Source organism: Bos indicus, chromosome 13 (assembly GCF_029378745.1).
Source record: "Bos indicus isolate NIAB-ARS_2022 breed Sahiwal x Tharparkar chromosome 13, NIAB-ARS_B.indTharparkar_mat_pri_1.0, whole genome shotgun sequence".
Classification (NCBI taxonomy): Eukaryota; Metazoa; Chordata; class Mammalia; order Artiodactyla; family Bovidae; genus Bos; species Bos indicus.
In genome coordinates, this window is record NC_091772.1 from 57597554 (window position 1) to 57669341 (window position 71788).

The 71788-nt window shown below is 49.7% G+C and overlaps 1 long non-coding RNA gene across 1 annotated transcript; it reads left to right on the forward strand.

Annotated features, from left to right (window-relative positions):
• The first annotated feature begins 17782 nt into the window (after positions 1–17782).
• On the forward strand, positions 17783–41300 carry LOC139186396 (uncharacterized). The gene is made up of 4 exons (XR_011569939.1): positions 17783–18857; positions 19231–19420; positions 40799–40831; positions 41104–41300. It is a non-coding gene; the product is annotated as an uncharacterized lncRNA (long non-coding RNA).
• The last annotated feature ends 30488 nt before the right edge of the window (positions 41301–71788 follow it).

Sequence of the window (71788 nt, forward strand, 5' to 3'; positions counted from 1 at the left end):
TCGAACCCAGGTCTTCTGCATTACAGGCAGATTCTTCACCAATAGCAGAATAATTTACAATAGCTAAGACATGGAAGCAACCTAAATGTCCACTGACAGATGAATGGATAAAGAAGAAGATGTGGTACATGTATACAATGGAATATTTCTGAGCCATAAAAATTGAAATAATGCCATTTTTAGTAATGTGGATGGACCTAGAGATTATTATATTAAGTGAAGAAAGTCAGAAAGACAACTATTACTATCATATTATATGTGGAATCTAAAAAAATGATTGAAATGAAATTAACAGAACAGAAATAGACTCACAGACACAGAAAACAAACTTGTGGTTACCGAAGGGGATGGGGTGGGGTGGGAGATAAATAGGACTTTGAAATTAACACAGACACACTACTATATAAAAGTCGATAAAGAGCAGGACCTACTGTAGAACATAGGGAACTACATTTGGTATCTTGTAATAACATACAAGGGAAAAGAATCTGAAAAACATATAAGTTATTTACAATGTGCTAGTTTCAAGCGTACAGCAAAGTGATTCATATATATACAAATTTAAAAATTTTTTAAGTTTAAAAAAGTCATAAAAAACAACCAAATTGAAAGATGGGCAGAAGACCTAAATCGACATTTCTTCCAAATGTGGTTTGTATGGACCACATAGTTCATACAGATGGTCAACAGGCACATGAAAAGATGCTCCACATTGCTAATTATTGGAGAACGCAAATCACAACTACAGTGAGGTTATCACCTCACACTGGTCAGAAAGGCCATCATCAATATGTCTACGAACAATAAATGCTGGAGAGTGTGGAGAAAAGGGAACTCTCCTACACTGTTAGTGGGAATGTAAATTGGTGCAGCCACTACAGAAAACAGTATGGAATTTCCTTAAGAAACTAAAAATAGAGCTACCATATGATCCAGGATTCCCACTCCTGGGTATATACCCAGAAGAAGAAAACATGAGTTTGAAAAGATATACGCACTCCAATGTTCATCAGTTCAGTTATTCAGTTCAGTTCAGTTCAGTTGATCAGTCGTGTCTGACTCTTTGCAACCCCATGAATCACAGCACGCCAGGCCTCCCTGTCCATCACCAACTCCCGGAGTTCACCCAGACTCACGTCCATCGAGTCAGTGATGCCATCCAGCCATCTCATCCTCTGTCGTCCCCTTCTCCTCCTGCCCCCATTCCCTCCCAGCATCAGAGTCTTTTCCAATGAGTCAACTCTTCGCATGAGGTGGCCAAAGTACTGGAGTTTCAGCTTTAGCATCATTCCTTCCAAAGAAATCCCAGGGCTGATCTCCTTCAGAATGGACTGGTTGGATCTCCTTGCAGTCCAAGGGACTCTCAAGAGTCTTCTCCAACACCACAGTTTAAAAGCATCAATTCTTCGGCTATACCCCAATACAAAATAAAAAGTTGAAAAAAAATGCCCTTCAAGGGTCCTGATGATTGAGGATGTTTAGCTGAATGTAGAGACTGATGGATGAAGAGATGGTCCCAGAACAGTGTGTCTATAGGGGCTGGTGTGTCAACACAAGCTAGGGTACAAACACAGGTTTCCCAGCTCTATCCAGGACTCTGAGAAGTAATGACACCCAGCAGCAACAACCACACCCTACACTCAGATTTTGGCTTCTAATACCATTTTCCAATAAAAGGAACCAGGCACCTTGCAAAAAAGGGCTTATTCCTGGGCTGGGACCAGGACTGCAGGACAAGTGTGGAACCCAGACTAGGACCATCTGACTAGCCAAGTAGAACTGAGTCATAACCCAGTGTATAAAACCAACATCTACAAGGCCACACGGATGTTAGTAACACCAGAGAATTCATGCAGATGCCTCTTCAACTCCCCAGCCCTGAAGTCTGGGCAGGACAAGGGGACTTGCTCCCAGAGTCCATTGGAGAAAGGACGGGGAGGACCGTCACGATCCAAGCCGAGCCCCCCATCAGTGGCAGGGCCGCATTGGGAGCCTGGAACTGACGGGATATGATGAAAAGGCCTCCCCCAAACCCTTGGCCCAGATGTCAGGGGTACCCTACACAACCTCTGCCAGCACCCCTGAAATGGTCATCAAAAACTAGGAAAATGCGAGAAAGTATCTCAGTCATGAGGAACCTAAGGAGACGCGACGGCTGAGTGTCATGTAGGGTCCCCCAGGAGATTCTGGAGCAGAAAAGGGGCATGAGTGAAAAACTAGTGAGATCAGAATAATGGGTGGAGTTCAGTTAATAATAATGTATCAGTATTGGCTCATTGTGTGTGTGTGTGTGTGTGTGTGTGTGTGTGTATGCGTGCGCGCGTGCGCGCGCTCACTCCAGTTGTGTCCGACTCTTCGTGACCCCATGGACTGTAGTTCTTCGGGCTCCTCTGTCCATGGGATTCTCCAGGCAAGAATACTGGCGCGGGATGCCATGCCCTCCTCCAGGGGATCTTCTCAATCCAGGGATCGGACCCGCATCTCTCATGTGTCCTGCATTGGCAGGCGGGTTCTTTACCACTAGTGGGCAGCCCCACTGGCTCATTAGTTGTGATGAATTATTAATACCTTGGCACGTGATAGTGCAGAGCACACGCAGTGGCAGTTTCTCTGTAAGTCTAAAACTTTAGGTGTATGGGGAGCTCCCTAGTGGTCTGGTGATTAGGATTCTGGCCTTTCACTGTCACGGTCCTGGGTCAATCTCTGGTCCAGGAACTAAGATTCTGCAAACTGCACAGTGCAGTCAAATAAGATAAAATACAAGTGTACAGAAAACTACTAAACATTGAATGGATAAACAATAAGGTCCTACCGTAGAGTACAGGGACTATATCCAATATCCTGTGATAAACCATAATGGAAAAGAATATACATACACATACATTCTTTTTCATATTCTTTTCCATTATATATCTATGTCTGAATAGCTTTGTTATATGGCAGAAATTAACACAACATTGTAAATCAACTACGATAGAGAAAAAAAGAAATATAGAGAGGCATGGATAAAGATGATGTGGTGAATATATACAATATATTCTGTGCTACAGCCTTTGACTATGTGGACCACAACAAACTGTGGAAAACTCTTAAAGAGATGGGAATACCAGACTACCTTATCTGCCTCCTGAGAAACCTGTATGCAGTTCCAAGAAGCAACAGTTAGAACCAGACATGGAACAACAGGGTGGTTCCAAATTAGGAAAGAAGATGTTAAGGCTGTATATTTGTCACCCTGTTTGTTTCTCTTATACGCAGAGTACATCATGCAAAATGCCGGACTGGATGAATCACAAGCTGGAATCAAGACTGCAGGGAGAAATATCAGTAACCTCAGATATGCAGATGATAACACCCTAATGGGAGAAAGCGAAGAGGAACTAAAGAGCCTCTTGATGAAAGTGAAAGAGGAGAGTGAAAAGAGTGAAAAAAGTTGACTTAAAACTCAACATTCAAAAAACCAAGACCATGGTATCTGGTCCCATCACTTCATAGCAAGTAGATGAGGAAAAAGTGGAAAGAATGACACTTTCTTGGGCTCCAAAATTACTGTGGACTGTGACTGCAGCCATGAAATTAAAAGACACTTGTTCCTTGGAAGAAAAGCTATGACAAACCTAGACAGTATATTAAAAAGCAGAGACATCACTTTGCCAACAAAGGTCTGTAAAATCAAAGCTATGGGTTTTCCAAGTATCATGTACAGATGTAGATGAAGAAGGCTGAGCTCCGAAGAAGTGATGTTTTCAAACTATGGTGTTGGAGAAGACTCTTGAGAGTCCTTTGGACAGCCAGGAGACAAAACCACTCAGTCATAAAGGAAATCAACCCTGAATATATTCATTGAAAGGACTGATGCTGAAGCTGAAGCTCCAATACTTTAGCCACCTGATACAAAGAGCTGACTCGCTAGAGAAGACCCTGATGCTGGGAAAGATTGGGGGCATGAGGAGAAGTGGACAACAGAGGATGAGACGGTTGGATGGTGTAACTGACTCAATGGACATGAGTTTGAGCAGACTCCGGGAGTTGGTGATAGATAGGGAAGCCTGGTGTGCTGCAGTCCATGGGGTCATAAAGAGTCAGATATGACTTAGTGATTAAAAAAACAACAACAAATATATGTACCATGGAATACTACTTGGCCATAAAAAGAACGAAATAATGCCGTTTGCAGCAACATGAATGAACCTAGAGATGATAATATTAAGGGAAGTAAGCCAGACAGAGAAATGCAAATAGCATATGATATCACTCATGTAGAATCTAATTTTTAAAAAATGATACAAATGAACTTATTTACAAAACTGAAACAGACTTATAGGTATCGAAAACAAACTTCCCCAAAGGCAGAGGGACAAATCAGGAGCTTGGGATGAACACACACACACTACTATATATAAGGTAGATAAGCAACAAGGACCTGCTGTGGAGCATAGGGAACTCTACTCATGATTCTGTGATAACCTACATGAGAAAAGATTCTGCAAAAGAATGAACAGATGTATGCATCTAACTGAATGACTTTGCTGTGTACCTGGAACTAACACAACATTGTAAATCAATTATACTGTAATAAAACTTTAAGAAAAGATAAAGGCACTTCAAAATGTAAAAAAAAAAAAGAAAATACAGAAATAAAGATAGATGACACCATAATTTACATACATCCATATATATATATGGATATACATATAATATATATGGATATATATACATATGGAGATAATTTTGGGCCCAGCCTCATGAGAAAGAGTGACAAAGGACCAGGCCTTCCTGGACGGAGCCAGGCGCTGCAGAGAGAACCACCCGAGGCCCTCCGCCCACCCCCACTCCAGTCAGCTCCTGCTGCTCTGTCTCTGCATCACACTTCAAAGTTCGCCTGTTTACAGGGCTTGGGGGTCCTTTTCCGCCAGGATGCAGGCTGCACGGTGGGGCTCAGCCCTGCTCGGCCCAAGTCCTAGGTGTACCGCCACCCAGCAGGTGCACAGCCGACATCCAGGTAGAAGAGGCGAGGGAGACAGTCCTTTACGAGGGGGTTTCTGTGGGTGAGAGTGGGAAGTCAGGGTACAGGAGGCACCTGGGGCTTCAGCACCAAAGACAGGCAGCGAGCAAATGAGGAGTGGTTGTTGGTTCTGTGTTTAAGGCACAGGACAGGTGTGGTGGGATCTTGCACCCTGGCAGCTTCCAGGTGCCCCCAACATGCCCACCAGGACAGCCTGGGGGAAAGGCCACAACCTCACTGGGCCAGAACCACTAGTTGCAGAGCCTTCCTGGTCAGCTCCCTGGCAAAGCCTGCCCCATAGCCAGAACTCCATAGGGCCAGGCTTCCTGGCAGCTGGTCGGAGTTTCCACAAGATGAACAAAACTCAGAGCACACGCTTGGAAAAGGAAATTAGGAGAGGCCCTGTCTGCCTCCAACATCCCCCTTCCCCAAATTTTTCCCTTTCTCAAGAAGCAGGATGTTTTCATCACTGACTTGGGACTAATGACATCTGATAAAAAGAGGACGTGCCCCTGTCCTGGGCACTCGCACCCACCTGCGGAAGTGGTCATCTGTGACCTATTCCTTCACATCTAAGCGGGATGTGAGGAAGGCTGGGGGGAAGGGTGTGGTGTGCTGCCAGGTGGAGGGGCTGTGATGGCAGGGCAGGGGGTGTCCATGTGAGCAAAGGCACCCCTCAACTTTCCTGAGAACCAGCTTCCTTCTGGGCAGAAGAAGAAGAGCGGGGTTGCCCAGCACCATCACCAGCTCTCTGTGGCCAATCACTACCCACCTCTCCCTGCAGACAGTGTGAAAAGACATAAGCACACCCACTGCAAGCCAGGCTCTGACTTGGGCCCCAGGGACACAGGGGAGGACAAGTTGGACACCAGCCTGTTCTCATGGAGGGTAGAGCCCAGGTGTGACACAGACCCTGGCCATGGTATAGCAGGGTCTTGGCCAGGAGAAAGCAAGGAGGGCTTCTTGAAGGAGGTGGCATGTACCTGAGATGAGGAGGTAGCCAGATGACTAGGTAGAAGGGAAGTGTGCCCATGGGGGAGGGGGCAGCGAGTGGAAGGGCCTTGACCTTGCAAAGCCGCTCCCTCTCCAAGTCCCACCCCAAGCTTGGATTAGACTGAGGGGGCAGGGAAGAAAGAACTACCCAAGTGCTTCAGACAAATGACAACCCATTTGCATTTTGGAAAGTTCCTTCTAGAAGGCCATTTCAGGCCAGAGGGGAAGCCGGGACACAAGTGGGGGGAGGAGCTGTTGGAGCTGCCCCTTGAGAGGTGGCAGCATCCAGCCAGGAGGAGGGGAGAGGAATGCAGAGACAGCACTGGGTGCAGGAGGCCCTGACGGTGGGGACTGCTGAGAGGGACCACCCAGGAGACAGCAGGGATGGGCGAGGTCGGGAAGGGTGCTTTGGGGCCAGACATCTGACAAGTTAAGAGTCTCCCTCTGGTCTTCGAGTCCTCACCTGTCAAATAGGGAGCTGGAAAGGCTACTGGCCACGTCCCCTCCGAGTCCAGGAGCCTGGGGATGGTGCTGATGTGCGGCTGTGGTCACCGAAAGGGGCTCGAGTCCCCACCCCCTCCCCCCAAACTTTAGGTACCAGGCAGCACAGTCTCTCCTTCCTCTGATTAAACATCCAGCCGTCCTCACCCGCAGCCCACGTCCACAGCCGCCGGTGCCCTTTCTGCATGGGTGACTCACTAGAATTAATGTTCATTTGATTTTTACTATAAATTACGCCTCACATAATTTCTCCATTACTGGCTAGGACGGCTCCCCGGGAAGGCGGGCGGCGGCGTGGACACCCGAGCCGGGAAGCGCTGAGTCATCGCTCCGCCCACGCGCCGGCTGGCGGCCGCCGGCCCTCGCAGGTGGCTTAATGGATGCGGCTCCCCATCACTAATGGGAGACGCTCACCTCGGGCCCAGGAGCCCTGGGGCAGGGTGAGAGCTTATGTTACAAGTCCCACTTGAATGTGGAAAAGTGAGATGTTGAGGGTAAAAAAGAAAAATCTCTCTTTCAAAGATGCGAGGGTCACTTTCCCTCCTTCCAACTGTATTTACTGACTGTGCCCTGCATCGTGTGAAACGCTGGTGATGCCACAGAGAACAAAACTAGACGGGGAGGGGGGCGGTGCTTGTGTCCGAACCAGAGACAGACTAGTTGATCACAGAAGCACCTACCAAACTGCTGCACATGTGGGTGCATGCCAGGATGGTCCCCCAGACCCCACCCCACGAGGTGATTCGAGGCTGGGAGCTGGGATGCTCCGCCTGCAGAGCTGTGTGACAGCAGGTGCAAAGGCCCCTTGAGGGAGAACCCGGGGGCAGGCAGGGCTCACGGACAGCCAGGTGAGCTGGCAGAACAGTGGGCAGGGCTCAGAGTTCAAGGCTCTGGAGCCCTTGGAGAGGATGAGCTTAGTGTTCTGAAGGTAGAGGGTGCACTGATGCTAGAGGGAGTGGGTGGGCCACAATCAGGTCTGTCTGCGGGATCATTTTATGGACAAGGGAGGGGACACTAGTGTTAAGGAACCTGCCTGTCAACGCAGGAGACATAAGAGACGCAGGCTCGATCCCTGGGTTGGGAAGATCCCCTGGAGGAGGGCATGGCATCCCACTACACTATTCTTGCCTGGAGAATCTCATGGACAGTGGAGCCTAGTAGGCTATGGTCCATAGGGTAGCAAGGAGTTGGACACGACTGAAGGGACTTAGCACAACCATAGACCAGAGCAAGCAGAGGCCCAGCCAAGACCACTTGGGGTCGTGAAAGGAGGGTCCCGAAGGGCCCATGGGCTCAGGGCCTGATTTGCTGGCCCATAGGAGGCTGTGGGCCTCGTCTTCCTCATCAGCATGGAAACCATGCACTTCTTGGTAGGAATCCGACAAGTCTAGGATAGTGACTCATCCAGCCCAATTCCCCCGGCAGTGAAATAAACCAATTTGCTTAAACCTCCACTGATCTAGTACATTTGTCTTTTTTTTTTTTTAATATCTGAAGCTCAAAAGAAACCAAAGTTTACACGAAAAGAAAAAAACCTAGTATACTAGATTGAAGCAGACGTGCACTTATCTGTTTTCCAAAAGAATTGAATTAAAAAACAAAGCCCACAAACAGAACCTCACGACGCCGTCTGCGCCAGGCCCCTCACTGCTCCCCTCGCCTAGGTGCCTGCAATAAATCACCCTTCAGCCTGCCTCCCCCTCCTGGCCAGGGGCCAGCCTCCTTCTGGTCCTGGGGTCCCTGCGGCAGGAAGTGCAGGGAGAGGCATACACGGGACCAATCTGGGTGAGGTCTGTGGATGGGCCCCTCGAGATCACTCCTGGCACAATGTCCTATCCCTGTCCCAGTCTGCAGACCGGAAACTGAGGCTCAGAGAAGCCAGCTCATTTCCTAGAGCTCTTACCTCGTAAATACCAGAGCTGGACTTTGATGCCCAATTCTGACGCTAATGCCAAAGGACACGGAAGTCATAAACTTCACCATTTTCTCTCTCCCAACATTGTGTGTATGCCAAGTATCCCAACGCTTGGCATGGGATTCCACTGATATCCATGGTTTTTGACTCAGGGCAGTCTGGCTCCTTCTTGCCCCCGGGACATTTGATAATGTCTAGGGACAGTTCTGAGCTTCCCTGGTGGCTCAGATAGTAGAGAATCTGCCTGCAATGCGGAAGACCTGGGTTCCATTCCTGGATTGGGAAGAGCCCCTGGAGAAGGACATGGCAACCCACTCCAGTATTCTTGCCTGGAGAATTCCATGGACAGAGGAGCCTGGCAGGCTACAGTCCATGGGGTCAAAAAGAATCAGACAACTGAGTGACTAACACTTTCACTTTCAGGGACAGATTTGGTTGTCACTGCTCAGGGGTAGGGAGATGCCATTAGCATCTGGTGGCCAGGGATGTTGTTAAACATCCTACGATGTAGAGGACACCTCACAGCAGAGAATTATCCAGCCCAGAATGGCAGCAGCATCCAGGTGGGGAAACCCTGATGTGGGTAAAACAGTAAAAATATATGCCTATGCTCAGGCTCAGAGAAAGGGCTGGAAAGATAAGCACTAGAATGTCTACATTTGTTTATCTCTTGGTGAACAGGTTTGGGTAATTTTTTATTTTTCTTCCTCGTGTTTTTGGTACTGTCTGAGTTTTGTAAGGAACAAGGTGCATGTATCATTTTAATAATCCGAGAAGAACTGTTTTCATTTTGTTAAAAAAAAAAAAAAAGGAAAAAGGGATCCAGGACTTATCGATTCTGATCCGGTTGCCTCACTAACTAGCTGTCAGGAACAGCTCTCTGGAAAATATGTCTATCTGGAAACTGAGAAGAACAATCCTTCCTGAGTGATATTGTAGGAATATAAAGTAACAGTGTCCTGGAAAGAGGCTCTCTGAGCTCAGAGGAGAAGAATTGTTGAGAGTGTTGAGTTATTGCTTTTCCCATGTATCCATCTTCCCTCTGATGTAATGTGTACATTTTTGCAGCCTAGAAATTCGGGAGACTGGCATTCAGGGAGGGTCTTCTATGTGCCCAGAACTGGGAACTAGAGTGGGGTCCACAATCTCTTATGCTCAGGGTGGGCAGAACTGGGGCTTCCACCTTCCCAAGGTAGCATTTAGCACTCAGATCATTTTGATTTCATCTCAAGGCCAGGCTAAGAGCTGGATTTCTCCACTGGGGCACTGTTGATGTTCAGGTGGGATATTCCCTGCTCTGAGGATGGAGGGGGCAGGCAGAGACACTGCTGGGTGTCTAGGAGCACCTGCAACCCCAGACTCTGCCCATGATGTACTAATAGCACCCACCCCTCCTTCCCCCAAGTCCGTGACAAATAGAAATGTCTCTAGCCAAGGCCAAACGGTGCAGTGGGGGAGCTGAAGATCACGCTGGTGCAGAGCCACTGGGCTGGCTAGGCATGCCTGGTGTTTTAACGAGAAGGCCTCAGAGCAGTGGTACAGGCTCCTGGCTCAGGAGGCTCGTCTGCTGCATTTCTGAGTCACTGCTTGTGTTTTCCATCTTCAAAAGTCTTCCCTTTGTGGCTATCCAATCTGAGACACAGCCCCTCACCCAAGCAGGGAACTCCCGATGGTCTGCGAGCCCCGGAGTCCCCTGGATGAGCCTCACCAGGAGGTGGTGAGGACTGGGGCTCCACTTTCTCAAAAAATAATGACAGGCGGGCAGGCTGTGCTCCAGCTGAGTGACCACAGGGCAAACCGGTGTTTGCTGGCCCTGCAAACAAAGCCCCCGACTAATTGGGACAGGGCCGGGACACAAGGGCTGTGGGACAAGGGCTGTGGCCACTTGGCACGCCAACACCTACACAAGAATCAGGAGATGAACTTTAAATTGAGTAAGATAAAACCAGTTTGGAAATTCAATATCTCACCTCCCTTTCTGTCTTTTTAAAAATCCATAATTCATAGAGAACCTAGTCAGGGGGTGTGCAGTTCAAATTGAATTATCCTTTCTTTTTTTTTTCCTCCAAAGACCTTGGCTGGGAGAGACAATTTCTTGAAATGGAGAAAATAAAAAGCAACTCTTGGGCCCTCATGTCCCCTGGTCTTGACCTCCCTGGCCCAGGTCTCCAATCCGCGGGGACGGAACATTACAAACACCTGCAAAACAGTGTTCTGAAACACATGCTAATTGCACTGCCAGGAATTTGTTCTGCCGCTGTCCTCTCGCTCGGGCTGGCGGTGATGAATAAACAGGTTTGTTCATTGAGGATCGGTTGGTAATAGCAACAGACTGGAAACCACGTAGATGCCCGCCATAGAGAACCAGTTAAAATAACCCCATTCCTCCCCTGCCCATGGAATTACCATGTTGCGCTAAAAACAGACCCGGAGATGCATTGCACAGTGAGAGGAGATGCGTCATCATGGCCACATTGTTGAGGCCCGGTGGGGAGCAATGTTTACAGTGTGCTACCATCTGTGTTTATAAAGAAAGGAAAAAATATGCACGTGTGCGTTGGCTTGTGTACACCTAGTCTGTATAGACCAGTGGACTGGGCTGGCTGGGTCCCAGGAGGGGAAGGGGGAGGCCAGGAGGAGAGAGCCCACAGGACGTGCTGCCCGCACAGCCTTTTCTGTGTTTTGATTTTTTTGAACCAGAAATAAGTGCTCAGAAATAAATACATAAAATTAAGTTTCCTTTAAAAAGAGAAAACAACCACACACCATGCTAATTTGTTCTGAAAAACATATCACGCGGAAAGGATGATGAATTCCTATGAAACCGACTCCAGTGTATCGCCTTGGGCAAACCTGGGCCCCTCTCCGCATCTTGGAATTTTTCATTTTGCAGTTGTTTTCTAAGACACTTTGCTTTGCTAATATGCTGTGATCTTTGGTTGTCTTCAAATTACAACGTGTTGATGACAGCCTCTAGTCGTGGGTGGTGACTTGTTCTAGAACTCTTAAACCCCTTTAACCTGCTTCTGGCTGCTATGTTATGGCTAGGTTATTAGGCTGATATCTGGCTAGGTTATTAGGCTGATAAGCATGGACTTGTTTTTATGGATATTTCCTATGTGTGGCAAGTGGTATAGATTTTTCCATCCACTATGGGAGTGTCAAAGTTCCCTTTCAAATAATTTAAGTAACGCAAGAGCAAAACAGTATTGAGTGAACAATAGCACAGCTAAGCCTGCAGATAAGCACAAAGCACAGAGCTAGATCCCTGGGCACTGAAGCTGGGGACACACAGCTCTGTACAACACGGCCCCTTCTCCTCTGCAAATCTGTTTGACGTTTGATGACCTGGTCTCCTGGACTCTCATGCAATCGGATCAAGAAAGAAGGAAATAAACGGGCCTTTGTAGTGAGATTTTAATTACTGTGCTGAGGAGAAAATCCAGGTGTCTTGTGCTTAGGTGGGTGGGGCAGGTGCCCCAAAGTACACTGTGCTCTTTGGCTGGGTCTGTCCACCTCTGTGCAGAGACGATGACCCTCAGTTTCTATTCTGTTTTAGAAGGTACTTTCCATTCTGTCCTAGAACGTATTGTCCACTCTGATGTCTAAGTGCTGCAAATCTCCAGCTGATAAGGTAAGTCTATTGAACCTCCAGCATTCAGCTGGATCAACATTTGGTTGCAGCTCATTCTCAGAGACCATGCAGACAGCTAGGGTCAGACATGGGTCCTGAGACAAAGCTCCCCTCAGAAGATCTAAAAACTGGTTAACCAGTGAGATGGCAATACTGTTTTATAGGATCCTTAGATGCAAGTGAGCTCTAAATCACACTGTGGAAACACATGGAGGGCTCCAAGGGAGAAGGTCCTAAGGGTTTTTCCCGATTGGAATTTCAGCAGGGCGGGCTGAAAGTGCCAAGTGGAATTACTGCTTGGTGCATGTAAGCAGCGTCTCACAGGACCCCAGTCCACTGTCTACCTTCAGGATACCCCAAGTGCCCGCTCACTTGGAGCTGGTTACAGCATGGACCTTGTGCATGAGCTCATGGTCATCTCCTCACTGGTTGGTTATTTTCTTCTATCGAAAGCCTAGTTAATCCAATTGTGGTTCTAGAGGACTCTTGAGAGTCCCTTGGACAGCAAGGAGATCAAACCAGTCAATCCTGAAGAAAATAAACCCTGAATATTCATTGGAAGGACTGATGCTGAAGCTGAAGCTCCAGTACTTTGGCCACCTGATATGAAGAGTGGACCTATTGGAGAAGACCCTGGTGCCGGGAAAGATTGAGGGCCTAAGGAGAAGGGGGTAACGGAGGGTGAGCTGGTTGGATGTCATCACTGAGTCAATGCACATAAGTTTGAGCAAGCTCTGAGAGATAGTAAAAGACAATGAAGCCTGGTGTGCTGCAGTCCATGGGGTCACAAAGAGCCGGACACAACTTAGAGACTGAATAACAAAGAAAAGAACTTTGATATAGGTTTGAATTTAGGAAAGTCAGGTGCCTGGGGAGCTAGATTATCTGGCTGGTTTGTGGAGAAGTTTCTCGTAGGTCTTTGAGGTTTTAGATAGTGTTGGAAGCTACTGGGCATAGATGGACACGAGTGGAGTGTGTCCAGGGGTTTCCAGCTCATCCCTGGAAACAGTGAATAAGCCCAGCTGGCACCATGGTGAGCATGGACCACCGACGTGCACACATCACCCCACTGGATCTCACGAGGAAGGTGCTCAAATGATCCTCTTTCACAGACAGGCAGACAGAGGCTCAGAGAAGGTGGGCAGCTTGCTCCTGGCCACACAGACCAAGATCACAGGGACAGAACTCAAATCCAGATCTGACTCCAGAGTCAGAGGAGCAGGGACCACCCCGAGAGGCAAGACAAGGGAAAGGGGCCAGGCCAGGCACAGTTGTCCTGAGAGGGCACCCGAGGAGAGCCAAGGCTGGGGACCAGTGGGCTGGTAGCTGGCCTCATGGGTCAAAAACTACCGAATACTGGAAGCCGCACATGTCATCACCGACTAGACAGCTTTCCTTGATTCCCTGCTGAAGTCCAGTCATTAGAACAGTGCCCACCACAAAGTAGGTGTTTGATAAATGCTGGTGAGTGAGTGTATACAGGTGGCTGTTTCAGCATCGAGAACATTGATCCCTGGGCTGTCGGCCCCAGAGGCAGACCCCTCCAGACTCTGAAGGTGCTCTGGCTGCCTCTTGGGGTTGGGGGAGCAGCTGCCCGTAACTATGTAATGTTTCCACACCCATTCCCAGGCGGGCAGGGTGCTGAGGAAAGGACAGGCAGGACGCCCTGCAAAGATGCAGGTGTCGCAGGGCAGCCCAGAGCCCATGGCTTCAGAGGTGATGTCCAGGCTTCTCCTCGGGTCCTGCTGCCGTGTTCCCTGCTCTCAGGTAAGATGGCTTGGTTGTTTCTGAGGGAGGAAGGGACATCCCACTGGTTAATGTCTGCCGCCCTGAGCTCCCGGTAGCTCAAGCTGCCTCGGTGGTCCTCCTCCCTTGATTCTCACAACCTGGCTGTCCATTTTGGCAAAGCTGTAGGGGGAAGATAAGGCTGACCTTGACCCCTGAGGGGGCTTGGGCTGGGAACTCCACCACCATGTGCCACCAGCCCCCTCCCCATTTTCTGGAAGGCAGGACAACGATGGCGTACCAACCCAGTGTGGTTAGGGAGCCATGCAGGCTGCAAACACAAGTTGTTTCCATAGTCTACCCCGCTCCCCCCCAAACCCCTGCCATTTCTTGGAGATCTAAATTGCAACTGAGTTTGGGCTGTGAGAGGGGAAAATCTATCTTCTCAGCCTTCAGCTTCAGCCTTGGGTCTACAGATTGCCCTTGAAAGGCAGCAGACAAGTGAGCTTGTCTAACTGAGCGTTTTCTTCTTGCTCTCGCTGTGTGTGTGAGTGCAGAGGCAGGAAGGGGTTATTGACCACTCTGCTAGGTGGATCTTTAGAAATACATGTTTCCAGGCCCCGCCCCAGACCTGCTGGTTCTGAGTTTCCAGGCATGGGGTCCAGCGCCTGGATTCTGATTAACCTCTTCTCATTTCCCCACCAAGCCAGCCTTGGAAACCCTGATCAAACGATAATTTCAAAATGGATTCTTCATTGCAGAAGGATTCAGGGGAGAGTTGAGATTGAGTGGTGAGCAACCAGCTTGATTTGCATGAGGGTAGGAGGACCAGATAAGTTTCCCTCCACCTGGAGACTTGCTCTCTGAACAACTTGAGGCTGTAATTATACATGCAAAGTGAAGCTAAAATTTCAGAGAAGTATCTGGAGAATTCAAGTCAGAAAAAGCAGGTTCATCTGAAATACCTAGATAATTAAAGAAAAAAATATATTCATTGTATAAATCGCTCATTAATTCACCCCTCCATGGGGGCACACAGTTTAAAAGCTGGCGCTTTGATTAATCCAAGCTATATTAAATCCTCAAGATGTTTTTTTTTTTTCTCCTTGTGCCTGGATCTTCATATTTCCTTCCTCTAAAAAAAAATTCGTAAATAAAGTTGTCCCTTTGCAAAAATGCATTTCAGATTTGGCTTGGCAGAAAAAGCACCATAGTTGGTAGAATCAATTTGGGTGCTCTTTTTCTTTTTTTTTTAAGTACACATTTTGAAATCAGATGCATTCTTTCCAGTTCACTGAAAATGCTAATTTTTTTTCCATCACATTTCAAAGTTACATTGTGTGTGGCTGAACGAATTGCGCCTGGCACAATAGCACTTAAGAAAGACTGAGGGGGGACAAGATCCCAATCAGAAGGAGAGCCAGAGAAATGGTTAATTTCAAAGGCAGGCAACTGATTGGGGAGAAGAATCTATAGAATTATTTATTTTCTTAAAAAAAAAAACAAAAACCCAAGAATTCAAAAAACCACTTGGAAAGAACAAGCACCTAATCCTGGCAGGTTGATTTTTAAGACCCTCTTAATGAGATTTCAGCACATCTGTTCCCTGCTCACTCTCCTGTTTGTCTTCATTTCCACTGCGGGGCTCTCAGGGTACCTTAGACCCAGCTCACTTCCTCCCCCCTGTCCTTCAGCTGTTTTATCCAGGTACAATGGCTTCTCAGTGGTCTACCTGGTGTTTCTTCTGCTCAGCCCACTGCTGCAGGCACCTTCGGCTGGTTGCATGAGAGGTAGGGCGACCCCGATGGCAAGCAGGTGGATTGGGAAGGGGAGGTGAAAAAATCACATGCCATACTTGTGGACTCTGTCATCCAGCCTTTAAAAAAATAGCCTTTTAATGTGTCTTGGCTGCACCCAGAGAACTTCCTCAGTATCTTCCCAGGGATCAACGTCAAACACTCTTCGATGCCTTGTTTTACAAAGCTGGCGGAGGGACCGAAGCATCTGTGTCATAAAGTCCTTCGGAGGTGATGGGAGCGATGGATGAATATAGAATATTCCCAGGGCCCTAGGGATCCTCGTTTCCCAGTAAACGAACACACTGGGAGCTTGTTCTTACTCTTCACTTAAGGCACCAATCCCTACATTTGGGATTTTATAGTCCCGTTAAAAAAAAAGTTTAGAGGGGACAGTGCCATTTTTTATTTCATCAGGAAAGGCCATTAAGGAGCAGTTACCTTCTCAGGCCACATCTTGTAAAAAAAAAGAGCATTTGGGCTCCCCGAGGGCGACCTGAACAAGAAGGACTGAATCTCAGGCCTGATTAAATAATGTACTCGCTCGACCAGTGTTCTCTGGGCACCTCCCAGGTGCTCAGGACTCAGGCCAAGCCAGGTCCCGCTGCCTGCGAAGACCACCCTTCGAACCGAGGATGGCCAGCCTCTGGAAAAGCTCACTGTTGCCACTGGGCTCATGTCCCTGAGGAGCGGGACTGACCTTGGGAGAGGCTTTGCTGTGCTCACCAGCAAGTCTGTGCCCTCCCCCTCAACACCTGCACAGGGAAGTCACGTGTCTCTAGGTGGTGATGTGCACGGCCACAAATCCAATATGGCCCCACACTTGGGTCCAGTGGAGCTGGGCTGGATGCTGAGTGCCTGTGAGTCCTACAGCTCAGGAGACGGGGTGATAGGAAATAGGAGGGGCGGCCCACTTCATTTTTCCTCAACACCCCAGTTAAGCCACCACCTGCTTGGGGATGCATCACCAGGGATCCAGTGAGAGCTGAGGGCAGAGCCTGGCATCAGAAAGGGAGCTGCATGGGCCTTCCCAGGCTGCCTGGCACCCTTGTCCTGTATTCTCCTACTCCTCTTCTCTTCCAGGGAGCACCAAGCTCTTCCTGCGAGCCGTGTGGGCCACCAGTGTCCTCTTCCTACTGCTGCAGGGCGCCCTACAGGTTGCCTTTATCTCCCTTGGACCCGAAGGTAAAGACCACTTTCCCATTTGCCCCCCAGCAGCTTGGATGCAAGGACTCCGAGGCTGTGGACCCACGAGTGATTTAATCATTAGAAAGATCACACTGGTACCAGCTCTTATTCCGTCCATGACAACTGTCTCCCTAAAAGCCCTCCCTGCCACTTCTGAAAGATCTTGCGCTTCATAGGGGCATCACGCGTGCCCTCTCCATTCATGGGGCACCAGGGCTGCAGCAGGACACAGAGGGCATGGGAGCCAAGGAGGGAGTCAGCTGGGGGCTCTAGACCCAGGGTGGGCAAACCATGGCCCCAGGGTCAAGTCCCAAGCAGGATTTTTACATTTTTAAATGGTTGGGAAGAAGAAAAAAAAGAAAAACCACATCAAAAGTAGAATATTTTTCTTGACCCAAGGAAATTATTTACAGGAACTGAAATTTGAAATTCCCATAAAGTTTTATCGGTTCGTGGCCACACCCGGCGGGGTACACGTATTGTGCGTCGCTGCTTTTGTTGAAGATTTTTACTATCGGGTGCTTTTATAGAATAAGTTTCCTGAGTCCTGGTCCAAACCAATGGATGGGTTTGCACAGGGTTCTGTCAACTCCCTGGAATTGTTTGCAAAGTGGGGGCTGGGCATTTGTTCAGAGGAAGGCGCACAGTTCTCATCACGTCCTCCCAGAGCCCAGGTTCCCAAGTCACAGGGTCACTGGAGTTAGAACATGTAAACACAGGACACCCAGTTACATCAGAATTTCAGATAAACAAGAAAGACACTTTTATATGAGGATGTCCCACATATTTCCTGGGACAGACACGTACTGGAACTTATCCATTGTTCATCTGAAATTCCAGCGTGATTTGGTGGGACGTGTGGATCACCACCAGGATGGGAAGAGACAGGGGACTGGCCCCCTATGCATCTGGTTCTCACAGCCCCTCCCTTACCACCAAGCTGGTGCCTCCGTCTCTCCTGTTTCCTCCCACCCACCCACCCCCAGTGCTTCCTGAGTCACATGGTGGTCTAGTCAAAATAAGACGTTACATTTGTTTCCCCTGAATTGATTTTTATAAATCTTTATGGCATAAGCTCTGTTCTGATTCCACAGAAATCCACACTTACTGTAAAAAATTTAAACCCTGGATGAAATGGATAAGACATGAAGGGCAAGCGTCCATGATCTGGCCGCTTGGGGACCACCTGGTCCTCCCGGGCTGTGTGGGTCAGACCCTCTGTGTTTTCCCATGCTTGTGCCTAGGCATGAGGTCACTAAGTCCACCAGGCTCTGGGAAGTGAGGCACTGGAGACAACTTTCCAGCTCAGTAGATCCGATTTACCTCGTTCTTTTTAACGGCCTAGAATGCTCAACTGATGGTCTCACCAGCCTGTAAGTAATGACCCTCAGATGCAGTTGATGTGACCTGCTTGCATATCTCGGCATCTCAGAACCTCTTACTCCCATCACGTGAAGTCTAGCACAGCTCTAGCTCTTTCTTTTTATCAAAGTAATGCACATGCGTAATTGAAAAGCTGAAGAGTTCCATTTGCTCCTCATGAAAGAGATGGTCCTTTATCCCACCCTTTGGCCCTAATCTGTGCTTTTAGCCCTTTCTTCCTACATTTCTAAAGAGCATGCTCCTGGGGCCATTTCTGACTTCCTGTCTGGGACAGCATCCACGGGGGTGACACTTGGCTTCTGGGACCCCACCACTTCCCAGGTGATTCCCCACCCTTCTCTGCAGGATTCAGTCTGGAGATGCCCCTGCCTGCCTCCACTTCAGACCCCTCCCAACTAGCCCTCCTGGGTCCCCTTCTGGCCCTGGGTGATGCCTGAGTCTGTGTTTGACTGTCAGCAAGAACCAGCCAGTCGTGGGCAGAGATGAGGGCATGATGCTCCCCTACCTGCCCGTAGCACCAGGAGGATATGTGGACAAGACCATCCCCATCCTCTTGGGAGGGCCGAGGTCCCTAAGTGTCCTGAGGTGGCCAGGGGAGAGGCCAGCCCTGCCTGGGCTGCCCAGTGTCCAGAGCACCTTGGAGGCTGGAGCCTGAGCCACTGTGTCTTCCGCAGGTGCTGTTTGGGAAGAGGCCGTCCAGCATCTGGAGATCGTTAGGTGAGGGGGACTCGGGCATGAGGGTGGGCTGCAGGGGGGAAACTCAGACCACTGACCCCTGTTGATTGAGAAGTGTCTAGATGCCCAGACCCAAGCAAGTATTCAGAGACAGACAGCAGAATATGGCTGGTTTCTTCCCCAGAGGACCTGAGTCCTGGGGGGAAGCAAGCCCCATACCTGAGGAAGATAACCAAGTGACAGGGAGATCCAGAAAGGGCTGGGGGTTGGCAAGAGGCAAAGGGAAGCCTCCTAGGATAGGTGGGACACAGTCAGCCTTCTTGGAAGAGGGGCAAAACTGATGGGTGGGGGTTGTGGGTGGGAGGGGGCAGGGAACCAGGCTAGACCCTCTCTCAGCCCCTCATCCCCAACTTAGGTTCAGCTGGGTGGATGCGAAGGACGTTGTGCGCCTCCTGGCCCCAGACATTGGGATGGCACGTGTGGGCCTGGTCACCTCCAAGCTGGGCCATGAGCTGGTGAGGCCTCCTGGGACCACAGCACCTTCCCCTTTCGATACCATGGACCACGAGGAGGACGAGATGGCGGGAGAGAGACACAGCATGGAGGTAAGTAGGAGAAGGGGTGCCAGGAGGTGGCTGGGGCCACGCGCCCCACAAGATGCTGAGTGGCCTTCACAACAGACAATGCTGAGTTCCTCAAAAAGGGTCAGCCCTGCAGGCCTTATCAGCACTTCCCACAAAAAAAGGAGAAATGCAGAGTTCCTCAAAGTTAAAAATGGTCCACCCTGCAGGCCTCGTCAGCACTTCTGAGGCAGATAGGCACCCTGACCCTCCCGGAAGGATGTGGCTCCCCCGGCGGCAGCTTGTCCACTGAGCTCTGTGTCCCAGTACCTGGGCAAAGCAGGCCTGGACCAGCTGCCCAGTAAGTAGCAGAGGAGGAGCAGCATCCACTGGAAGTGGGGCTGGAACTGGCAGCAGAGAACCAGCCTGGGGGGGCTCCCTTGCCGCCTGAAATGCCCACTTTATGGGGCATGGTCCTTAGGGTGGGGGCTGGGAAGGATACCTCCTGAGCTGGTGAAGTTCCCTGACTCTCCCCATACCACTGAAGTTCCACTGTTAGGGATTCATTCTTTCAGCTGAAATATGAGTGCACACACACAGGGGATTTAAGGGCAGATATCCCTGGAAGTGGCGCTAGTGGTAAAGAACTTGCCTGCCAATGCAGGAGACATAAGAGACGGGGGTTTGATGCCTGGGTTGGGAAGATCCCCTGGAGAAGAAAAATGGCAACCCACTCCAGTATTCTTGCCTGGAAAATCCCATGGACGGAGGAGCCTGGTGGGCTGGGGTCACAGAGTTGGACATGACTGAATGACTGAGCACGTGTTTCTGGAAGGACCGGGAGACTTTTTGGCTTTTATTCCTCACTTTGGGGTAGTAACGGAGAAGGCAATGGCACCCCACTCCAGTACTCTTGCCTGGAAAATCCTGTGGATGGCAGAGGCTGGTAGGCTGCAGTCCATGGGGTCGCTAAGAGTCGGACACGACAGCGACTTCCCTTTCCCTTTGGGGTAGTAACAGAGGCCCAGGTGGAAGATGGACTTGGGTGAGGTCACGACACCTCTTGAAATCCCCCAAGGCCACCCTCAGGTTTAGGAATTTGCTAGAAGTCCTCTCAGCAAGGCTTTGTCCTCACAGTCAGGTTATCACCATGAGAGGGCGAAGAGGAAGGCAAAGAGCAGAGTGCAGGTTGTGCTGAGACTGGCTCCCAGGGGCATGGCTTGCATCCCAGTGTGAACCTGCTGTGTGACCATCAGCAAGTCATTCCCCATCTCTGGGCCGCTTGCACCGCAGATGCTTGATCCAAACCCTTCCAGGTCAGAGAGCCGCTCATCTGTCAGGCAGGGAAGGACCCCATGGTTCTTTCTGGCTTCTCCTTTGACTTTTCCAGCATTGTGAGAGCAATATTGAGGGCGATGTCACCAACTGGTGCTCTGACCTTCGTGGCGAGAAGGCTATGGAGGCCAAGGGGACAAGGGAGGAGTGGGTCCTAAAAGTTGCTGCCTTCACATCAAGCTTGAAGGGTGTCTTGGAGCCCTTCTTCCCCACCACGTGGAAGGTCCTGGTGACCCTTCTACCGGGTGCAGCAGGTAGCAAGAGGTCCCCGTGGGAGGGGGACAGACCCTGGGGTGGCTGGGGGGCTGGGGGCATTCAGGGGACGGGGCCACAGCTGTTGAGAGAAAGGGGACACAGAGGCCCAGCTGAGGACTGGACTGTGGGTCTCCAGGGCAGAAGAGAGACGGAGAGCCACAGCCCTGGGCTCCGTGGAATGTCCATGGGGGTGTGGCCTATCAACTCCCACTGCTGATCAGATACAAGAGCTTGAGCCACCCCAAGGAAACCCAAACTTGGGGGTCTACAGCATCCCCCCTTCTCTCTGGGGCCTGTGGTTGTGGTGGCCAGTCTAGGCCTCAGTCATGGCCTAGACTGACATAGTTGGGGCTCCAGGCTAGGCAAGGCTGCCCATCATGTGGGTGGGGGTTGTCTCCCCACGGATGATCTCCCCTTCCATGACCTCTGCCGTGTACTTTGGGGCCTTCCCGGGCCTGGGCTCCTGGTGGGCGTGCGGCCGGGCTTTGAGCACCGTGGCCTTTAGCACCCTGTGCGTCTTCATGGCCATCTTCACTGCCGGGCACCTGGGGGGCCTGTACCTCTACCAGCTACCCTTCTTCCAGAACTGCGTGCCTCCCGACGACATTTACGCCAGGTACTGACCAGACTGTCCCTACCATGGATGGCAGAGGGTCCAGCCTCCCTTGAGGAGTGGGTACTGCCCTTTAAATGGCCATGGCTGCATTTTCCTTTCCCTAAAAAGGACCGGCTTCAGGCGAGCAAAGCCTTCTTCCACTGGTATCTTCTTGACCACATGAGAGAGAGTGAGAACAGGAGGTGTCCATCAGCTTCCTTGTCCTGAAGGCTGATGCTAAGACCGTGGTCAGCTTGGGAGGACGCCACGCCTGGGTGGGAATCTGTGGTCTGTGCCCACAGTCGCCTCTGTTCAGAAGGAGAGCAGCCCCACCTACCTCCATTTTGGCTGTCTGCTGTCAATCATTCATTCCACAAGCCTCATCAAGTCCTATAGCATCCCAGGTGCTGGCCCAGGTGATACAGAGACAAACAAGAGAGATGTGGCCTTGCGGAGGTTTTTCACCTACAGACGGGCTTCTAGTGCCCTCCAGGAGGATGGAGACTGACAACTGGGGGGTCAGTGAAGCCCTAGGGCCAACAAGCAAGGCAGATGGCTCTCACCATCTGACGGGGGAGGCAGATGAGCAGCTGGACAACGTGACGAGTCCCACAGTTGGGGAGGGGGCTGAGGGAACACACAATGGGCACTCCTGGTGTGGCCCTTTGGGCACAGTGGGGAGGAAAGGCCATCTAAGCAGGTTTGCTGCAAGGCAGCCAGGGCCCCATGGAGTGCCCTATTTCACCCTCCACCCTGAGTCTGATCATCCCCCCACCCCCAGGGAAAGGACTCCAGAAGGCAGAGAAGGCTAAGGTGTAGGTGCTTCCCAGAAGGGGTGCCCAACCAGGGAGGTCCATGGCAGCACCTGGTGGCTCTGTGCATGCAGGCTGCTGGGGATGACCGCCCTCATCAGGACCAACCTCACAGGGTTCTGGAAGCTCCACCTCCATCCCGGTCTCAGCTGGCCAGAAATTGTAAACCCCCTGATTCTGTTGCTGTCCTACTACACACTGATCCTCCTGCTGCAACAGCAGGCCCTGCAGCCTGGGGTAAGTTGTCCCCAGAGAACTGGGATCATTTATTCACCTGCCAGACACAGAGGAAAGCAAGCAGATGAGCACATTCTCACTAGGGTGTGAATGACTGATAGCTGCTCACTGGTTTCTCCTCCCATGGTCCTAAACAGACAAGCTGTAAGGAGATGTGATAGTTGCCTTCGAAGGTTTAAAGGGCTATTGTGCAGCTGAGACAACTTGGCTCCACTCAGCTCCAGGGAGCAGACGGAAGGTGGGAGGGTGTAAATTACAAAGAGGCATCTTTCAGTTTAACGCACAAAAGGACTGCAAAAAGTTACAGCTGCTCATTGATGGAGGCACAGGCCACTGTGAATCACCTGTACAAGCCCTGTCTTTCTTTTTGAAAAAATATTTATCTATTTGGCTGCACCAGGTCTTAATTGCTACGCTCGAGATTTTTGATCTTTTTGGCAGAATGTGGGATCTTTCATTGTGGATGACCGCTCTAGTTGTAGCGCTAAAGTTAGTTGCTCTGCGGTACACAGGATCTTAGTTCCCTGACCAGGGATCAAACTCACGCCGTCTGACAGATTCTTAACCACAGGACCACCAGGGAGGTCCCAAGCTTTCCTATCTTATGACTTGTTCACAGAAATTCTTGGAGACCTTGCTGGCCCTGACTAGAAGAGGGCAGGAGCCCTGGGGAAATGGGGGAGGGGTGGATGGCTTTCCTAGGAGGCAGGGCTGGAGCAGGATGCATGGGTGTCCCCCAAGCATCATTACTCCGAGCCTGGCCTGTGAACCTGGCCAGGAGCTTGTCAGTGATGGGGACTCTCAGCACCCACCCCCCACCTGCCCGTCAGGGTCTGCATTTTCCCTGGGGCCCTCAGGGCATTGATGTAGAGCAGGGCTGTCCAGTAAACAGAGCTTTCTATGATGATGGAGAGAACTCTCTCCATCAGCACCGTCAAGCCCACCAGCTGCCACCAGCCACGTGTGGCTTCTGAGCACTTCAATCGTGGCTCCTGCGACCGGGTAAGCAGATGTTTCATTTTGCTTAATTAAAATGAAAATTTAAAAACTAACACTCGACTCGGTTATTGGGAAACTTGAAATTTGTTTGGAACAACTTGGGTGCGTGGATCTGTGTTTTCCACTTTACATTTTATGAAATCTAAATACAGATCGAGTACTTCTGACAAAAATTTAGCATCCAAATTGCAATATGCTAGAAGAGCAAAACATGCATCAGATTGGGAAAAAACTTGATACGGCAAAAGGAGTGTCAGCTCTCGCTGCTTACCACTCACCTGTGGAGAGAGTAGTGTTCGTGTGTTTCAAACAGCACCTGGCTCATGCCCACCCCCCGCCATGGTGGAGAGCAGCCCCTGCCCCAAGCATTGAGTAGAGTGGGGGGATCATGGGAAGGGCTTCTTTGGTGGCTCAGATGGTAAAGAATCTGCCTGCAATGCGGGAGATGTGGGTTCAATTCCTGGGTCGGGAAGAATTCTCCAGGGAATTCCCTGGAGAAGGGAATGGCAACCCACTCCAGTATTCTTGCCTGAAGAATCCCATGGACAGAGGAGCCTGATGGGGTACAGTCCATGGGGTTTCAGAGTCAGACATGATTGAGCAACTAACACTTCAGCTCCTACCCAATGGTCTTGGAGACCTCAGGAAGAGGGAAAGTCTGGGGAAAGTCTCAGTTTTGAACAACCCTCCCACCCCCACCCCCATCCCTGCCCATTGAGGCCTCTTCTTCCTGTCGGGGGAGGGCATCTTAGGTACCCAGCAGTCTCATATATGGGATTTAGCCAATGGCTGGGGATTTGAAAGCTGCGTTTTCTCCCAGAAGCCGGGAGAGAGGGAGGCAGTCCCTACAAGGTCGCCAAGCAGAGGTGAACAACAGGAGCTGCTGCGCTCTGTTCTGTGGACCTCAGGCAGCGAGGAGGAGCAGATAAGACCCTTCCCTGCCCCATTCTGGGGCACCAACTGAGGCAGCCTCATTGCATGGAAAGATAACAGTAACAGCTACAATAAGAAGGGAAGTTATTAGGATTTCCTCTATGTCCAGTGCCATTTCTTTCTTTTTAAATGTTAACTTTATTTACTTATTTTTTGGCTGCACAGCCTCTTCCTTGCAATGTGCTGGCTTTTCTAGTGGGCTTAGGTGTCCTGTGGCACATGAGATCTAGTTTCCTGACCAGGGATTGAACCCTCATCCCCTCCATTGGAAGATTTTCAACTGCTGGATCACCAGGGCCATCCCTCTGGTGCCATATCAAGTGCTTTACATTGTCCTCATCCTCATGGTATAGACAGGGAAACTGAGACAGAGGGGGCGTCACTCCCTATGCTGGTATTAGGCGGTAAAACTGGAATTTGAACCGGGCAGTACAACACCAGAGCTTCTGTCTTAATGTAAAAAGGTGACAAAGTTGCGTTAAACCACCAGGAAAATCCCAAGCTCAGCAAACCAAGATGGTGCCAATGCGCAGCACAGCCAGAAATCCTGCCTTGGCCTGCAAACACCGAGTGGTGAGTGTTGCTCGCCCAGGGGAGCTAAGCAAGGGGCTAGCCCATCTGCATGGGATGAAGCATGACACTCATGCATCATTCATCATTTTGAGTAACAGACGTGGGTAGGAATACTGCAGTAGCAGGCGTGGTGAGGGTTCACCGGGCACTGGTTGGCATATGCGTCTCGTCTGCAGATAGGGTGCGGGGTGAGGGATCCCAGAAGCAAATAACTTGCCCAAGGTCATCAACCCAGCCTCCTCATCCCCGATGAGAAGCTGTCTGTCTTTGCAGAAGTAGTCTGTATGAATAATTGCCCGCATCACTTGCTTCAGGGTGATTAGACTTACGCTCACCTTGGCAGGATGGGCTCATCCTTTATCTCAGTTCTGTGTCTGTGTGCAGCCCCGTGACAACTCCGAGTTCCCTGGGGCCCAGAGGAACCTCGGGGACAGATTTGTAATTCAGAAAGAAAGAAACCTGTGAACAGCCAGCTGTAGTCCCTGAAGCAAGAGCAAATCTCCCGATTCTGCCTCGTCACTTGCGGACAAAGCTCCTTCCTGAGTTCATCTTCTCAGGTCGAGCCTGTCACTTTGGACTTGGGGTTGTGCAGCTTCATAGTAACACGTGTGTACAGACCCCCTGACACCCTTCCTCCTCACCCCACCGTGCCTAACCCAATGTTCCAGATGCAGAGCGTGGTGGATAGCAGATGCTCACAGCTCGCGCTGGTTTAGTCTCTCAGAGCTCCAGCAGGTGGGGAAACTGAAGGATGGTATTAATATCCTATAGATGAACTCTTATTCCCCACCCCCGCACTAAGCGAGGCTAGGTTAAAACTGGCTTAAAGTGTGAAAGTGTTAGTCGGTCAGTCATGTCTGATTCTTTGTGACCCCCATGGACTGTACCCACCAGGCTCCTCTGTTGATGGGATTCTCCAGGCAAGCATACTGGAGTGGGTTGCCATTCCCTCCTCCAGAGGATCTTCCTGACTCAGGGATTGAACCCTGGTCTTCCCATAGTGCAGGCAGATTCTTTATCATCTAAGCCACCAGGGAAGCCCTTAGACCCATCTCACAGCACTGTCCTGGATGGGAAAGTTTAAACATAGACTCTAGTTGAAAGGCAAAAAAAAACCCAAAAAGCAATCACCGTTTGTCCATGCTTTGAGGCAGCCTCCCAGAAGTTCCTCTCTACATAGGAGCATGAAGCTGAGACCCTGCCTCCTCCCATGGTGGGTGAGGGGACCCCACCATCACCACTGTGACTCCTTTCATGATTCATCCAAAATGAGAGCCTCATTGTGTGATGCTCAAATGAACTGGGAACCTCGCTTCCCTGTCCAACAGGCTCTCCCTCCAGCAGGGCTCCATAGGTGATATATGTCCACACTTTATTTACCACAGACAGACAGAGCCCCTCGCTCCTTAGCCTGGTAGGAAGCCAAGGCCATTCATCACCCACTTGCTCCTTTTTGAAATTCACCGAGCAGCGGGCATCTCTTTAAACCCCTGCACGTAATGCATTCTAAACAGCGTTTTCTACACGGAGGCATTTGCTCGACCTCGGCTCTGCGCACAGGATGGAATGGTGCCCTAGGAAGCACCTTCCGCAGCCTATTTGGAACGCACTCCTTGAGATGGCTCTGTGGCTGTCTACTGCCAAGGCTGTGAGGGGACCCCAGGCATGGGGGTGTGGAGGCTATGGAGACCACAAGGCTGGGTTTCCGTTCTCCAGAACCCACCACCCAGGAAGGGCACCGAGGCATGTGTGTGACTAGCTGGAATGCAGGGCGAGGAGAAGCAAGCTTGGAACCCTCTCTGGAGAGGGAGGCGATACTTGTTGGCTGTGATCTTGGAAGACAGTAGCTGGGCCTCCCTGGGACTTCAACATAGCCTCAACCAGGGTCTGGGGTAGGAGACAGAAGAGCTCAGCTGGAAGTGTGGGTTGGGTCTCTATAGAGGGAAGTGGTGGTGAGCTCATTGCTGGTTAGGGGACTATCCCAGGTGAAGCCTACATATTTTGGTGGGAAATAAATATCAATTATAAAATTAAAAGATACTTGCTCTTTGGAAGAAAAGCTATGGTAAACCCAGACAGCATATTAAAAAGCAGAGATATCACTTTGCTGACAAAGGTCTATGTAGTCAAAGCTATGGTTTTTCCAGTAATCATGTACGGATGGGAGAGTTAGACCATAAAGAAGGCTGAGTGCCAAAGAACTGATGCTTTCAAACTGTCGTGTTGGAGAAGACTCTTGAGAATCCCTTGGACAGTAAGGAGACCAAACGAGTTAATCCTAAAGGAATTCAACCCTGAATATTCATTGGAAGGACTGATGCTGAAGCTGAAGCTCCAGTATTTTGGTGACCCGATGCAAAGAGTCTACTCATTGGAAAAGACCCTGATGCTGGGAAGGATTGAAAGCAAGAGGAGAAGGGGGTGAAAGAGGATGAGATGATTTGATGGCATCACTGACTCAATGGACAGGAGTGAAAGACGCTCATGTCCACTGAGTGTGCCATAGTGATGGTGAGGGACATGGAAACCTGGCGTATGCAATCCATTGGGTTGCAAAGAGTTGGACACAACTGAGCAACTAAACAGCAAAAGTGTGACTAGCTCTCTGATTGAGAAGAGCTTGGGCTAAAAGGGAGAAGAATGTCCTCAAAGCCTTCAAACCTTGCCTGCCCCAAACAAGGCTCAGGGCACCTTGCCTGATCTGGTCTCCATCGGGAACATCCTGCTTTGAAGAACAGTACTTCTGTCCATCCAAATTCTGCAAGCAAGTCTCTTCCCTACTCTCAACCCATATTGAATGCACCAAAAAGATGCTTCTGCATTGTCCCAAGTTACTCCAAACTCATTCATTTCCCACTTCAGATCAGCTTACCACACCAGTGCATTGTCCCCTGCTCTCCTCAGACCCAGGCAGTGCCCCCCTGGGTCTGCCATGCGCACCTGTCCCCTATAGTCTATTCACTGCATGGCAGCTGGAGATATTCTTTCCAGTGAATCTAACCTTTTGTCCTGCCCGCCTCTCTAGCCCTCAGTGTCTTCCCACCACTCTTGCAATAAACACTAAGGCACTTGGCCAGGCCTTTGGGATCCTGAGTGACCTCTCAGGTCTTCCAGCTTTCTGGGCTCCAGCCCTCCAGGATCCTTCCTCAAGACCATCCTCCTCTACACAGGGTTCATTTTGGCTCATTCATGAGCTCATGTTCGGGCTCATTTTGGCTGCCTTCCCCTCACCTCAGTGATTCCCTTGTTCCTTCCTTCCTCCGAAGCCACCCAGGCTGCTCTGACCATGGTGTGCCTCTGCTGTGACCCTGACACAGCTGTCATTTTACATGTGAGGGTCTCTGCTGTCGCTACCCTCACACTGGACAACGTGTGGGTGTGGGAACGGGGTGGTTTTGCTCACTGTGCCTGCGATGCGTCACGGGTTCTGAAAAGGATGGATGCATGAGGCCTGGCTGCGGCCCAGAGTTTAAACAGTGCCATACAGACACAGGGTGGGGAGTGCATGGTGGGCTGGGGGCTGTCGGTGCCAAGGGTGGGCTTGCTGGGGAGGAGTGATGTAAAGCAGACACTCTGGGACTCTTTCCCCAGAGGCTCAGGGAAGAGCAGGTGAGACCAGAGACCAGGTCAGGAGCATCGAAAGCAGTGAAGAGGTCGCTGCCATCCTTCAGGTCAGATCAAGCTCAGGAGTCTGAGGGAAAGTGGGGAGGAGGTTCTGGGTCTGAAACAGGCTTTCAGAAACCCCAACTTGGACTCGAGTGCCTCAGGTAACCCACGTGCCTCGGAGTCTCACCTGGCTTTTATACAAATCGTCGCCAGGAAGTTAACTGAAAACTGGCCTTCATGCTGTCTCCTCTGGGCTCACCTGGGGCCTTCAGAGAGTGCTGGGGTGCCTATGACCTCCAGCTTTCCATCCAGGAACTCCCCTAAGCAGCCCTCCCTCCTTTGCCAGGTGACGCCCCTCCCAGGAGGGAGCTGGCAGGACCTCCCCCTTCTGCGTGGAGCCCCAGGACAATGCCTGGCCTGGACCCACCAGTGTCCTTTGTGCCAGAAAAGAGTCAGACAAGCTCAGGTAAGAGACCCACAGCCCAAAGGAGGGCCTGCCAACCCCCTAGCACCCCAGGTCCTAGATACATCGTAGCAAAGCCTATCATCTCCCAGACAACATAGAAACAGGAGGCCTCCTCAGCGGGGGCAGTCAGATGGGAGCCTTCACCCTGGAGATGGGCTGTTCACCCACCTGGCTTACAAACCATTGAGTTCAGACGGGATGCAGGAGACACTACGTCATGCCTCACACTTGCTAAGGGAACGTTCTTTGGGCAGAAAAAACTGGGCAGGATGGACCTAAAAACTGCCAGACTTGAACAGAAACAAATCTGGCAGTTTTTAAGTCCATCATCATGACGAGAACGGCAACTTTTTTGATGTGTGAGCCAAGCCCGGGGCCCTGGATGCTCAGCCCCTCTTTCCGTCTTTGCTGGACGGAAGGGGCCTCATAAACTGGTTTTACTGTCTAGCTCACTTTATCGAGAAGGAAATAGGGGATCATAGCGCTTAAGTCCCCGGCCCGCAGGAAACCATGTCCGGCTGACTTAAAAGGCCTGCTCTTAACCTAATCCTAACTTAATCCAGGCGAGAGCTGGTTATTCTCCACCTCAGCACCAGCAACATTTTGGGTGGGATTCTTCTTTGTAGGAGGCCGTTCTGTCCATGTGGGATGTTGAGCAGCCTCCCTGGCCTCCACCCACTAGACGCCAGCATCATCCCCTCTCCCCTCATGCCAGCATGTCTCTAGACCCTGCCAAGTGTCCCCTGCGGGGGACAGATAAAGCCACCCTTGGTTGAGAACTCTAGAATGTCCTTCACAAGGCTGTGATGACCTGAGTCATGAGTGCAGTTAGGTTCCCATCTCCTGTCCTCACCTCCTTTTGGGAAAGAGGTTCCCAGCAGCACAGACAGATTTGCTACCAAGAGCCACCTTCCCTGGTCCTCCAACGAGTTCCCAGGACCTTCTGTCCAACTAGGTTTCAACTCCTTGGAGGATGGGGGCTGATGCTGCTTAGCGAACCCTGCGGTGCCCAGCACAGGCTGGGCATAAAGAAGGCGCCTAATAATAGCTTCCTGAGTGATAGCATACCATGGACCACGTAGAGAGAAGCCCTAACCCTGCACTGGGCTGCTGCAGTGGAGACATTCCTCTTGTTCCCTTATTCTGGAAACATCCACTGAGAACCAACCGACGGCCAGCTCCTCAGGGGCTCTAGGAGTAGCGCTCACGCCTGCCACGTTGGCTTCAGGGTGTTGGCAAAGGTGCTGTTGGGCTCATGGATAGGTTCAGGCAGGACTCAAAGGGTGTGCTCTCTGTTTTGAGGGAAGGTGTGGGTGGGTGGTGGGGCTGATGCTGGCCAGGCTGCTCTTGTGTGGGCACAGGAGCTGTGAGGTGCTCTGATCCCTCCCTGCTCTGAGGACAGACCCTCTGACAGGCTCCCGCAGGTTACAGGCTTGGGTGTGCCCATCTTGCTACAGCCCCGCCCCGCCACCTGAAGCCTGTCGGTGCCCTTTGCTTGCAGGACACGCTGCCACCGCCACCCCACACAGAGTCAGGGCTGAGCTGCACCTCGGTCTTGGGCTACCTCGCCACAAGGCATAGCCATGTCCCTGCACTGATCACCATGATGGTGAGTCCTGGGGAGGTAGGCTGAGCATGCATGCACACACCAACAGATAATTTATAATGTTGTGTTAGTTTCAGATGTATGGCAAAGGGATTCAGTGATACACATATATATTTCAGATTATTTTCCATTACAGATTATTATAAGATATTGATTATTGTTCCTTGTGTTATATAGTATATCCTTGTTGCTTATCTGTTTTATATATAGTAGTTTGAATCTATTAATCCCAATTTATTGAATTGAATTTATTAATCCCTAATTTATCCTTCCCCTGCTTCCCTTTCCTCTTTGGTAACCATGTTTGTTTTCTATGTCTGTGAGTCTATTTCTGTCTTGTATATAGATTCACCTGTATCGTTCTTTTTAGATTCCACATATAAGTGATATTATATTATACTTGTTTTGCTTTGTCTGACTTACTTCACTTAGTATGATAATCTCTAGGTCCGTCCCTGTTGCTGCAGATGGCATTATTTCATTCTTTGCTATGGCTGAGAAATATTCCATTATACATACATGTATATATGTATATATTATATATATGTGTGTGTATATATATATATATATATATATATAGAGAGAGAGAGAGAGAGAGAGAGAGAGAGAGACCTTCCTTGGTGGCTCAATGGCAAAGAATCCACCTGTAGTGCAGGAGCCACAGGAGACTTGGTTTTGATCCCCAGGTCGGCAAGATCCCTGGAGGAGGGCATGGCAACCCACTCCAGTATTCTTGCCTGGAGAATCCCATGGACAGAGAAGTCTGGGGGGCTACAGTCCACGGGGTCGTGAAGTGTCAGACACAACTGAAGTGACTAAGCACATACATATATATACACACACACCACACCTTCTTTATCCATCCATCTGTTGATGGACATTTGGGCTGCTTCCATGTCTTGGCTGTTGAAAACAGTGCTGCTGTGAACACTGGGGTGCATGCGTGTTTTTGAATTAGAGTTTTCATCTTTTCCAGATATATGTCCATGAGTGGGATTACAGGATCAAACGGTAGTTCTATATTTAGTTATTTAAGGAGCCTCCATATTGTTCTCCATAGTGACTGCACTAATTTACATTTCTGCCAATGTAGGAGGGTTACCTTTTCTCCACATCCTCTCTAGCATTTCTTATTTGTAGACATTTTGGTGCTGGGCATTTTGACCACTGTGAAATGATACCTCATTGTAGTTTTGATTTGCATTCTCTAATAATTAGTGATGCTGAGCATCATTTCATGTGCCTGTTGGCCATCTGTGTGCTCTTTGGAGAAATGTCTACTTAGGTCTTCTGCCCATTTTTTGATTGAGTTGTTTTTTTTTGATATTGAGCTGCATGAGCTGTGTATTTTGGAAATTTAGCCCTTGTTGGCTGCGTCATTTGCAAATATTTTCTCCCATTCTGTAGGTTGTTTTTGTTTTGTTGATGGTCTCCTTTGCTGTGCAAAAGCTTTTAAGTTTGATTAGGTCCCATTTGTTTGTTTTTGCTCTTATTTCTTTTGCCTTGGGAGACTGATCTAAGAAAATGTTGCTACGATTTATGTCTGAAAGTGTTTTGCCTGTGTTTCTTCTGGGAGTTTTATGGTGTCATGTTTTACATTTAGATCTTTAAACCGTTTTGAGTTTTTGTATATGGTGTGAGGGAGTGTTCTAATTTCATTGATTTACATGAGGCTGTCCAGCTTTCCCAACACCACTTACTGAAGGGACTGTCTTTTCTCCATCGTATATTTGTGGGTCCTGGCACTTGCAATGAAGCTCAGAGAGCTGGAAAGCACTTGGCATACTTGATGAAAGATCCCATGCGAGCTGGGGGTGTCCTGACCGGGGCCTGAGGGCAGGAAGGGTTGGCCTGGAGGCCCATGTGTCCTTCTCAGAGAGGCTTTTTTGTGTGTGTGGTAAAATGCTTCTGCTTGTCCTTATCACTGGGATGGCCAAGCTTGTATCACCATTACAAGGGAAGGAAGCACCTCTTGTAAGGGACAAGTCTCCTGGTTATAGAGGGTCTCTGGGGAGGGCTGGGCTGTACCAGCCATCCTGTCTTGCTGGGATGTAACTCCCCACAGCGGCTCTGAGATGGGGAGTAGGGCTGGAAACCCTGAGTCCCCCACTACCCTGCTCAAAAGGGAACTTTGGCTGTTGATCAAATGCATTTATCCGAAGTTTTACATCCAAAGTGGATTTGAGAGAGGGACCATACTAATGGCTGCTGCACAGGAGAAGCCCTGCTTATCTGTCCAAATAATGGGGGCTCCCGCTGGGTGTAGGGGATGGGGCTAGATTTGGAAATGAAGTTGTATTTTTTTTTTAACATTTATCTATTTATTTAATTTTGGCTGTGCTGGGTCTTTTTTGTTGCATGCAGGCTTTCTCTAGTTGCAGCACACAGGGTCTACTCTCCTGTTGTGGAGCACCGGCTCTAGGTGACCAGGCTTCAGTGGTTGCCACGCGTGGGCTCGGAGGTTGCAGCTCCCCGGCTCTAGAGCACTGGCTCAGTAGTTGTGGTGTGTGGGCTTAGCTGCTCCTCGGCATGTGGGGTCTTCTCAGACCAGGGATCGAACCTGTGGCCCTGGCATTGCAAGGCAGATTCTTAACCACTAGACCACTAAGGAAGCACTGGAAATGAAGTTTTAAGAAGGCTCGGAGCCCCTGGGCCTTGAGACGTGCTCTGAGAGGAGCTGCCTCTCTGCAGGTGTGGAGCATCTGCTTCACAGGCTGGCCAGGCTGCTTGCTGCTGCTCTGGGCCTGTGTCATCTGGATGGCCCGGGACCCCTGCTGCCTGGCCCTGAGAAGTATACCCTTCCTGGTCGGCTACGCCAGCCTCCTGATCATCCTCAGTTTCATGGTGGGCCTCCATGTGTCCCGAGAGGAGCTGTTCCCCGGGGTCCCGGGCTGGCTCCTCACCAACCTGGACCTGAAACCCTACCTGCAGCCATGTCTCCACCTGGGTGCCAAGATGCGCTCTGGGGATGGGATTAGAGCCAGGGGATTTAACATTACAGAAAAGACCACAGCTGAGGGCTGGGGACAGTGGGGCATGGGGGCAGAGGAGGAGGCAGGGCTGGGGGGTCCACCTTGGCTCAGTGCCCGGCTCCTGGAGACCCTGTGTGCCTTTGTCTTCACTCCACAAGATGCAGGGGGAACATCATGAGCACCTCCACTCTGACCCCCATTGTCTCCGAGGGGCAGGTGATGTGAGCCCAGGGTGCACCATGCAGTTGGGGGGACACGTTCCAGCTGGCCCCCGACTCCCCCTTCCACGGAGCTGCTGTGGCTCTTGCACCCTAGACGACAGGGCTCTGAGAGACAGAAGCCTGTTTCCAGCCCCAGCCCCTGTGGCAGGAGGGAGACCCATGGCTTGTTTTCCGGGAGATCCAGCGTGAGCCGTAAAGGAAGTGTGTGTTTCCACTGCAGAGTCTCTATGCATCCGTGTTCTGGCTGCTGCTGTGGCAGTGGGTCTCCAAGAGCCGGAGGCTGGTGGAGGAGGAGGCCTGGTGAGGGGACCCCGGGGATGTGAGCGGTGAGGACGCTGGATGGACTGGCTCCTGCCCTTTCTCAGGCCATTTATGTGCATGTTTGAAGTTAACCGTTTCCCCCAGGAATCCCAGAATCTTAGGGTTAAAGGAGCCTCCAGGCCCTTGTTTCTGGTCTGCCTTTAGCTGGTTCCTTGCTGGCTCTCCAAGGACACACAGCGAGTGGTCCCAGGTGACCTGGGTCACACCTGGAAACTCAGAGCGGGGTGCAGGGGCAGCCTGTGGTCCAGGAGGTGCCCGGCAACACAGCTTTGCTCTTCAAGAATTCAGATCTAGAACTTTCTGGCCCCAGATGGGATATGAGCCACAGCCCCTTCCTGAGCAAAGTGAGGCCCTGGATGGGAGGGGCCTTTGGGGGAGGCTTTCTGAGCCCTCATGGTTCAGAGTCCAGTGTCCCAGCCCTGGAGACACCACCTCCCCAACCTGTCTCCTGTCAGAAGGGAACGGGGAAGCACTGTGGCCAGTGTCCCAGAAATCTGAGTGCTCCCCTGCCTCTCCCCCTGCACAGGGCCCGGCAGCATCCTCAAGTCTCCTAGTCGAGTACCGGCTCTGCCTTGGTGCCGCCCTGTGCTTTGCTGTCAGCTTTGCCAGCAAGGTGGTGGTATACAGGGTCATCTACGTCCTCCTCTTCCTGTTCTGGGTGACCTGGCACCAGGTAAACCCCGGTGGGACCCCAAGCCCCCAGTCCCTGCCCTGCTTCTCTGCCCCAGGCTGCTTCCTCCTTCTGCTTTCTGACTTCTGGCCCTGCCATGTGTGGTTGCCTCGGGGCTGGCACTCTCCTCATGGAGAGGGGACCACGCAGCTCACAGGCTTCACACCCACAGCTGCTCTGCCAAGCCTCTGACCCGGGTGCCCATTCACATTTATCAACAAGTCCACACAGCCTGCTCCACGACCAGATGCACCAACCCTGCCTCCAGATACGTGAGCGTTCCAACACATGGGTGGAGAGAGAGTGCATGGAACACGGGAGCCACAGACAGAGGAAGAGATCAATTTCCAATACCACCTGGACTGCTCAATATACAGACAGAACTCCCAATGCCTCAGCTTTCTGGCTGTCCGGGGGCGGCAGGTTGGGCAGGGGGTTACCCTTCCCAATGCTGAGATTTGCTTTTCTGCAGGAAACTTAACTGAAGGCCTGGACCCCTGACTTCACTTTGCATGTCTTGTTAAAACTTATCTAGACCCTCATATAAGAATAAGCTTGGGGACTTCCCTGATGGTCCAGTGGTTAAGACTCCACACTCACAATGCAGGGGGGCTGGGTTCAATCCCTGGTCAGGGAACTAAATCCTGCATGCCACAACTGAAGATCCCATACCTCACAACTAAGACCCGATGCAGCCAAATAAATGTACATATATATGTGTGTGTGTATATATGTGAGTGTGTGCATATATGTGTGTGTGTATATATATATATATATGAAAGTGAAAATGTTAGTTGTGCAATCATATCCAAATCTTTGCAACCCTATGGACTGTAGCCTGCCAGGCTCCTCCGTTCTTGGAATTCTCCAGGCAAGAATACTGGGGTGGGTAAATATTCCCTTCTCCAGGGGATCTTCCTGACCCAGGGACCAAACCTGGGTCTCCTGCATTGCAGGCGGATTCTTCACCATCTGAGTCACCAGGAAAGCCCATATGTGTATGTGTATGTGTATGTGTATATATAAGGAATGAGCTTGGGCTCCAAGCAGCAAAGATTTCTGCTGGAAAGAACAGTTTTGCACAGGGAGCGGGTCTCGTACACTCCCCTGCAGCCCTTCTGGTCATGGCCGCCCCTGCCCCGCTCACCTCTCTAAACCTGCCTCGCCTTCATCAGGACTGTGTCTGAATTACAGATACACCATAATTCCTGGAGAAGGAGCTCCAAGTGCTTCTGGATGGTCATGGTCTCTTAACCCATGATGGTCCTTTCCGCTGTCTACCCTTTCCAGTTTCAAGCTGTTTCTGAATTTTTCAGTGAAACCCTAGGACTGTCTGAAGAGGGGTAAGAATGCCTTAGGCCCTGGGCTGATGAATGGGGAGGGGGCTTTTCTAGTTGGTTCTGTGCTCCCTGGGCATCTCTGTAAAGCTCCCGAGCCCCTCCAGGTCTGGGGAGACGCCTCTGGCAGCTCCAAGTTTCAAGATCAGAGCCCAGGAAGAGGAGCCCCTGGAGATTTTGCTGCCAGGTCCCTCCTGTTCTATCGGGGTCTCAGGACCCATGGACTTGAAACCCCAGCGTGTTCCCACCTTGGGCTCTCACCAGACTCAGGCAAACCCCGTCCTCAGCTCGCAGCCTGAGTTTTAGCTGTGAGTCTCTTTATGCGGAGAGCACACATGCCAGAGGTTCCCGCAAGGGCGCTGGGCTTCTCCAGGTCATGTGAGCCCACCTTTCACAGAACTGTGGCCCAGAGCCGGATTCTAGGGCTAGCGCCCTGTTTTCTCCCTACTGAATCCCCTCAGGGTGCATCTTAGAGTGGGTGTGGGGAAGGTGGCTGCCGTGACTGAAACTTGATGACCCCAGCATCCTGTTTCCTGGTGTGGCAAGTGAGTTCTTTGTCCACAGCGCCTCCTCTCGGTCATAAATGCAACCAACGTCTGGGAAGCATTTCCTGACCAATTTTGTCCCAGGGCGCTGGGAAGTCTCCTTCCTAGATCGGACAAAGATTCTGTGGATAGGCCACGCGATGTTTTCATTTTAAGATTCACGGCCCCTGCTGACAATCTAAAATTCTCTGGATCACCTGTCTCACATATCTATCGTAATCCAGAAGTTTTGTCCTACTGCTTCTCCCCATACCCAGAGTCGCACTATTACAATTATTTCGTGTGGGGTTAGCGAGTTCTTTGTCCACAGCGCCTCCTCTCGGTCATAAACGCAACCAACGTCTGGGAGGCATTTCAGGACCAGTTTTGTCCCAGGGCCCTGGGAAGTCTCCTTCCTAGATCAGACAACGATTCTGTGGATAGGCCAACTGCCTCAGGACTTTAGCCATCATTAACTCTCCTGGGAGACAGTGAAGGACAGGGGAGCCTGGCGTGCTGCAGTCCATGGGGTTGCAAAGAGTTGGACACTACTTAGTGGACCGAACAACAGCAAGGCTCTCCAGGACCCCTCACAATCAAATATCACTTGCTTATCCAGACCCTGCTTATTTAACTTATACACAGAGTACATCATGTGAAATGCTGGGCTGGATGAAGCACAAGCTGGAATCAAGATTGCCAGGAGAAATATTAATAACCTCAGATACACAGATGATACCACCCTTATAGCAGAAAGCGAAGAAAAACTAAAGAGCCTCTTGATGAAAGTGAAAGAGGAGAGTGAACATGTTGGCTTAAAACTCAACATTCAGAAAACTAAGATCATGGCATCCAGTCCCATCACTTCATGGCAAATATATGGAGAAACAATGGAAACGGTGAGAGACTTTATTTTGGAGGGAGCTCCAAAATCACTGCAGATGGTGACAGCAGCCATGAAATTAAAAGATAATTGCTCTTTGGAAGAAAAGCTATGACCAACCTAGACAGCATATTAAAAAGCAGACATTACTTTGCCAAGAAAGGTCCGTCTAGTCAAAGTTACAGTTTCTCCAGTAGTCATGTATGGATGTGAGAGTTGGACCATTACGAAAGCTGAGTGCAGAAGTGATGCTTTTGAACTGTAATGTTGGAGAAGACTCTTGAGAGTCCCTTGGACTGCAAGGAGATCAAACCAGTCAATCCTTTAGGAAATCAGTCCTGAATATTCACTGAAGGACTGATGCTGAAGCTGAAGCTCCAATACTTTGGCCATCCTTATGTGAAGAACTGACTCATTGGAAAAACCCCCGATGTTCAGAAAGATTGAAGGCAGGAGGAGAAGGGGATGACAGAGGATGAGATGGTTGGATGGCATTATCGACTCAATGGACATGAGTTTGAGCAAGCTCCAGGAGTTGCTGATGGACAGGGAAGCCTGGCGTGCTGTGGTTCATGGGGTCACAAAGAGTTGGACACGACTGAGCGACTGAACTGAATTGATCAAGACAAAGTGCAGTGGAGGGACTTTGCTGGTGGTCCAGTGGCTAAGCCTCCACACTCCCCATGTACGAAGTCTGAGTTCGATCCCTGGTCAGGGAACCAGATCCCACATGGCACAAATAAGATCCTGCGTGCCACAGTTAAGACCCAGTGCAGACAAGTAAATCAATAGAAAGAAGTAGAAAGAGTTAGTCTCTCAGTTATGTCCAACTCTTTGCAATCCCATGGACTATATAGCTCACGAGGCTCCTCTGTCCATGGAATTCTCCAGGCAAGAATACAGGAGTGGGTAGCCATTCCTTCTCCAGGGGATCTTCCCGACCTAGGGATCAAACCTAGGTCTATTGCATTGCAGGCAGATTCTTTACTGTCTGAGTCACTAGGGAAGCCTCCCAAGTAAATAAATATGTCTTTTAAAAGAGAGAAAGGGCAGGCCGGCCCCTCAAGGAAGGCAGGACCCAGGGAACAGCAGCCTCTCGACCTTGATCCGTTCCAAGCTCCGAGACCTGGGCCTGCAGCGGTTCCATGCGGCCATGCTGTTTGCTGAGCTCCTATTGCCCACTGCGCTCCTGCTGGCAGGCATCCTCCAGTGTCGTTACCGTAATGAAGACCTCAGGAAGACCACTGGCCTGCGTAATAGCCCCATTACATGGAAGGGCTCGTCTGACAGGTACCACTGTCCCGGGGCAGCCTTTGGAGATTTTGCTAATGGCAGGCTCAGAGTCAGGCCTGTGCACTGAATCAACCATCTGTAGGTGTTCTGTAGACATTGGTGGGGAAAGTTAGACCCTGTGTGTCTCTGGAGGGTCTACGGACCAGGCCAGGGGCTTCTGGGCGGGAATGTGCACTTGGCTTTTGCTGCGACTCTCTGGGTCAGTGCTGTCTGCCTGTCGGATGGTCTGTGGGCCTGAGGGTCTGTTTTATTTTCGTTTTTACTGTTTTGGCCTCTAACTAAATTAAGACATTGGCTGTGAAACTTGGCTTTTAAAGACTTTCTAAAATTTGAGTCACTAATAGGATAGGATATTTTGCAGAATTCTTATTTTAGAAGGCGGTGCGTCACCAGAGCAATTTGCTTCTTACTCAAAAGTTAGGCGGGAGGCTGTGGCCTTCTCAAGCCTCAAGACCTGCATCTGTTTTTTGGATCAAACTTTGCCACGCTCCTAACATGTTTTGTGAAAAAGTACACAAAATACCACGGCTTGATTCTTTTTATCCCCAGGGGTTGTCAAATACTCTTTTTTGTCAACATCGTGCGGTTTGATTTTGGTTTTTACTCGGCTTTGTTTGTATCCAAGGTGGGATGTGAAAGCTTTAGAGAAAAGGAAGGGTGCTGGGAGCCAGTTGGTCCCTGGGTGAGGTTGGGAGGCCCTGCCTGTGAGCAGGGTGCTCTTTCCTCCACTGCACCCTGCCCTCCATCCCCAAAATTATGTGTAATTCGGAAAGGATGCCTGCTGTGGAGAGAGAACACTTGGGGAGAAAAGTTCTCTTTTGAGGCTCCCAGGCCTCCCTGGGTCAACTGGGATGGTGTGAAGGGGTGAGGGTTTTCAGAGGTGGCTGATGATGTTTGGGGACCGGGTTGCCATGGCAACATAATACGAGCTCCAGCCCCCGCTGTACTTCCAACCTAAGCACCCTGTGATCTGTCTCCCCCGGCAACAGGAAGGAAACCGACGTGCATCTCCCACCAGACGTGTGAGTGCCTCTCTTTAAAATTCCTCCTGCGAGGCGTGCCCTCCCCAGGGAACATGCCCTGCGTCAGGTGCACCAGACGAGCTGCCCCTGGCTCAGCTGCCCTGTTCCCTGAGCATTCAGGTGTTGATCTCATTCTTTACAAAAATTCCAGCAGAGAATCAATGCCCATCCCTAGGGGACTGACTAAGCAAATGACGGTGTGTCTCAGAATCTAGGATGCTCTGAGAGGAGGAGGAGGAGGAGGAGGAGGAGGCAGCTCCATGTGTGCTGATCTGGAGTGAGACTGAAGCTAGATGACCAAGTGGCAAAAGCAAGGGGCAGAACACTGTGTATAGAATGTGCCCCCATTTGTCCAAGGAGAAGATATCTGCACACACAGGCCTATATTGAATATGTGAAGTACGCGTCTTTTGAAGAATGCACGAGAGATCTGTCATGGTGCTTGCCTTGGGGAGGGAGACAGAGGTGTGAAGGAGAGTTGCTTTCACTGTGTACCCTTTGTGCCCTTTGAATTACTTTTTTAAACTACTGACTCAATAAACATGAATCTGAGCAAACTCCAGGAGGGAAGCCTAGCGTGCTGCAGTCCATGGGGTCGCAAAGAGTCAGACACAACTTAACAACTAAGCAACAATGGTGCTTTGTCCAGTCAATATAACAAATGAGTAAATGCGTAAAAATTTATTAGAGTTTGCTGTTTAAATAACTCCAATGAGAAAGGAATACTTTTATAAATAGAGCTCTCTCTGTGTATCTCTTTCAGGCTTAAGGTTATACCTGGGAAACTTCAGAAGAGGTAAGAACTAAAGAGTCAGAGAAAAATGCACTCTTTTCCAGAAATTGATTTCTGGAGTCAGTTGTGCCCCGAGCAAAGCATAAATGTGATTCCTGATGGTGCAGGTCAAACACAACTTTCCCCTTATGGTCAAGTCCTTGATTCTATTCCCTACCCGTGTCTGCTCGTGGCATGGACCCATTGCGCTTATGGGCTTTGATAACACAGGCTAATAAGTTGGTACCCAGTCCCCCTACTTGAAAGTCCCTCAGTTCTCTGCCTTTGGTTTTCAGATTACGACACAGTGGGGAAGAGGAGGCCACTCAGAACTGTGCCGACAAGGCCAGCACTTCCAAGTGGAAGGCGGAGGAGTCTGGAAGGCTGGGGAGGAAGGTGCCAGCAGGTGGGAGATGCCGCTTTCCCCTAGAAGCCCTGCATGACGCTGCCCGGGGGCTCCTCTCCAGAGCTGCCAAGAATTCTGGGCACCCAGGCAAACGGTTGATTCATTAAAACAAAAAAATAATCCACCCAGATTGTTGACCTGGTTCCCTGATGCAACATGGTCTCAGCATACTGTCTTCACATTTTATTTTGGGGGCAGGCCAAGTGTCCCAGGTGTGAGGGGGCTGGGATGTCATGGCCCTGCGCCATCTGCCTGTTTCCTCCTACCCACGTTCATTCCCATGCCCGATGGGGAGCCCATTCGCATCAGTTGGTCCTGCAGATTCTGACAGCAGCTGGGCAGACGGCTGACATTTTATTTTCAATTAAGACACAGTATTTGAGTTACAAGCGACTGAGGTTCCCAGGGTCTGTTTTGCTTACCTGGGGAGCCACTGCTTACAAGGAATTGGGGGCCATGCTTGTTGTTGATTCCGCTTGTGGTTTGGACAGAAACAAGAAACGAATGGGAGGGCATTTAGCATGGCGCCTGACATATTCTGAGCGCTCAACACACGCTGGTGTCTTTCATTTTGTCAAAGTACACACTTAAACACCCCTTGGGAAGTTTGTTTTTTATTCATTCATGCTCCATGGCTCTGAGCATTTGGTATGGGGATGGCGGTGGGTGGGGGGGTGCTTTGTGTGCCAGACAAGGTGCTGAGCATTGAAGGGACAGAGGGAAATAATTGGTGCCCCTCCCCTTAAGGAACTCACAGCCTGAAGCCCAGTCAGCAAACTGTGGCCCCAGGGCCAAATCTGACCCTCCTGACTTTGCAGATAAGGCCACACCCGTCTACATATGGCCTGTAGGTGCTTTAGTGCTGCAAGAGTATGTGGCCCAGACACTATGACCTGAGTCTGAAATATTTACGATGTGGGGTTTCCCAGGTAGCTCAGTGGTAAAGAATTCACCTGCCAATGCAGGAGCCACAGGAGGAGGAGATGGCAACGTATTCCACTATTCTTGCCTGGGAAATCCCATGGACAGAGATGCCTGGTTGGCTACATCCTATGGAGTCGCAAAGAGTCAGACATGACTGAGCACACACGTGCATTGATCTTTGTAGAAACAGCCCTGGTGTAGAGGGGAAACAGGAGTGTTTACCAGCCCCTGGGATGTGGACAGAGGGCCATGCAGGCAGCTCCAGCAGCAGAGAGGAGGGAAGCCAGAGTGGGGACGAAGGGCCTGGTCACAGGCACTCAGTGTTATTGGAAAACAGCTTTCTTTAGAAAAAAAAGCACTGTCTTCCTAGTTTTCTCTGCTTTGTTCTGGTTTCCTTCGAGATGCAGACTTCTTCCCATTGTTTTCAACAACAAAGCCAGACCCCACGGCATCACCAGGGACATCTGGTCAAAGCCTTTCTCTTCCCCCAGAGGAGGAAACGAGTGATCCGGACTTGGCAGTTGACAAGCTGACTGCTGGCTTTCAGAAGTTTCTAGAAAATGGTGAATGGGACTCAAGCATTCTTGTGTGCTGGAAACACATAGCATTAAGCTTGTAGCCCCCGTGGTTGTCTGGCTAACCCTGCAGGAGGTCGGTGGTTTTCAGGAGGACCACTGCCCTCAGGTTCTAAGACCCTTCTGTTTCTTCTGCATGGTGTTGACCTCTTATGGAAGGTCCAGTGGGTGTATTTTTAACTCCCATTTCCCCCTAATTTGAGCTGCTCCGATCACAGGCAGGGAATAAGAGCCAAGCCAAGGTGCTCACAGACTTCAATACTTTCCTTGTAGGTTTCCTTGATGAACTCTGTGTTTTACATCCTCTGGGTGTTGTCCCTGCCCTATTCCACATCACGTCCCCTCGCATCCCGTGTTTCCGCAGTCTGGGCGTGTGTGATAGTGGTCTGCAAAGTGATGTACCAACTGAAGTGGGTCGTACCCGCCGCCTGTGCTTCAAACTGCACACAGGTGAGCTCTGTTGGAGCCGGAGCTTCTTCCTGGCCAGACAGGAGGGCTCCAGGCAATGGCAGGGACTGAATTCTCACCTCTCCAGCATCTGCCTTCCTCTCTCTAAGGACAGTTATCAGAGGAACCATCAAAACACAATGTTGTTGTGTCTGGGAAAAGCCAGCTAGTGCAATCTCGGCCATCTCAAGGAGACAGTTGAGGCCCATTTGGGAAGGTTGTGAACGACTCACCTAAGAGCCATACTATGTCCATTTAATCATTCAACACACACTGATAGCAAGCCTGCTCTGCACCAGGCGCTGTGCTGGGGGCGAGTGCTCGGGAGATGCTGCAGATGAGATTCCAAGGGGACAGATGAACACGTGCAAGGACATAGACACCCTGGGGCTGGAGGTGGTGGGAGGAGGGTGGAAAGGACACTGCTAAGTCTGGGAAGGGGGTGGGGCAGGCACAGGGAGGGGACCGGGCAGGTAGGAGAGCCCCCACCACCACCCCATGCCCAGCCTATGGACAGTGCGTCAAGAGGTAAGGTAAGAAGCCACCTGCCTGGTGGCCAGGACCTCTGGTCCCAGAGGGAGCTGATGCCCAGCCACCCTTCTGTATTTGGGGAGTGTGAGGGGGGAAGCCCAGTGGAGGTGCCAGAAGGGCTGTCTGGTCCATCTGGCTCTTTTACAGATGGGGAAACTGAGGCACAGGGCCTTGCTTGGGGTCTTTCAGCTGAAGTGCTTCCCAGGCAGCCCTGTAGCTGAGTTGCTTCTGGGGTCCACATACCCTGTGCCCCGTCATTGTTTTTGCATCCCCCCGAGGTGTGGCAAGCAAACAGAACACGCCCACCAGCCCCGCTCGCCAGAGGACTGATGGTCTTACTACAGCCTGTGGACCCGGCAGAGTGGCTCGGAGCATCAAGGAAGTGTGATGGCAGAGCACTGCCTTGTCTGAAGGTAGGGATGACATCACGCCCGTGATTAGCGGGAGCAGACAAACGGGGATGTCAGAGCAGCGTGAACCTCCGGGGTCTGAGTGCCAGGGAGGACGGGACAAGATGGAGAAGCTGGCCAGGCCAGGCATGCAGTGGGCACCCTCTCCATAAACTTAGCGTCCCCTTCCTTCCCAGGGAACATTACATTAAGTAATTGCTTTGGTGGCCAAGTTATATATTACCGCGATGAACCTGGCTCCGACTTATCATTCTCTTTTACTGTTTTGCCTAGAGAGGTTTCCGTGGCGGCTTGGAAAGCCAGGAATGAATAAGGACAGAGGTGACATTAAAGGCAGGCTGTTAGCAGAAGTGAAAATTAAACAACTCAGCCAAAATCGAAGTCTGGTCGCGCCTTGCCTGTGTAGGTGGGGAGATTAATTGCTCCCCTTCTGGGGCCTCTTCCAATGTGCTGGGAGTTTGCAAGGGATTCGCTTGTGATCCTCACTCTTTCAGCTCAGCCTTGTGACTGGGGGGCCCTACTTCCAATGACTCTGAGGCTCAGAGAGGCTGAAGCACTTGTCTGTGGTCACACAGAGCAGTAACAGCGTGGCAGGAATGAGAGCCAGCTCAGGGTCACCTGCTGGCTGGAACAGGCCATCCTGCAGGGTCACACCTGAGAAGCAGGAAGTGGGGGTGTCCCCCCAAAGCAGTAGGAGACCAGGTAGCAACTGCAGGAGCGTGGAGGGAGGTGGACACATATGCCCCCTCTCTCCGGCTGGTCCAGGGTTCCCAGGCCTCAGTCTAGAACAAAGAGGACTTAGGTAGCGAATGAAAGCAGGTTGCTGTCCAAGCAGGTGGGGACCCAAAGTGCTGGAATGTCTCTAGTCAGAAGTTGGGGTGGTGATGGTAACCAGCTGAGCCTGGGGCCCTGTCCCTGGCATCCTCCCAGGACAACCCTGCGTCTGCTTCTGGGTTCTGCCCCTTGCCCTCCACCAAGGGCACTTCTCAGAGGAGGCCTGGGATCCAGAGGGCTCGGGTCACCCCTCTAGCTCCCCAGAAGGAGGAAGCCATGTTGGCCCAGCTCTAGAGCTTGTTCCCAGAAGGAGACCACGGGCGAGGGACGCCATGACCTGGCTGCACTCCACGTGGCAGGGGAGGGCACCCTTGGTCCTCAAAGAGGAAGGCGTGGCGTTAAGTGCACAGTGTTAGGAAGGCAGGGAAGAGCAGAACTGGTTTATTTTAACAAGCTACCCGAGAAGATTGACAACAAGGCTCTGCTGTCCTCCGAGTCACCGCAGGCAGCTCCCCCTGACCTCATCCATTTCCTGGGAACGCGGGGAGCAGAGGTTCATTGTCAGACACTTTATTTTAAGACGTGTCAGCCTCTGCTGGTTACCACGCAACTCCAGACATTGCCCCCAGAAGCTCCTGGAAAAGGACCAGCCAGCCGTCCAAGCCGTCAAACAGAAGTCCTATTTAGTCCGCATCTCCTAATTTGCACTGGGGTCTCCGCACAGCCACGGGAGGCTGCTTGGAACAGAGAATCTCTATGAAGGGCATGAAAGGCGGCGAGGAGGCCGGCCACATCTGCATAGGAACCGGGACGCACTCGGACCGTCTGGGGCTCCGAACAGACCTCTCTCTTCATCTGGAATAATTGGTCAGTCTCTCGCAAGTGGCCTCGTGTTACAGCACACAGGGCATACTTATGGATAAATATGATCTAATAAGGTAATCCTTTTCACTTCCGTGTCACATGATCGATAGGGAAAATACAGCATATTTATAACCAACAATTAGGCTTTCACTGCATCTTCCCCCCATCGCTCATCAACAAACACCCTCTTATAAACCCCGCATCTGAGTGGTTCTTCCTCCATCCATCAAGTCATCCTGGGTGCAGGAAAGATTCCTTAGAATGGCCATTGCATTGAAAAAAAAAAAAAAAAAGATGCAGCCGGCTAAGGAAGATCTTTAAATTCGCACCTCATGCCACAAGATGAATTTCAGCACAAACCAGCAGCGTTGTGAAGAGCCGGCAGCTACGAGAGGGAGTCGTCCTTGGAAGCGGGTGTTGGTGTACACCTTGTGTTATAAAGTAACACAATCAACCAAAGTAAATGAACTCATTATGATTGGCTTTTTATTCCCAGCTTGTCAAGAATCATAACTGTATGAAGCTTTCTCCACCTCGATCAATTGGAAAATCAATACCTCTGTATTTGCAGAGAGCATCTTTGATGGGGAGAAATGAGAGGAAATGTTTGAGAGACAGGGAGGGGATGTTATCCTTCTGACAGGTTGAGTGAAGAAGCAGGCCCCCCTCCCTTCATAAGAGTTGGTGCTGAAACCAGCATTTTCTGTTGGGAGTGGGCAGCCTGGCAGGCTGATGACCCAAACCATAGTGCTGCTGGAGAATGGCAGGTGGGGGGTCTGGGTGTCCAGCGAAGTGGTCTGCCTAGTGGGCAGCCCCGGGAAACTGGGCTTCTGCCCCAGACGGCGCTGATGTGGGTTTTCTGTGCTTGGCAAAATCAGCTGGCTGTCCTGGCTCTGACGACTCTGGAGGTGACAGTGAGCCAATGCCAGAGCGTCCACCGACTTCGGGAAGGACTGCTGGGGCACCTCGCCAGCGCCACCTTGGACACCGTCACCCGGGCGCACCTGGACCACGGGCTGCTGAGCGCCTTGTAGTATTTCGTCCACTTGGGATTTTACAAGTTTGGGCTTGAGGTGACCTCTCTGCTTTTGCTTCCATTTATCAATACCTTGTTTTTTATTTCTTTAAACAAGAGAAACATCTGGCATATACAAAAGTAGAGAGAGCCATATCATCAGCTGCCATGCATCCTTCAGCATCTTTAGCAATGATCAACTCGCGGCTCACCTGTACCCTTCTGTTCTCTCTCCGGGATGTGTGTGTGTCTTAGCCACTCAGTTGTGTCCAACTCTTTGCAACCCCATGGACGATAGCCCGCCAAGCTCATTTGTCTGTGGGATTTCTCAGGCTAGAATACTGGAGTGGGTAGTCATTTCCTTCTCCAGGGGATCTTGCCGACCTAGGGATCTATCCCAGGTCTCCTGCATTATAGGTGTTCTTTACCAGCTGAGCCACCAGGGAAGCCTCTGCTGGGACCCAGGCATTATTTTGAAGTAAAGGCCATACTTCATGAATACTTCCTTGTTTATCTCTCAAAGATGCAAAGTCTCCAAAATAGAAAAACAAGACCGTTACCCGCCCATGAAAAATGAACCATTTCTCAAAATCAAACATTAAATCTGTGTCCAGATTTTCCGTATTGGCTCATAACTTGAAAATTTGTCCCAGTCAGGATCCAAATAGACTCCACACACTTGGTTGATACATCCTTTGAGCTCTTCACCTAGAGATTGTCTTTCTATCCCTGCAATTTGTGTAATCAAGGAAATTGATCAAAGGCTGTGGGGTTTTTCATTGTCTGGACTTTGCTGATTGCATCCCCATGGTTTCCTGTGAGATGGGGGTGTTCTGGGTCCATCATGAGCTCCTTGTTCCTTAACTAAAGACTTCTATGAAGACAGACATCCTCTCCCCAACTATTCGATTTTCCTGAGATACAGTTCTTTTTTTTTTTTTTTTTAAGTCGATAACAATGCTTAAATTTTTCAAATGTGGGAGTTGGTTTTGTAGGACCCTTCCAAGAAGCCCAATGAGTTTCCAGCATTTTAATCCATTTACTCTTGTCCCAATACTGCTCAGATTGCCCCATCTCTGGCCAGTGGGAATGTCCCACTTTCACGACCAGGGGTCTTTATAAGGGGCCCTGCCCTCTGCCTTGCTGTCTTGTTAAATCTCTGACCCACCGAGGGCCCTGTGGAGCCACAGTGCTGACCACTGACTGTCCCTCAGTCTCCATAGCTCCTCGCAGTTGAGACTCTGCTCTTTTTTCTTTCTGGACCATCTTGAACAAACTGATCTTGTGATTTATCCAATTTGCTAATGCATCAAATGATTGTGATGAGTTTCTGGGCTTTGGGGGTGCTTTGTAAAAGCAATAAAGTGAAAACAAATAAATGAGCCCAGCTCCCCACCATCCCCAAATCTCAACCGCCATCTCATCCTGGAGCATTGGGGGGAGACAGCCCTTCCTGCCCCAGCTGTTAGCTTGTTCCTGGTCTTATCTGCATCTCTCGCCCTGCATTCCAGCTGTGTTTCATAGCCGCCCTCCACACCGTGGGGCAGCGCATGGATTTCTACGCCCTCATCCACCTCATCCGGCTGGTTTATCTGCTGAATCTTTGGTGGAGAAAAGCCATCACTGAGGTCTGGCCCAGATACTGTGGTTTCCTCGTCAGTCTGATCATCTTCCAGTATTTTCTGTGTCTGGGGCTGTCTCCTGCACTCTCCAAAGGTAAACCAACCTGCCTGCCACAGGACTCTTCCGTGGAAACACTGAGTCTTGGCAAATGCTGACTTTGCCCTGGACGTATCAGGACCTCAGGTGGAGGAACTAGGGCTCTGTGCCTTTTGTAGGGAGATTGCTTCACTGCGGAATCATGCGGTCTTGGAGATGGTTTGGCCCAATATCTGGGCCATGTGGTTCTAGAGGATCAATAGCCACCATGATGTGGTCCCAGCGCAGTCAGACCCACCAAGCTAACCCAGAGTTGCCATGAGAGGAAGGGTTTGTCCAACTCTGCCCAAAAAAGCAAATTAAAATGAAAAGAGCAGGAAACAGGAGGAATGATGCCCTTCCATCTCGTACACCCTTCACTTCTCCTCGCTCTTCCCCACAGCAGTCCTGTCAGGTCATGCCAGTCAGACGTCTGCATCCCCACTGAACAGATGAGGGAGCTAGGCTGGGTGGGAAGGGAGTGCCAGCTGCTGTCACCTCTTCACGGGGGAAAATGGCTCTTGGGGGCCCAGGACCAAGGAGAACCATGTTTGTGGACTTTGGCCTGGGTCCTCTTTCCTGTCCCCATACAGTAAAGAGTCAAAAACCTTGTCCTGAGTTGAATTGACAGTCTTTGCTCTTCTTGGATACTGTTTTCTTGGCTCACACAAGTGTTGGCTGTTAGTGACCCTCCCTAAGGACATGTCCATTGTCTCCCTCCTATTCTCCCTGCAGAGCTCCCTTCTCCCCTCTGCCTCTCCGCCCTCCCTCTCCCCTCCCCCTTCTTTTCCTGCTCCTCCTCGACTCTTCCCAACACAAGATTCTTCTTCCTTACCTCCTCTCTTCTCCTGTCTCTTCCTCTTGCCCTCACTCTCCTCCCTCCCCCTCTTTTTCTCTGTCTGGTTCCCCACTACGCTCCCTGTTCCTTACCTTCCCATCTTTGCACAGTCTCAGCACCCTCCCTCCTGCCTTTGCCCCCCTTTTGTCCTAGATCAAGGCTGAAGATTTTAGCCTAATCACACCTTCCCCTCACCCCATAGCCTTGCTCAGCCCTTGCCTCTCAATCCTCAGCAGGACTTGGTAGTCCACCCGGGTCTGCCCCCTGCAGATGGAGCCTGAGTGGGCAGCTGTCTACAGGTAGGACCCCCAGCACCACGAGGTAGACCGCTTTGGGGTCCCCAAGCAAGTCAGCCAGTGTGGGTCAGAGGTTGAAGCAGTTTCTAGCATCCTCTGAACTTAAAGTCCTTCTCTTGACCCAAAATCATATCCGGCACCTTAGTCATTCCATATAATTTGAAAGAAGCATTCCTAGAACACAGACTTGATGATCTTTAGAAAAATAACAAAGATGAAAAGACAGTTCCTCCTGCCTTTACAGATTACCCGTGGAGAACCACAAGTACAGAAATACATTCAGATCTCATTAGGTGGTTCTATCTCCCCGATTATGCCAAGAAGCCAGATGCCAATCTGTTATTCCGTGAGTACTGAGGTGGTCTGAGTACCTGTACACTTGGGCAGGTGCTGGAGAACCTGGGACAACCTTCCTTCCAATATTTCTCCATTTCATCTTCGTGTAATCACCCAGACAGTACTCAGAGAAGAAATATAGTTACCAGGTTCCAAGGTCTCAATCTAATTAAAAAATGCTTGCATTGGAGAGAATTTTAATTCATAAGCATTGTTCTGATGGGGCTGAGGGTGGGGAAGGACTTTTCAATAGATGATTTAAAATCCAGAGATTCAATTAGACCCTAAATACAAAGCGGATGGCTGATTTGCAAATCAGATTTCCAGGGGTTGCCTCAAAGAAAGTCCTTCCAAAACATGGATGTTGTCAGCTCCTACCCATCCCTAACACCCACTTCTCCTCTTTCTCAGGAGTTATTTCCTCAGGCCACCACTGACTCGATTTTTGCATTGCAGCTTAATTTTACCTGTTGTAGGATTTCATCTGAATGGAATTGTGTGCAATCTGCTTTTTTGTGTCTGGCTACCTTTACTCACCATAGTATATTTTAGACCCATCCATTTTTCAGCATGTTCCAGTAAATCATTCTTTCTTATGGCTGAATAGCATCCCTTGTATGAATATTCCACATCTGGGTTACCCATGAGGAGCTGAAGAGCATCACCTGGTTGTCTCCAGCTCAGAGCTAATATAAATAAGTTTTCTGAGAACATTCCTGCACATGATTTCTGTGGACATATGTCTTATTTCTCTGGATAAATATTTAGGGGTTGGATCACTGGATCATGGGAGAAATGCATATTATTGGTTTAAGAAATGTCAAGTAGTTTTCCAAAGTAGTTGTACCACCGTCTATGAATTTCTGAGTGCCCCACTCCTAGAAACATACCATAAGTTGACTGGGCCCTGTGCTATCCACTCACTCTTGCATTCAAAATTATTTACTGAGCACCTATTATGTGCCAATGGCGACCCACTCCAGTACTCTTGACTGAAAAATCCCATGGATGGAGGGGCCTGGTGGGCTGCAGTCCATGGGGTCGCTAAGAGTCAGGCACGACTGAGTGACTTCCCTTTCACTTTTCACTTTCATGCACTGGAGAAGGAAATGGCAACCCACTCCAGTGTTCTTGCCTGGAGAATCCCAGGGACAGAGGAGCCTAGCGGGCTGCTGTCTATGGGGTCGCACAGAGTCGGACACAACTGAAGTGACTTAGCAGCATTATGTGCCAGGCACTGTTTAAAGCTCTAGGAATTCAGCAGGAAGAAAGATCCTTGCTCTTAGCCAGCAGGCACTTTTTTTATTTTTAAGGGAATCAGTAGGGACTTCCCTGGTTGTCCCCTGGCCAAGACTCCATGCTCCCAATTCAGGACCCTGCATGCCACAACTAAGACCTGGTGCAGCCAAATAAATAAACAAATACATTTAAAAAAAAAAAGAAATTGATAAATTTATATGGACAAGCAAAGGACCTAGGATGTCCAAAACAATTACAAAAAAAGAACAAAGCTGGAATACTAATACCACATGATTTGAAGACTTTAAAGTCCATTCACCAAGACTATACTATTAGTAAAAGGCTAGACACCTAGATCAATGGAATAGATGGTTCAGAAGGGATAATCTTCTTATCAAAGGTGCTGGAACATTTTTGGATAAGTCCGTATCCACTGCCCCTCCCCAATGCACAAAGGAACTCTTTATCTGTACTTCACATCATATGCAAAAATTAACTTAAAATGGATTGTGGGTCCCAATGTAAAACCCAAAACATTTATTAAAAAAAAAAAAAAAAAGGAGAACTTTGTGACCTTGAGTTGAAGAAAGATTTCAAAAGACACAAAATGCACGAGCCACCATAGGAAAAAATTGATAAATTGCACTACATCAAAATAAAAAATATTCTGCTCTTCAAAAGACACTGTTAAGATCATGAAAAGATAAGCCAATGACAGAGAGGAAAGATTTGCAAAACACATGTCTGATAAGGACTTGTATCCAGAACGTATAAAGCATGTCTATAGCTCAATATGAAGGAAACAATGCAATTTTTAAAACAGGCAGAAGATTTGAACAGGGACTTAATCCAAAAAAGATAAGAGAATAAGCATATTTTGAAATGATGTTCAACATCATTAGTCACTAAGGAAATTCAAATTCAAATTAAAGAGAGATTATACTAACATACTTATTAGAATGGCTAAGATTTTTAAAAACCCCAAACACGGAAAACCTGACAATACCAAGTCCTGGGAAGAATTCAGACAGGAGAAATGTTCGTGCAAAGCTAGGGGGAAGGCAGCATGACAGAGCCACTTTGGAAGATAGTTGGGCAGTTTATTTTTTTTTTTTTCAGCGATAACATTCAACTTTCATTCTGATCTTACTTGCTTTAATTTGTAAAAGTAATGACACTTACTTGCTATAATTTGTAAAAATAAGAAAATTATAAAGATTTCCTTCCCATTTAGGTCACCACAGAGCACTAAGCAGAGTTTCCTGAGCTATACAATAGGTTCCCATTAGTTATCTATTCTACACATGGCATCAATAGTGTATATATGTTGATCCCATTCTCCCAGTTCATCCCATCTCCCCTTTCCCCTCTTGGGGTCCCTATGTTTGTTCTCTACCTCTGTGCCTGTTTTTGCTTTGGAAATAAGGTAATCTATACCATTTTTCTAGATTCCACATACACAAGTTACTATATGATATTTGTTTTTCTCTTTCTGACTTCACTCTGTGTGACCGTCTCTCTGTTCATCCACATCTCCACAAATGACCCAAGGAAATCCAAAAAAGTGGGGATGTGTGTATACATATAGCTGATTCACTTTGCTGTCCAGTAAAACTAACACTTTAAAGTAACTACAATAAAAGCCAATAAAATAATAAGCGAATAAAAAGTTAATCTAAATGAGAAAATCATAAACAGAAAAAAAATTATTGTAATTTCAGACATAATCTGCTAAAATCTTAGCATATTTCCTTCCAGTCTCTTAAAATAATTTTTATATAGTAGCGTTCAGGTCCTGTGAGCAATTTTGTATTCTAATTTTTTGCTAATAACAGCCACCACGGATAGATCACTTACCATTGACTTGTAAGCATTTACTCGTGACTTCAAAATGCCTTGTAATCATAATTGTGCTGGATCATTGAAAAAGCAAGAAAGTTCCAGAAAAACATCTATTTCTGCTTTATTGACTATGCCAAAGCCTTTGACTGTGTGGATCACAATAAACTGTGGAAAATTCTGAAAGAGATGGGAATACCAGACCACCTGACCTGCCTCTTGAGAAACCTATATGCCGGTCAGGAAGCAACAGTTAGAACTGGACATGGAACAACAGACTGGTTCCAAATAGGAAAAGGAGTACGTCAAGGCTGTATATTGTCACCCTGCTTATTTAACTTCTATGCAGAGTACATCATGAGAAACGCTGGGCTGGAAGAAGCACAAGCTGGAATCAAGATTGCCAGGAGAAATATCAATAACCTCAGATATGCAGATGACACTACCCTTATGGCAGAAAGTGAAGAGGAACTAAAAAACCTCTTGATGAAGGTGAAAGAGGAGAGTGAAAAAGTTGGCTTAAAGCTCAACATTCAGAAAATGAAGATCATGGCATCCGGTCCCATCACTTCATGGGAAATAGATAAGGAAACAGTGGAAACAGTGTCAGACTTTATTTTTTGGGGGGCTCCAAAATCACTGCAGATGGTGATTGCAGCCATGAAATTAAAAGACGCTTACTCCTTGGAAGGAAAGTTATGACCAACCTAGATAGCATATTCAAAAGCAGAGACATTACTTTGTCAACAAAAGTCCGTTTAGTCAAGGCTATGGTTTTTCCAGTGGTCATGTATAGATGTGAGAGTTGGACTGTGAAGAAAGCTGAGTGCCGAAGAATTGATGCTTTTGAACTGTGGTGTTGGAGAAGACTCTTGAGAGTCCCTTGGACTCCAAGGAGATCCAACCAGTCCATTCTGAAGGAGATCAGTCCTGGGTGTTCTTTGCAAGGAATGATGCTAAAGCTGAAACTCCAGTACTTTGGCCACCTCATGCGAAGAGTTGACTCATTGGAAAAGACTCTGATGCTGGGAGGGATTGGGGGCAGGAGGAGAAGGGGACGACAGAGGATGAGATGGCTGGATGGCATCACTGACTCGATGGATGTGAGTGTGAGTGAACTGCGGGAGTTGGTGATGGACAGGGAGGCCTGGCGTGCTTCAGACATGACTGAGCGACTGAACTGAACTGAAAGGCTACTTTATATGCCATCATTTGAATATGTCCTAATTTGCTTAATCAGAAATTACCTTGACATATAATTATTTAGACTGTTTAGACTGTTATAAAGAATGTGTGTATATATAAATATATATATATACATATAAATATTGTATCTATATAGTTGAAGTATAGTTGATTTACAATAATGTGTTAGTTTCAGGTGTAAAACAAATGATTCAAATATATATACTGTATATATACACACATTTGTATATATGTTCTTTTTCTATTGAAGTGTAATTGATTTACAATGTTGTATCAATTACTGCTGTTTAACAAATTGATTCAGTTATACATACATATACATTTTTAAAATATTCTTTTCCATTATGGTTTTTCAAAGGATATTGAATATAATTCTCTGTGCTCTACGGTAGGATTTTGTTTATCTGTTCTATATATAAAAGCTTGTATCTGCTAACCCCAACCTCCTACTCCATCTATCCCCCAACCCTTCCCCCTTGGTAACCAATAAATTCCTTCTCAGAAGTTATTAAATATAGTTCCCTGTGCTATTCAGCAGGACCTTATTTTCTGGCAGGTTTCTTCTAATATTCGATGTACGTTGGCTGTGCAACCCAGCCACTGCCCTCACAGGTATTTACCCAAGTGAAATGGAAACTTAGTTCCATACAAAAACCTGCCCATGAATGTTTATAGCAGCTTTACTCATAATCACCGAAAACTGGAAACAATCCAAGTGTCTATTAACTGGTGAGTGGCTAAATTGTGGTGCATCCATACCACAAACCACCACTCAGCAGGAAAAAGGGATGACTTATTGACACGCATGACAACCCAGTGGGACTCGCAACAGTGTCGTGCCACACACAAAGGGTGACGGGCTGCCCGGTGCTGTTTGTGTGCTATTTTGGAAAAGACCAGACTATAGGGACAGAAAACAGATTGCTGTTTGCCTGGAGGTTGGGGAGAGGATTGGCTACAAAGGGCACAGGGAAATTCGAGGCTGATGGAAATATTCTGTATCTTGATCAGGATGGTGGTTACAGGACTGTATTCATTTGTCAAACCTCAAAGAACTATACTCTTGAATGCAGTCTGCACCTTGATAAGCCTGACATTGCAAAAGACCCTAGGCTCGTGGATGTTCCCATCGCATTGGCATGGCCATGAGTCTCTGAGGGTCTCCTACTCACTCCATTTCTCTCTTTGTCTGTTTTCTGTGTTTCCTTCTATTTTAAGATGACCTGTGGAAGGCACTTTTATGTCTGTTAAATTACATCATCTTTCCTTTTCACTGGCCTCTTCAATCTTCCAGCTCCTATCTGGACATGGTCAAGGTTGCTGTTTTTTGCTATCACTTCTGGATTGTGCTTTGCCTGGTGTTTCTTGTGGGAACAACACGGATCCACGTCCTGAGTGTCAGGTACCTGGTGGCCTTTGGATATTTCATGCTGCAAGGGAGCCATCTCCTCCTGCAGCCGGCAAAGACCATCCTCCAGTCGTGGGACTGCCTGGTCGCCTACTCGGCGCTGGTGGTTGCTGTGAAGACTTTCCTGTTGGTATGGGATAGTCCTTCTCTCAAGGCTGCTCTTTGTTTTCCTAGCCTGACTGTCTTAATACCCTAAAAAAAGGTACTGCCAAAACCAACAGTCGTCTTAAAAGGCCTTTTTCAAAGATATGTTTACCAAAGGTGGAAAGAGGTAAAACGATCCGCCGTGTGTCACGCACGATGCCGCCCGTGCTTCGGGGAGTAGCTTTTGATGTTGAAGAGCTCTGAACCCAAGGAAATCAAGAGGGGAAGGGGAGGACATGCAACAGAAAACATGCTTTATGGTCTAGTTAATCACCTTAGACGATGCTCCAGAGAACCCGTGTTCATTGCGCGGGACCGCACTCACATATCAAAGGGAGAAGTGGAATAACACAGAACCGCGTAGATTAATGCAGCAGTTTGAGGGCTAGGAAAGTCACAGGTCTGAAACTGGAAGGGGCCTCCCTCACTGCCCCCATCTTGGGTTGGTAGAACTTAAGGCTTCCACACGAGAGATACAGACAGAGAAGTACCAGAAGAGGCCAGTCCAGTACCACCCCCTGGGCTAGCTGACCCTGGGAGCCCTGTCTCCAGACCCATTGCTGGTTGTTTGTCTGACTTGCCATGCTTCAGGCACAACTCGCAACCCAGGGACACATTAGGACTTTGCTCAGCAGGATGCAGTCATTCTTTGGAGGTCTACAAGCCTCAGGTCATCCTGAAGAATATTGGTCCTCATTGGCTTGAAAAGTTCCAAGTGACTGCCTATCAAACAAACCAGCTTTTACTGGAATGGTGACAATCATCACCTCAATTTATCTTATTGCATCTCCATGGGTGGGGATACCACCGTGTCCTTTCCTGTCATACATCTTAGGACTTCATCCTTCTAATGGCTCGTAGGTCTTCCTTATAAAATCACAGGTTGTAAGAGTGGGAAGGAGTCTGCAGAGATGACATGGTGACTTTGCAGATGAGAACATGGGGAATCAGGGGCGAGAAGGACAGTGATCCACTTGGGGCCACACCGTCGCTCATGGCCGCTGGACTGCTGTTGCTGGTCCATCGACATGGAAGAAGCTTCCGTGGCCTCTGGGTTAACCCCTCCTTGTGTTCTTGGGAAGAAGCATGATTAGACCTCCCAGGGTGGATGGCCAAATGCTGCTCTTCTCGGGGACCAGCGCATTGGACGTTACAACTAGGGAGACAAATGGTAGATGACACTGAACAGCAAATGCACGCTGGGAATGGAGCAGGCAGCTTGTCTTTCCTCGTCTCTTGCAGGTTGGTGCATGTATGTACCTGGAGGCCTTACTCAAAATGCACTGCTGGCTGGTCCACACTTTTGGCCTGTCCTGCACAGTCCCAGGTTACCAGCTAGGTAAGTGCCGCCAACCCCCTGCTGCCCCCAGTTCAGCACAGCCCGTGTAGAGCCCACGTGTGTCACCAGAATAGGAAGATGGAAGGGACAGAAGAGTGGAGAGAACTGCACAATAGCCACCCACCCCCGCCCGAGATCTACAGCACCTTCTGCCATCTTTGCCCCATCTGTGTGTGGGTTTATGTACATTTCTTTTGTGAAATCGCCAGAAGGAATGAAGCACACACCAAGACATTCTCCTGCAGAACCAGGTTCTCATCAGCTCATCCTGAGAAAACCAGCTCCTGTCCCCCAGTCACCTAATGCCCAGCCTACATGCCAATGCCCCCAGTCACTCCTCACTGGGTCCTGACAACTATTTATTATTATTATTGTATTATCTGGACTCAGGATCCAGTCCAGGTTCAGGGCTGCATTTGACTGCTTTGCCAATTCCGATGGGAGATGGAGGAGACCCCAGGAGAAATTAGGAGACCTCCATTCTCTCGGAGAAAAGCCAGGCACCAGATGAAAAGCAGAGAGAAAGCAGGGTGCTTCTGCCTTGCTCCCCAGTGCTTAGTCAAGGGCATGGTGGCCTCCAGTCCGTGGCCCTGGGCTTCGAGGGGGCGATTCCAGGTCTGTGCCGACGGCACTTCCGTGGGGTTTGCGAAACCCCAGCCACGCTGCCGACTCCCGGGCTTCGGGCCTGTTTGGAGAGGGAGGAGACCTGGGTTCTGCCCGACTGGACCTGTCACCGGTTTCCTTTTATGAATGGAGGGGAAGGAGAAATGTGTTTGTTTTAACTTTTGCCTCTGAGTGACATCCTGGCCTTGGCTCTCCCTCTCTCGGTTTGTCAAAAAAAAACATGTGAGATCACATTTCTCGTCTTTCACAATCAAACCTGGAGCTTCAGGGCTTAGTGCCATGGCCATAGGGAGTAGGTTTCTGAAGGTCCCAACGAGGCTGAGATTGGGGCGGGGGGTTCTCAAGTCCTATGGATTACCGATCCCCCTCACTGTCAGCTCCATTGCTCACCTAGGGCTCTGCCTGGGTCCCCTCAAGGAATTGAGAAGGGAGGGCCTGAGGCTCCAGGGAGGGGCTGGTGCAGATGGGGGGCCTCACCTCCTGGTTCCCTGAGAAAATCACCAGTGGGGGCAGGAAGGGGAGGAAAGGACAGAAGTCACCAGGAAGCAGAGCAGGCTTTGCCCTCGGGAGCCCGGGCTCCTCCCCCGACCGCAAGACTCCTGGTTTCTCCTGTCTTCCATGCAGCCATCCCCGGGGACGAAGCCTATGAACCCCCAGAAAAGGAAGCGGGGATCCTGTGGGACACCGTGTGTCTCATCTTCCTGCTCATCCAGCGACGGATCTTCCTGAGTTATTACCACCTTTACGAGGTGGCTGATCTGGAAGCTGCTCAAGCCTTAGCATCCAGGTACCAGGAAACCCAGGAGGAAGACCTCAGCTGTCAGGGGCTTGACCAGACACGAAGGAGGCTTTAGCTAAAGGATCACCACCCTTTAGAACTCCCAGAAACCTCAGACCATCTCATCTCACCCCTCCCCTCAGCAGAGGAAGAGCTGATGCTCAGAGTGGGTCACCTGCCTGGTGACACAGCCCCTCCAACACATGCTCCTTCCTCTCAAGTCTGGGATTTGATCCTGGTCAAATTGTGTAGGGCCATGAGATCTTAGGAGGTACTATACTGACTTGTAAACACAGAGGAGGGGCAAGGGCAAAAGACCAGCTCTCTTTGCCAACAGTAACCCCAAGTCCATGAGGGACCAAGTTCAGCTCAGGGTCGAAGGAGGAGGTTGGTGGACTTCTGTGAAGAACCAGCCCAGCCCTGCAGAAGTCCAGGGCTTCCAGAGCTTCTCAGGGCAGCCCTGCCACCCCAGTCTCAGGCTTCTGCCCTGGTTTACCTGTCTGTTTGGCCAGCTTGTGGAACTAACACAGCCCCTTCTAGTGTTAGTTCCTCATCTGATACAAACTGATCATCCAGCAGCCCTAGGGTGCTCACCTGCAATGATGGGAGCCACACCTGTGCCACTCCCAGGGAGAAGGGACAGACTCAATTCCAAGGGGTCCCCCATTGTTTCCAGGGTATAGGCCAGAATTCAGATGTACCTTGAGCACACTGTTCTCTCAAACTCCACTTAGCCTCTCACCCTGAGAGCATGGCCTGTTCGAGCATGGCCCATCCTCAGGCGAGTTACAAACATCCTCTCCCATACAAAACCTCCATGGTTTGTTGCATGCTCTGTCCTCAATCAGTTGAGCTAAATTTGGTCTTGATGTTCTGGAGGTTTATGCTCTTTGGGGAGAAAGGAGGAAAAAAAATTCTTTTGAGCAGCTGGCTGGACCCCATCTTGTTTTATGAATTGACATATGGTTGACAAGCCCCTTGGACTCCAAGGAGATCCAACCAGTCCATTCTGAAGGAGATCAGTCCTGGGTGTTCTTTGGAAGGAATGATGCTAAAGCTGAAACTCCAGTACTTTGGCCACCTCATGTGAAGAGTTGACTCATTGGAAAAGACCCTGATGCTAGGGGGGATTGGGGGCAGGAGGAGAAGGGGACGACAGAGGATGAGATGGCTGGATGGCATCACTGACTCGATGGACGTGAGTCTGAGTGAACTCCGGGAGTTGGTGATGGACAGGGAGGCCTGGCGTGCTGCGATTCATGGGGTTGCAAAGAGTCGGACACGACTGAGCCACTGAACTGAACTGAACTGACACATTTCACCTTGAATTTTAGTGCAAAACCTGACAGTGATAGTGATGTTTTACCAACAGAATCTACAAAGATTCTCTATAAGGCACCTATAAGATATACCTATCTTATATACATATATATCCTTTTCTTATATATCTTGGAAGATACATAAGACACTTAAAATACATGCAAGATGATTTCTTAAATGTATTTCTTTGCCCACACAGGGGTGCTGAGCTCTTGGCACTGTCCTTCAGGGAGGTGTTGGAACACAGTGAGGAAAACAAGAAAGAAAATGCCTCTAGGTCATCATGAGGCAGTTATGTTGGCTTTTCTTTCTTCATCCTGGAAACATGGCCCTTCCAAAGGAGATGCCATCTTATCGCTTATTTCTTTCTTTGTCACAGACTTCTTTCTTTCTCTTATTTTTGAATTTCTCTAAGAAAAAAAAAGCCTAAGACCTGAGATGTGCCATTGTTCAGCTTACGGGGCACTAACGAGCTGTGAATGTGGGTCAATCAGTGGATGGAGGTGGCAGAAATTGCAGGCTGATTCTTCCAACCGGAAAACAAAGGCAGGGCTCTTGAGTGTGATGGGAACATGAGTTTCCCTTGGAAAGATCCATCACTTAATGTAATTCTTAGATGAGGAGGAGATGCTTTGAGCTCTTGATGGCTCAGACTTTCTGCTTTGGCTAAAGTCATTGTTCCCCCAAAAGGCCATTTGCTTTCTTTGCTCTGAGCCTTGATTCAAGCTGTTCCTGGCTAAGAGGGGCCACCTGCTACTCTGCTTAAGCCATTGTCTTCCAATGCTCTACAATGCGTGCACCCCAGGTGGTACCCAGGAAGGTTTTGGTGGTCATGCATGTATGTATTTTTTGTTTAAAGGCTACATCATTTATCTTGATGCACTTCGGAAGAGGTAAGGGGAAGGAACATCTAGACAACTCATTGAGTGACTTTAAGGATTGCTTAGGGTAATGTCAAGTCATAAAAGTGACTTGACTGTAATCAATTGTAAAAATTATATAATATTGGAGAAGTCATGATATGTGCATGATGAAGTTGGCAGAGTTCTTTCTGTTTTGTTGCCTGCTTAAGTCTGAATTCTCAGGCTATCTGAGTCCACCAAGACCCCCAGCCCCAGTCCCTCAGCTGCCCAGCTATCGTCTGGGGCTAGCAAACCCACTTGAGATGCTGCTCTGTTTTCTGGAGCAGAGAGCAGTCAGCCCTTGTGCCTCCCACCATGGACCCCAGGCAGCACTTGGAGCAGGATCCCATCCATCTGGGTGCCCAAGATGCTGGCTGTTGGGTGGGGCGGGGTGTCGCCTCTTAAGTCAGGAAAGGTGGGAGAGGACAGCTAGGCAGCTCTTCCTCTGTCTGAGGCTTAGGGGCAAAGCCAAGCAAAATGGCAAAAATGTTTTGACCGCAGGAGAAGAAAACGGCCTTCTGTGTCTTCAATTGCCAGGATTGAGAAGATCAAAGCAAAGCACAGCAAAGGAAAGTTGCTGCTTTGCAGCGAGGCAGCAGGAGGCCTGCTTCCCCGGTGGTGAGTGTGAGCTGTTTGCCCAGGGAGGATGCTGCCACAGGGACTAGCACTCCAGGTGAGCTCGGGACATGATCTGCCTCCCCCCACCCCCAGCTTGAAACAGGAATATTACACTGAGCCCTCTGCCATCAGCGCCACCAGCTGCCCCGCCCCAAGCTAATAAGAAAACGGGTCTTCGGATCTGAGGAGTTCGAGTTATCTTTTTGTCTGATGCATCTGAAGAGTTTACAATCAGAATGGTGCTCAGAGGTGAAATTCTGAACTCTGACTGAAGTCCCAGAAAGGATCCCTCCCTGTTTGCAAAGTGAAAACACATCTGACAGGCCCTGGCTCCCTGGAAATCCATGGATTACTTACTTAAACAGTATTTTCTTCCTTTCAGTTTTGAGACTTTTTTTTTTCCTCCAGAAAACGAGTTCCTCCAAGGGCCTGTAGCTAAAGACAAAAGTCGTTTCATTTTTTACTGGTCATGAAATAAATAAGATATCCTTCAAAAAGTTGTTCTTTTTCAATTGGACTGGATTTGCTCTTCCTTTCAGCTGAACAAGTTGGAGGGAACAGTGTCATCATCTGGCTACCAACCTCTGAGAGGACTGGGTTTATATGGCAATTCATACACAGGATGTCATCTATGGGTTAACCTTCCTAATTGGGGGACACACTGTCTGAATTAGTGACAAGACTGAATTACGGTGCGTTTAAGAAAGATTCCATTTTAGTGCTTTCGAGTTCCTGAAACCGTTAGAACTGGTCTCTTCAAGGACCTCCCAGCACAGACCTCCCTGGGAATCTCCTTGAAGCAGAGGAGAGAAGAGGTTGTCAGCTTACATGCTAGGCAGTCTTGAAAACACGTTTTATCTCTAGTCTCTTATACGTTTCCTTCTCAGATTTTATTTGCACCAAATGATTTGTTCAAATGAATTGTTGTGTAAGGATGGGGGAGGGCAGTCAGTAAACACTCAGCAAGGTGATGTTGATTTCTTCAGCAGACATTTCAGGCTGGTCCCTTTTTGGAATGAGCACAATGTGGTCCAGGGTCGGAATGGCTGATGGATTTGGGTTTCATCTTTATTTAGATGATCTCAGTATGACAGAAAATGAAGAGGAGAAAAAATGGTGGCAGCCTTGGACAAAGCATCCTTCCAGTAAGCCGGGATTGTTAACAGCTGCCTGGAGCATAGCCCTTCAGGACTCTGAGAAGCGGGGGCCCACTAGGTTCCAGGGTTCCCTAAAACAGGTCCGTTCCCTAGGACATGCCTGTCATTTGAGGCAACAAGGTTGTGGTGAGGAGGCAGGCAGAGGGCTCACGCCGCCTGCCCCATAAGGACGTGAGAGGTCGTGTGTTTGTGTCTTTGGGGACAGTGAGGGAGCAGGGTCCCCTCCATCTACCACGGCAGCAGGTGAGCTGGCCATGGATGATATGGGACAAGACTCGTGGAGTGTGTGCAGCCGAGGAAGAAGGGAGATTGCAGATTCCGTGACTAACAAGGGAGATTGATGGTGAGGGGAGACAGAAATCCACAGGCGTCTAATGTGAAATGTCAATACTAATACATAATTTAAATCCAGTTAGGGAATGAGATACACCTGTTTTGACAGATTTCCCTTCTGTGGTAGAATGTGCCAAAAGGGAGGAAACGCCACATGTAAAATAACCCGGTACCCATCAGGTCAGTGAGACGCCCAGCATGTCTCAGGCCAGGCCAGGCTCATAGTGAGGTCTGTGGGCAACGGGGCAGGAAGGCATATCTTCCAGATTCTTTTTGTGGACATGCTTTGCAGTGCTCCAGGATGGCAGCTACGCCTTCTTTGAGACTGACAGCAAGAAAGAGGAGCCTCAAGAAGGAAGCGAGGCAGAAATAACAGATCATCAGCCAAAGCCCAGAACAGCTTTCCAGGTAAGTTTTCTTTAACCTGGACTCGAGCTAATGCAGGTGAAGTAGACACATTCTGTGGGCTGAGTGGTCCTCACCAAGGATGCTCTTGCTTTAGAAGCCTCCGTGTGTGCCCACGGCATGGCTGGACCTGCATGTGGTGGAGCAGACTATGCAGAACAACGACCTGAGCTTAACTTGAGCCCAAGTTCATTTGGATCCCTCTGGGAGATGTCCTATTATAAAAAGAACAATGGGTGCCTCAGAGGCCCATGGCTCTGGATGCTGGATGCTTGTTAACGTGTGATGAGGGAGTGACTCTGAGGATCTCTGCTTGTAGGGGCTCCCTGATGTCTACTGGGGAAAAGCAGCGGACTCATGGGGAAGCCAGTCAACTAGTCCTGTATAAAATCGCTCAACTAGTCCTCTTAGTATAAATTACTCCTGTTGTCATGGGCACATGCAAAACCGAGTGGAGAACAGGGGTGCGCATTTGGAGATGTCAACCAATATCTTGGGGGTATTTCAGGAAAAGGGATAAGTTATTTGAAGACATGTCTTAATTTTCTTTACCATGCCTACACGTGTGTCTCTGTTATATCCTATTGTTTAGAGTTTTTCCTGAAGTGTGCATTTTAGTTGAAAGCTACTTGGAAAAATATTGAAGGAAGAGCAAAGAATTCCATATATTACTTACTCTTTGCCCTTGTCTTAAGGAATCCATTTTTCAATTTTTTTTTTTTTTTGGTAAAACCAGAACTACTAAAAGCAGACACAAGAAAGGCTGTCACCCACTTTATCCTTTATACCAAGCAGCACTGACTTTTCTGGGAACAAGGAAGGAGATCATCCGGCAAAATTCCGTTTGGGTTTGACTTTGATGTTCTGATGTCTAGATGCAACTTTAAACATCTTTTAAATTCACAAACCGCTCCTAAGAGCCTTTCCTCTTCTAAGAGGAAATTACTTGGAACAAATATGACATTGATTTTCCATCTCCCTTGATTAGTCTCATTTGGTCTGATTTTTATTATTTAAGGCTTACCGACAACGAGAATATACAGTTAGCGATGGTTCTAATTAGATTTTGTGACCTTTAAAGAAGAAAAGGAGGGTCTGGGCCTGGAACTGCCGGAGAACACAGCCGGGTTTACGACTGTCTCCCTGCAGCTCGCCTACAAAGCCTGGACAACGGTGCCGCGTGCGCTCTCCAGATGAGGATGGAGGATGAAGGAGGGGTGGGAAACCCCGAGTGGGATGAAGAGGGGCTCCGGCGGCGCCACAGTGGAGGTACTACTGTCGCCAGCAAAGCGGGGTTTGTGTGGTAACTTGGATCAACAGATGGTCGACTAGGAAACACTGGCGTCAAACAGTTCTTGCTGGTGGCTGGGTCCATTGACAGCAAGTGGAGTGTGGAGGGAAGATGAGGTCATAGGTGCGTATAGGAGCCTAGGGGAACTTTTATACATGCCGATGGTGGAGGGAGTGCCTTATGGAGGTGTCCACACAGCTTGGACAATGGGTTATTTGCTGACGGGCCGATTGATTATTCTGAGATATGGAGGGGGTGGTGGTGGTAGAGAATCTGCATTTTTCCAAGTGTGTTTTCCATAATGACTTGAGATTTGGAACGCATCAACCAGACCCAGGGAGAGAGAAATATGTGGTCTGTCGGGTGTCCAATCTTTCCTAAGTGAGGCATTCACTGGCAGTAAGCCCTGGACCCTGACAAGTAGTGGTCAGCAGCCAATACAAATTTGAAAGGCCTTCCTCTCTAGGTGGACCTGCTTTGCTGAGCATCTGCAAATGAAGACCAGCTGATTTGACATCAGGGCCTGTAGAGTCCCAGTGACCCCAGTAAAGGGCCCATGATGTGATGCATGTTTCAGGAGTAATTTCCACACTCCCATCATCAGGCCCACCTTAGACACACAGACACCCCCATGGGGATGTAACAAACATTTACCAAAAAACATCAATTGAAAACAGACAGGAATTTCCAGTCTATTTTGGGTTTTTTTTTTGGTGACTCAGGAGGTGAGAGACTGGCAACTCGTGAGATTGAAGCTGAGGCCAGAGCAGAAAATTCAGATGAACCTGGTAGGTATGGTTGTCCTGCCATATTCAAAACAGAAAAAAAAGAAAACTCTAGGAGGGGAAACCATGTCATGGATCAGGGCTGATGTCAGATAACCTCACTCAGAGATGAAAGGCCAGTTAAAGAGAGTGATGAGTGCTTAAATGCCTTGCTCAAGGCCCCTCAGCACAAAGCCAGCTCCTCCACCTCCCATCAAGGGATGTTCTCATCTTCCAGCTCATCCCGTGGCAGGACATCCTTTCCAGAGTCCTCCCTATCCCTTGTCTCTAACGGCCGTTCCTTCAGTGCAAGTCTGGGTGGCCTGCGATCAGACCCACTCCCACCCGCTGCAATCAGATTCCCTCCCACCCACCTCCCTTTCACTTCTCTGGCCCTCGGTTTCTCTGTGAAAGGAAGACAGCTAAGAGACCATGAGCAAGAGGGATGCTGTAGGACTGAAGGGTTGAACCATAAGATAACACCAGTTTTGGGTACACAGTAAGTGCTTAACTCGTGCTAGCTATTCAGAATGCTGGGTAAAGACCCTGATGCTGGAAAGGGTTGAGGGCAGGAGGAGATGGGGATGACAGAGGATGAGAAGTCTGGGTGGCATCACTGAATCAATGGACATAAGTCTGAGCGAACGCTGAGAGATAGGGAAGGACAGGGAAGCCTGGTGTGCTGCAGTCCATGGGGTCGTAAAGAGTCGGACATGACTTACTGACTGAACATTCAGAATGCAAACGATAACAGTGTGGTCCTCTCCTCCGAGGGTGCTCAGAGACAGTCACTCTCAGGCCCGCCCTGGTGCCCGTCTGCTAAACCTGGGGCCCCCACTTTGGACGAGAATCCATGACATCTAGGGAAATTCTTCCCGCAGGGCAGCCCCCTCAAGACTTAGCTGATGGACTGGATGGAGTTTATTGTCTTGTCGCTCTGAGGCAAGTTGGCGAAAAGAAAGAGCAATGGTCCTGGTGGGGTTTCATGGGTAGCGTGTGTGGTTCGTGCTCTCTCTCCACAGGAAGCCTGGCCTGGAGGCTCGTCACCATGGCCCGGTTGTGTGGGGTCCTGGGACAGATGTTGTTGGACGATGCCACTGAAGCTCTGCATGCACTGAGTGGGGACAGTGCCCGGGTGTCCGTGGCCCTCCGGGGGTTGCGCCATGGCTGCTGGCAAGCTGTCACTCAGGCAAGCTTGGCACCTCCTGCCATATCAACGGCCTTTAATTATTCCTTGTGGACGAGCTACTCCATCGCTGACTCATGATTTATGCCTCGCAGTAGCTCCTGCACCCACCCTCCCTGCTGGTTCGGGCCACTGTGGTGGCCGGTGCGGGGAGGGACGCGGTGCTCTGCCACCTGTGTTCAGAACTCCCGGAGGGGCCTTGGGGCCCCTTGGTGGTCCCAGCTCCAGTCCTGAGATGCAGACTGTGAGGAACTGTGTTCCGTCCGTTTTCTGTCACACAAAGTATACCCACTAGCTCCCTCCTGGACTTTCCCCTCCTTATCCACATCTGCTTCCCTCTCTTTTTTTCTTTTCCTTTTGGCTGCTCTTCACATCATGTAGAATCTTAGTTTTCCTGACGTAACCTGTGCCCCCTGTATTATAAGCATGGAGTCTTAACCAGTGAACTCCCAGTGAAGTCCCTCTTCTTTTCCTTTGTATGATGAAACTCTGACATTTCTCTGTAGGGGAAGAAAGCCACCACAGAGGACATTCTGAGAGGCTGTCATGCCTGCTTGCGAGAGTCCTCATGCACGGCCCCAGCCAGGAGGGAAGAGAAGCCTGAGGGGCATCCAGAAGGCAAAGGGTTACCTGGGTCTCGTCCGGGAGATGCCCGATTGCCTGTAGAAATGGCGCAGGGCACAGCCCCAGAGGATCCTCGCAGAAACACCTGCAGGTCCAGGCAGGATCCACCTGAGGAAGCACTGGAAGACCCCCTGAGGCGGGGAGCAGGTTGCCCTCAGCCCCGAGGAGCCTCCCTGTCCCAGGACGACCCCAGGTGCCAGGGGCCCCCGGTGAAACCTTGGTCTCCCCGAAAGTCAAGACCTTGTGTTGTGGGCCAAGGATATTTAGAGGGCTATAAAGGGATCATTTTCACTAATGCCACAAAATTATTCTCTGTGTCCGAACAACAGAGGCCCTTGGCAGGTAGAGAAGTAATTTTCCTCAAATATGAAGTGCGGCTTTCAGAGAGGCCCGGTGGATGTGGATGGGCTCCCTTATTCTGGGCATGTTCAGGGAGCCATGTGGGAGCTGTGATCTTGTAAACGGGTCCCTTTAAAAATACCTGGGAGGCCTGGGTGGATCAGGTGCCACCTGCACACCTGACGGGAGTGGGCAGTGTTGGGGGGATGCTCATCAAGGAACCTGAGGAAGCTCATCCCCTGACCATCTCAGCTGTGTCCCAGACACTGGGGGACAGACGAGGACAGAGCCATGGTGATGGCTGTGTGGGCGGGGACAATGGCCATTCCCCGTACTGACTGCTTTGCTGGACTGGTCCTGAGTCATTTTGCATCAATTAACCCCCTTAGCTACTGAGAGCCCAGGGAGGAAGGTAAGAGTATTCTCCCCATTTGAAACAAGAGGGAACTGAGCCCATGGCTCAAGATCTCATGTAGCCGTGTTCTGCCATCTCACCTGGACATCCAGGTGCTGCGGATGCAGCCCTGACTGGCCCACCATCCCAGAAGGAACACCTCATCTTCCCTTCCCCCATCTGCCTCCTTGCACCCTCACCGCGGTCCCAGGAGTCAGGGCTTCTCCCCCATCCTAGGCTCTTGCCCATCTGCTCCACTTTCTCCATCGGTTCTGTTCCCAGTCCCTTCCCCTCCACTCCCTTCTGCAACCCAGCAGGCTGGGGTCCTCTGGAGACTGCAGAAATCGCTCCCTTCCTCCACGTCTCTTGGCCACCAGACATCTTGAAAGGGCGGAGGAGCAGCATGAGCCTTGTGCTTCCTCTCCGTCTCCTGTGTTTTTACAGGACCCTCTGGCTCCTGCAGCCACCATTCTGTGGGCCCCTCCCCCACTGTCCCCTCCCTGTCCCTTCTTGTCCTTCCTTAGCACGTGTCCTGAGCTCCAGTCCTGGGGTCCTACCTGCTTAGGAGCCGTCTCTGACCTTGTTAAACTCAAGTTCATTACTTCCTTTCTTCACGGGCTGGTGCCCCTCCCCTCCGGCTCCCAGCATAGTCTTTGTGGGTAAAAGCCCTACTCCAAATCTCTCTCAAAACCTTCACAACCATCCAGCCTCTAGTGAAGTGGCCCAGGAGCAGATGCCAGCATCGTTCTTTCTCTTATTCATCGTGTCCAGCAGGGGATGCGGTGCCCAGGGCTCTGTTTTGAAAATGTCTCTCTGGATTCCACCCACAGCCTCTACTCTGTGTCCACTGCCTCGCTCTGACCATCGCTGCTTCTAGCCTGCCCTACCAGCCCATCCTGCCTGCCACCAGCTCCTCCATCTGATACACCCTCCACACCAACCTCAACTCCCCCCAGCCTGCCCTTGTCACCTCCTTCTTCATCCTTCCAGGGCTTTCCTGTCTCCTGCAGAGTGAAATCCAGACTCTCAGCCTGGTTTGCAAGGCCCCTCATGACCTGATGACTCTAGTCCTTGCGCTCTGTTTTCTGAATTGCAAAGGATCTAACACTTAGCTGGAATGTCCATTCTCCCTGCCTCTCTGCCTGGAGGGTTTGCTCTTGTCCTACAAGAGCCAGCCCAGCCACCCCTCTGGGAAGCCTCCCAGCACCCTGTCCTCCTCTGGACTTCCTCAACTCCTCAGAAGTGGCTCTCACTCAGACCCCTGGCCCCAGACTCTTGCCCCCAGCAACATGAACCCTGTGAGGACAGGGGTCTGCCGTGTCCATCTCTGTGCCCCTGTGGCCCAACTCAAGGTCTAGAACATAATGGCCTTCCAGGGCTTGCTTGTTCAACCAAGCAATGCAGCCTTCATGAAGGATGCAGGAATAAATATCAGACCATCCCCAGTGATTGCAAATTCCAGATGAGAGGAGTCTGGAATCCAAATTCATGAGGCTTAAAAAAAATTTTAGGATGTCCTTTGAAGCAAAAGCCCAATCACTTAGTCATCAAAAGTTTTTAGAAAATGATGTCTTTAGGGTCTACAGAGGTCACAGAGATGGTAAGGCACAGTAGCTAGGGGTCAGCCGAAAGGGAGGAAGGGTTGAGCAAGACCCCACCACTGGCAGGATGTCCCTCAAAGACAGTGGGCTGGCAAGTCCAAGACCTGCTACGCCCCGCTCCCGCCTGCCATCACCACCAACCATCCTGTTCCATTCCCGTCATTCAGAGACTCAAACAGACCAGCAGCTCCAGCAGGAAGTTCCTTTTAGGATGTTTCCGGCTAATGATCTGTAACTTAAAAGGCAAGAATTATCTGTAAATCGAGTCAGAAAGAAGCACATTTTTCTTGCTCAAGGTGGCTGCCCAAATTGCTGTTCCTGGGTCGGAAGGTGTTGCCCTCCACAGGCTAGGAAGCAAAGCAAGTGGTTCTTTGAACTTGATTACTTGCTTGAAAAGACTACTCAATAGAGAAATTGTGAGCAATCGCGTTTTTTGTTTTTTTTTCCCACCCAAATCACATATTTTTTTTAATGCATCTGGGGAGTGCATGTTCAATAGAAAACTTTGTGGCTGAGCATTCTGGGAAAGTGGAAAATTGCTCCCAGTATAGAGTTTGGGGAAATGCAGTTATTTTTTACCTACTGGATTTTCTCGAGGCCCAGACACACCTGCCCATCCAGGGCGGTGGGCCTATCTTTCCTGGACTTACAGCAAGGTATCTCCCTCCCTCTAGGCTGCCCCTGGAGGACGAGCTAGAGCAGTTGGACAGGTCCTAGCAGAGCCCGCCTTGCCTGGTGAGGCTCGCCTTTGCCTTGCCCAGGCTGCCGAGGCCAAATCCGGGGCTCTGTGCGGTCTTGTGATTGCTCTCGACCACTTGCTCTCGGCCTCCGTCCTCTCCATGGTTCTCCCCATCCTGTCTTTCCTGTGGGCCATGCTTTCTGTCCCCAGGCCCTCCAAATGGTTCTGGATGGCAGCGATCTACTACACAGAGGTAGATGCCAAGGGGACCCCCTGGCAGACCCAGCCCCTGCCAATGGATGGATACCCCACCTGCTGCCACTGTCACTTTTTAAAAAAAATTCGAGTGTATTTATTTGGCTGCTCTGAGTTTTAGTTGCACATGTGGGATCTAGTTCCCTGACCAGGGATCAAACCCAGGCTGCCTGCATTGGGAGCACAGAGTCTTAGCCATTGGGTAACCAGGGAAGTCCCATCTCACACACTTTTGATGCAGCCTTGGGGGCAACACATCGAGTGCTGGTGTCAAGTGAGTGAGGAGGCTGGGAGAACCCAGAGAACAAATGGAACCCCTAATGTTCCGCTCTGGCCCTCACACCACCCCTCCAAGAGCACCGTAGCTTTCGAGAGTTGGATGCGGCTATGAACAGTGCTTCCAGGCACCGTACGTGTAATAGGTACACGATAAGCACGTGTGGATTTATCCCATCGGGCTCCGTCAGTTCATGTTTATATTATTTTAATTTTTTGACATCTTGGACATAATTTACCACCAGCCTTGCTCTCTGCTGCACTTTCTGACTCAGCTGCAACATTTGTAAACTTGAAGACAGCCTGTCCGTGAAATTAATTAGTGCAAAAGTTAAGTACCTGTCATTAGATTGTTTCTCCCATCACATCATTTTTATCAGCCTAGGAGGGGTGTGAATTATGGCTCCCTTGCCTCCTAGAGTCCTGGACAGGGAGCGAGGAGAGCCTCCTGGCTCTGGGTTCCCCCTACAGAGTCACTGAAAACACCCCCAGGGGAGGCAGCCACCAGCCTGGGTTCTGTCTGCTAGGTCTCCTTAAGCTCTGCCACCCTAACAGTTCTGAGCTAGGAACAAAGCTTTTGGTTTAAAAAAAAAAAAAAAAAACAATAAGCACTCTTATAAAGAATATTTTAATCCCCTGGAAGGAATATGCTTTTAAAAGTCCATGGTACATTTTGTGTGTATAAGAAGATCCTCCTAATTACAAATGAACCTGATCTCTTTGGATTTACTGCTTGTAACTGAGTCCAATAAAATTTAATCTCCCTAAAAGTCTTCTGACAATTCTGACTTTCAGTTAATACCATCTTGCACTTGAAGGGCTTAGTCTGGATAATCTACATGTTCCACTGGGGTCTCTGGGTTGGGTGTTTGGAAGGCAAGCCAGGCCTCGTCTCTGATTGTAGATAGAGGGGCCACCAGGCAGAGGGTGACAGGCCTGAGGTCACCGACCATCCCCCCACCTGCCTCCACGCTTCTGGGCGTCTGCTCTCTAGCAGGAAAGGACCACACTCTTTAATGTGCACATGCCCTTTTCCTGATCCACCCGGGTAGGGCACTCTCCCCCGTGATACCCCATTACTGCCCCAGGTTTACCTTTACCTCCTAGGAATCTGATGTGGTCCTCAGGGTGCAACCCACTCACTCC